This window comes from Cheilinus undulatus, linkage group 19, assembly GCF_018320785.1.
Source record: "Cheilinus undulatus linkage group 19, ASM1832078v1, whole genome shotgun sequence".
Taxonomy (NCBI): Eukaryota; Metazoa; Chordata; class Actinopteri; order Labriformes; family Labridae; genus Cheilinus; species Cheilinus undulatus.
In genome coordinates, this window is record NC_054883.1 from 31,262,807 (window position 1) to 31,334,895 (window position 72,089).

A 72,089-nucleotide genomic window follows, 5' to 3' on the forward strand; every position below is an offset into this window, starting at 1 on the left:
TTTCAAATAATTGTGTTTGTGTGCACTGAACCAGAGTGGGAGAATCAAGGCTTAGGAAACCTTTGCAAATTGGACTTTAACACAATATTAGAACATTTTGAGATAGTAGATTGTATGAGTTTTTTGCCTAAACGTTCTCAAAATTAGATTAAAAGTGAATTGGACAGTCTGATTTTTCAGCCATGAATGAAAGATGAACATATAGATATTCTACAGTGAAGATGCTCAGGGTACAAGCCATGGGGAGTTAACAGCACAGTAAGTTGAAGATGGATAGACAACACTTAAAAAGCATCCTGCTTAGTCTGTCAGCATGTCCCAGGCCTGATATGAAGGTAAATGAACTCTTTCAGTATACTTTTCAAAGTAAAAGTTTGATCTTTTCAAGGCCCACTTGGAGCCATTAATATTGATAACAATAGTAATAATAATCATCATCATTATAAAATGATAATGATGCTATTAGCACCATCATCATTATTATCATTTTAGCATTATTATTTTATTACTATTGTTATCGTTTTACCATGAGGACAGGAAGAAACTGTCAACAGGCAGGTGGGGGATTTCAAAATTAAAGCATAGCTTTTGTGCACACCCACCACTTCTAAGTCTTGCTAATCTGACTGACCTGAAACAAATGCGACAAAACTGTAAGATATTTTCTAAAGGTTCTGCCCTTTCCAACCACTGACTAAGGGTTAATGCCCAGATGGATGTGAAATATATGCAATGGATATATAAAACAGTCTTTCTGACATGTCAGGTTGTTTGTCGTTACTGGAGGTCTTTACCTGGTCTTTATGTTTTTGTGTGAACACCAGTCATGGGAGCTTTGTTTCATTTCAGCAGTGTTTTCTCAGTCTCACCTTGAGGGTTGTAGCTGTTACTTTTTTTTTCTCAGTGGTATTGGGATCAAAAGCTCATTGTTTTAGTCTTTTTACCTCTTGCTTTGATTTACCCCCTCTCCCATTCATTATGTGATTCTAGTGGTTATCCCTCTTGATTAACAAACCTGGGTCTCCAATTGTGTCCCACTCTCCACTTACTGACAGAGGAAGTCTGACTCACTTCAGGGCATCTCAGACAAGACAACAAACAGAAAAACAACAGCAGGTGGCTCACTGCTCTTTTATCATCCTGTTTAATAGATCTTAAGCCTAATGGATGTAGATAACAGTAACAGTGTGAAGTAAAGTGGACCCAGACAGACCTTATAATTTGTGTTTTTCATGCGTTTATATGTATTTAGCACATTCACGAACCTACAGTGTAAGAGGATGAAGAAATAAAGACACAGAATCTCTTAGAGCTGTATCAGTATGCACAAATCTACAGAAACATTTAAACTGTAAATGATGCTTTCTTCGATAAAAATTACATTGTGTTTTACAGGTTAGATTAAAATGTTCTTGGTAAAGTTTGTATTTTGATGCAAAACCTTCAGTGCATACACACCATGGATTTACAGGACTACTGTATGTGATAACTCACTTAGATGTTGTCTAAACCAACGGTTCTCAGCTGGTGGGGCAGGACCCAAAAGTGGGTCACGAATGGGTTTCAGGAGAAAAAAAAAACTGCAAAATTTCTCTGATACTGAAGTCGTAGGCAAAAATCTATCCACATAATATATTTTGCAGGAAAACTAGTAAATTTTAATTGTTATCTTGAGATTTTATGTATTTATCCTGTTATCTTGGATTGAAATATTTTCAAGAAAGTTAGTTTTCATGTGATAATTTGTAAATGTTTTGTTACCTTTCAAAAGAACAAAAATGTGTTGTAATGGTAAAACATAGTGGAAATGAAAGTGTTAGTCAGTCTCTTTGTGTAGCCTTTTGTTGTGTTCCTTCCAAGGTCCAAATTTCTGCTTTTTCTCATTGAATTAATTTCATAAAAATCAGAAATTTGGGTCCCTACTTTGCATTACAGTAGGCGGTGGGTCCTATGGCTGGATCAGTTGAGAACCACTGGTCTAAACCATGGAGATATTATTGTAAAAAAAAACAAAACAAAAGCTGCAAATATGTTGAATAATTTGTTTAGAAGTACATGTTGATCAATCGCTGACTGAAAAGTCTGGTGTTGCCCCGAGCTGAAAGTCATTCCTGATGTGGACCTCTTTGGCAGCTCTCTGGGTCATTTGACTCTTCCTTTCTCCTGTAAGTCATCACTTATGTGTGTTTTTTTTTTTTAATTCTTGGAGCAAAACACTTTGACTTCAACTTAAAAGTCAAACTCTCTTGATTTATTACCAGAGCTCAGAACACATCTGTTCATCTTTATTATCAACATATTTTTTGGTGGACATGATTTTGGAAACAATTGTGGAAACCTTTAACTTCCTGTGAAGTCGTGTTTTTTTTTTTTTTCAACTGCATTTTTTTGAAACTTGAATTCACATTCACCAACTACAGTAAGCTGGTCTCATTTGTCTCTGGCTCTTATACCTTTACCCCATTTAAAAATAGACAAATAAAAATCAATCAACCCTTTAAGGCTTTTTAAGCCTTTTCAGTATTTTAACTACAGAATATCCCTTTTTTCTCAACTTCTTTGTTTTCTTAACTCAAAAACAAAAAATTATCACACGACAGACACATCTGTGTCATGCCTGCCATGGAGGGGAGAGAAGGAAGTCTGAGAAAGTTCAACTTTCTCACTACTATGTGGTGCCAGTGTGTCTCTGACATGCATTGCAGGAGCTGGAGTAAGGATCTCACACAGAGTTTACCCACAATAAGCTTCTCTAAGAATGAAGAAAGAAGGATCCAAACCTGCTCTGAGATGGATCCCAGAAAAACTGTGCCAAAACATACAGCCTCCTGTACTTTACTCTGGGCATGGAAAAATGACAAAAACGACGGTTTTAGCATTTCAGTCAGCAGTGTTTATTATCACATCATCAATGATATTTCAGTGCTACACAACATAAAATTACTTACAGTATATAAAAATAAGCACAGAAATTGCTAAAATAGTATGATATGGGTTCTATTCTAATTTGTGTTTGCATTGAAATGTCAGTTCACTCTTATGTGCTATTTTTTACTTTAAAACTTTCAACCTGTTTTTGTTACACAGCACAAACAGCTTCCTACAAGTGACACCAAACAGCGATACATTAAAACTGCAGATAGAGGGCATGCATTGAAAAGAAAAAATAAAGAAATATTTGTAACATAAGTAAATTTAAAAAAAAGTATACAACTTCAGTTAACATGTGGTTGCTGACAAAGTTTTTTGGTGGATTTAGATAAAGCTTACTCTTTAAATCCAAACAATGAAGGACAAAACTGTGGTGGCCTGTAGCACTCACATTAGATAAATAATCAAATAAAGGCAAGAATAATCTACAATTTGAAAGAGTATGCTGCATCAAGTACTGCAAATATAAAAAACAGAGCCAAGTGAAATAAGAAAACAATGTTTTGTTGGATAGAATGAGGCACGCGTTCCCTCAGGGCCCTAGGTAATACACAAACACAAAAATCCACTGTAGGACACCCTAGTTGTAAAGACACTTTTATCATCAATTTTGCCCAGATGAAGACTCAGTTGAGCTAAAATATTCCTGTCAAATAAACGATTTTTATACTAAATCAGAGTGCCTCTTACTTTTGGTTTAAACATTTTTTTCTTTTCAAATGACTTTGCAAATAACCTCCACAGTCATTCATTTTAAGTCTTCATTTATCATATTTTGTACTTCATTGAGCATGTTATCTTAGGTCTAGCGTACATTGTGTGATTTCAAGATGATCTGTGTGCAGTGCACAGTGACATGGTGGCTCATCATGGCCCAGTCAGCTGCTCCCAACTGGTCAGATGAACTTCTAACCTTTGACATTTGGTAAAATGACACTCACCCAGTGACGCCAAAGCCACAAACCAATTCTCCAGCTCCAGGGCTTTTTTACCTGATTGGGCCTGTGCAAACTGTCAGACAGCGTCTGAAAACAGGTCTGGTGGATGCATTTTTCCTCTACTATTCACATGAGTAGGAAAATTTACAATGATTCAGCTCTAGTGTTTGTTGGTGATGCTGAGTGTGTAAGGTTGTGTGAGATAGTGAAAATTTTTTTGTTTCTGTTTGTATTTGAGTTATAAAATACAGACAGACATGTCATCTACTTTGGTACTGGAGTTCTCAAAGGCAACTTCATGACATGTCAGTATTTGGACACTATTTAACTCAAAGTGTGAGCCATAGCAGTGTCGACCATTGTGATAGAATACGCTTGAAATCAGACAGGGTGCACTTGCCTTGAATTCATCTTTGATTTATTGACTTTATTGTGACATTTTTTTAAATTTTATGTAAATGATTTTTTCAAATCGTTGAACATATTTTCCTAAATGAGCGGGCATTGTCTATTTTGACCTTGCAGGTCTGCCATACATATAGTAATACGTTAAAGAAAAAAAGCCAAAGCCATAACACTAGAATGCTCATTTAATGCTAAAATGTTGTCAGAAGTGTTAAAAATATAAAACAGTAATGATAATAATAACAAAAAATATACAAATAAATGATAATATGAAAAAGCACAGTAAAGAAAATTCAGATAAGAATGAATTTGTCATGGCGACCAGTTAATACTTGTTTTACAAAGCAGCTGCCAATAACAACAGGCATGAAATCATTACAATGTCTTCATATACATGTTCACTACTTATATGAGTTTGATGCCTAAATCTGTGTACAAAGGCTGTCGATGTCTAAAACATGATGAATAAATGCATCTATGTTCATTAGTGAGTCTGAGTTTATTTTTCATGTCTGTGTTGTTGTTGTTTTTTTTTTTTTTCACGTTTTCTTCTTTTGCAATGAGGCTGTCCTCCGGCAGAAGCAGATAGTGTTGAAGAAGCGACAGCGGCACGTTGCTCCGGCGTCACAGCAGCCTGACTGCGGCACACAGCTCTGTCTGAGCTGGGAGCACTTAAGGCTCACAGGTTTGGGCGCTGCATCAGGAGGAGGGGGGGCATCTTTGAGAGGAAGTTTTTTGGGCTTCTGGAGGGTGGAGAAAAAGAAATAAAAGTAACACCAGTATTGCATTTTCTTCCTGAACAGTGTTACTTTTGTTCACTGAAGCTGAAAACTCTAAGTCACAGAATTTCAGTGCCAACACATTAAATGAAGTGTGCGCAATTCATGGAGAAAATTCTGGTTTGAAAACATTTCTCCTGTTTGAAGCTCTAACTGTTAGTTCAAAGTTTGAGTCACATGACTTGTGCATAGCCCTGCAGGCTAAACAAAAGCATCCTTATACAGTAATGGAAAAAAGTTACACAGGCAGGTGGATCTGACTCTCTTGATGGGTAACTGAGAATGTTCTGTGCTTTCCTGAGAAAGCTGGAAGTACAGTTCCTCTATGGAGTGGAGAGGGCAGCCAATAATCTTTTGGGCTGTTGTGAGCAGACTCTGGAGCACTTTTCTGTCTGCAGCTGTTCAGCTGGAGAACCACACAGATGCAGGAGGTGATAAAAGGACACAAGCAGTTTTTGCATGAGGTGATTGTTCTCGAGAACCCTCAGGAAGTAAAGCCTCTGCTGTGTCTTCTTGATGATAGCCATGGTGTTGGTGTGAAGTGAGAGACCCTCTCCACACAGTTCCCATTAACAAACAGCAGCTGAATGTTCATTTTTTTCTTCCTGTAGTCTATAATGAGCTATAATGAGCTCCTTGGTCTTGCCAGTGTTCAGTGCTAGTTTTTTGTGCTCCACACTGACAGCTGTTCCACCTCGTCCCGGTACACAGACTCATACCCCCAGAAATGAACCCTACCACAGTAGTATCATCTGCAAATTTTATTGTGGTGTGGCTGTGGTGGGTGGGAGAGCAGTCATGGGTGAGGATGAGGATGTTAAGTTGGGGCCGTCCTCTAAAATGTACAGGAAGCACACTACAAGCAGCTAAAGGTCAAATTTTGGCATGTTTGGGCGATTCATGAAACTAGTACAAGGGATTTCATCCGATTGACTCATACGTGGTGAGTAGTTGTGGTTGAGAAATTGGTTGGATTTCCACCATGCAGACAGGACTGGGTTGATAGTTGTGTTCATTTTGTTGCAGCTATGAGTAGTAATGGGTTTATCTATAAATGGGAGGGTCTGAATTTCCAGGTTTTGAGCCAAACTGTTCCCTATATCTATCCAGGGTAGATAGGTGTTGTATGTCCATTGTTTGATGTACAGCAGTTGGTGTGAGAGGCAGTAGTGAGGAAAGTTTGGGGCCCCAAGTCTTTTATATTGTTTGGGTTTTTAAATAGCAAATAGTTTTATTTATGGTTTTTCATTTTTCAAATGGAACTAGTGTTTAAATTTATTTACTGCCACAAAAATTGACAATATTTTGATCAATGAGTGCATAAAAATATGCCACACCAAAGGAAACAGAGTAATTTGCTGTTGAAGACCCCAGACCCCCTCTTAAAAAATATGTGGCCCTGAAAACTGAAGCTACACCTGCACCTGTGTGACTCAAGATATTAGCTCACAATAGAACTGGCCTGGCATCTAGGCACATATCACGGCACCCCTTTGCCCACCTCCTGTATTTTGAAACCTAAATGTTGGCAGGTATGCAGTAAGTCCAGGTCTAAAAATACTCAAAAACACTAATGGAAGTGCAATAAAAACCTTAAACATCTTACCGACGCTTGAACTCTTTGTCGTTCATACTGTCCTCTCCGTGCAAACAGCGGCCTCTTTCTGCTGGGGTTAGGAGATCCTGTTTAAACAAAACCAAAGATTTTTGTGTTATTTAGAGTCTTTAAATACTCTGTAATTTGAAATATCCAATTAGAGATCATTGGTTCGTTCATCACTAGGGATGTTACGATACCAAGATGTTGGGTATCAGCCGATTATTCAACACACAAAATCACCCTGAACATTTTTTTTTTCAGTTCAAAATACGTTTTTTAAAAGTTAAAAAACATTTTATTTTTTCAATAGCATTGGTAAATAACTTGAGGGTTTCCAGTTCAGGTGAGAAAAACCTTTTGACAGCAGACAGAGTCTCAGCTGGAAGATCATCCAAGAGTGGTTTCCGCATGTTCAGAGTAACTGTTCACTAACATTTTGACAGGATCATGAGGAAGTACTGCATTGGCAGTACTAAGGGCGTTGTGCCTGATCGTTGTGGTGAAGAGGGAGCTGAGCTGGGAAGCAAAGCTCTCAATTTACCAGTCAATCTACCTCCCAACTCTCATCTATGGTCATGAACTCTGAGTAATGACTGAAAGAAGGAAATCGTGGATACAAGCGGCCGAAGTGAGTTTCCTCTGGAGGGTGGCTGGGCTCAGCCGTAGAGATGGGGTAAGGAGCTCAGACATTCGGAGGGAGCTAGGAGCCACTCCTTCACATTGAAAGGAGCCAGTTGAGGCGGTTCGGGCTTCTAACTCATAATGTCTCCTGGCCGCCTCCCCATGGAGTTGTTCCAGGCACACTGGGAGGAGACCTTGGGGAAGACTCAGAACTCGCTGGAGGGATTACGTATCCTATCTGGTCTGGGGACGCCTGGGTGGACTTGCTTAGCTGGTTACCTCGGTAACCGGGCTCCGATTAAACGGATGAAGATGGATGGATTGATAATGAGGAAGTACAGAAGTTCTCTCTGTACTACATCTCCACATGAGACAGTAGGAGGTCTATCTTTGATCCATTTTAACAGACTATATTTTAGTTTATCAGCATCTTGAATTTAAGTTACTCATCTTCAGAAGGAAGACCAAGAAAGAAAAGCGCATGATTCATTTTTAATTTAGTTTTGGGACTACTAAGCTGGTTACCACTGGTTACACAGTAAGGCTGCGACAATCAATCAAAAAACATTTTAAAAAATTGCTTATTAAAAGTGTTGGCAACAAACTTGTTTATCGATATGTTTTGCAGAGCAATAAGGCATAGCATTGAGTTCATATGCCTCGCGTGTGCATCAAAGCACAACGTAGGCATTTAAACTGGTGATGACGGTGCAAATTTTTTACCGGTGACAGTAATATTACCACAAGTCTGGATTCTATGCAGTGTTTGAAAATGATCTTTTTCTTCATTTTTCTACTGAGTGAGGTCACATTTCTAAAACAGAATACTCTTTTCTCTGCTACTCTTAGGATTCATTGGCAGAATTTTTGAACACGTCTATTTGAGGAATCAATGTAATCACTCAGTTTCTTGAACATGTGGTGATAAATATGTGGTTTGACTGTTGCACGTTATCTATTATGTGGGGAAAACTAAACAGCTTTGTGGTCTTGAAAGCATGACCATGTAAAGATGCTGCAGAGAGGAGGATAGAATCTGAGGAGTGTAGGCAACACTTTCCGGATGACATCAATCCTGACGAAAGAAAATGTGCAATTTAACTGCCCGTTGTAATAAACAGTTGTTTTTAGTATTTACATGGTTGTTGAGAAACTATGCCTGAAAATGGAGGAGCAGGATGTTTTGGTTTTAAATGAGAAGCCAACTCAACAGTGAATCAAATCTGTGCTGTTTTTAATAGCTGACAGAGATGATGGTAAACAAAGTAAGACTATATTAATGTCCAATGTGTTTGTCTTTTTCATACATTGTGGTCTAGTTGGCCTTAAACTGGTGGCATATAATGAGCTGCCATGGTATCAAGCCAGTACTGTCACTACAGCTGTAAACCACTGGTTTCTTTCACACATTTTGGTTTTATAGCACATAAGAGGGTGACTTAATTCCGCAGCACAATGCCAGATTATGTACTGAATGCATTTACAACCACTCTTATAAGATAAGGTATGCACATTTTAAGGTGATGGACCAGCAAACATCAAGAAATCAAAACATCATGAAGGACAGGATTTTCTGTAATGAAATGAGTAGAGTGTCTGAACCAGATGGAGAGACTGGGATTGAAAAACAGACATCAACAAAAAAGGAGCAATTCTGTAACTTGGAATGTTTTTTCTACAAAACATCAGACACAGCGCTAGATTTGCAGTCATTCTGTGTCAGCAAAGGGTGCAGTCGATTTCACCATCTCAGAACCACAAATGCTGATGAGTACAAGGACACACGAGCAAAAACAGTGTTTTCACTACAGCCAGCAGCTCTGAATCCAAAGTGCCCTAAGAGCTTGACATTTGTGCCATTTGTGCTGCCATCTGAGCAAAAAAAAACAAACAAAACTCTTCATCAGAGCTTGTAGTGTGGTTGTTCGCTCTTTCTCTAAAAAGTAAATGTGGTCCAGTCCTGATAAAACTGCCTTGACCTTAGCTACTGCCTTGTTCTCCTCTAATGACACTGATTGGTTCTAACAGTTTTTGGTTTGGCCTGAAAAGTGTGGGTTGGTGCTTTTCAAGATGGATTTGTCTGATGACAGAGATGCAGGCTGGCAAATCTGCAGTTCTCTGGCTCATCATGCATTGTTGGCAGCAGAAGCTCACACCAGGTGCCAGCCCTAGTTAGTAAAAACTCAACCCAAGTGACAAGCTTCTTGGATGGAAGTAGTGCAGCCTACAGTGTCTACACAGAGAGTCAACAGAAAATATAAAAGGAGATTTGCCACCTTCAAGCTTTCTGAACCACTGCTGATTTATGGTCCAGCCACACCATGGAATAACAGATCAGGCTCACAATACACCACATACCAACAGACAGTAGAAAAATAATAATAATAAAAATAATAAAAGCATTGCATATCAACAAGTGGACCAGGCTACCATGTTTAAGATACATCTACACGTTGCTATAGGGATATGTCAATGTTTAAACCCCACAGTCTAAAATGTGAACAAGAAAAACCCTTACCTATATAGTAAGCATTGTCAAAAGTAAGATATAACCATTCACACACATCATTCCTGCAATAATAATTTGAACTTCTTTATCATGCTGGTCATGTGGATTGTTATAATTGGATTTAATTGTACATTTTCTGTTATTAACACTGCTCTTGAAAATTGCATCATGACAATATTTGGGATTGACATTAAAAGTTTCAGAAACAGCTCATCTTTGCTTACTGAGTTTAGGTAAATTACCTTTACTAATCCTTGTATAACTTATTAAAATGTGTATTTTAGTCAGCTGCAGTAAACTGTGTGGCCTCATTAATAAATGCTCAGTATCATTAACATAAAGCAAAGTTGTTCCAACACATCAGGTGTCACTTCACTGACGAGTGCATATGGTTATTGACCTGCTAGTTTTTTTAAAGGAAATTTAATTATTTGTTATTTGTAAGAACACAATAATCACATCACATCCATTATGTCTTAGGCAGACTTTGGCAAAGAAAAAAAATCCTGCCTTTTACAGGAAAAACTCAAATTTCCCATTTTCTGTGGGAACAGGGCTGTGGAGGCTGTATTCACGTTAGTCCTGGGCTATGGTAACGTTACAGACATGCACCCTCCAAACCTCAAACGACTTGACTCTACTTATAACTGTTCATCAAGATTCATTACTGGTTCATTTTTCTTTTTTTTTTATCTCATAATCAAATTTGAATGAAAATGTAATTCTTATTTTTTATCTTATTTTTACAATAATTTCATTATTACAGTAAACTTCCTATTATCATAATTATTTAGAGTTATTTTTTTATTTTCCTCATCAATTTGTTATCATTATTTCATACTCTATTATTATCAGTAATGTTGTTGTGTTTATAACTCTGGCTCCCTGCAGACACAGTCTCAGAATCTTCTTTAGACATACAGTAGATGTTCACATGTTTATGCCCCCCCCACACACACAAACACACACCCACACACACACACAGACAAAATACTGCTAATCAAATATTTCCCAATTGAATACTATGTTCTGCATCACACATATATTATTCTAGTATGTCATTGCCTTGTTTTGATGCTCTGTGCCCCTTGTTCACTTATTTGTGTCACTATTTTCTTGTTAAGTTTTTTTGCACCAATAAAAAAAGATTTGTTTACTGGTGGTTCTTATCACATCATTGTATTTCATTTGTTAATCCTGGGTGGTCTTCTCTCTGGATTATATAGGATTTTCTTTCATCCTTTACATTTTATTTTCAAAGCCCTTTAAGAAAAATGAACATCTTATCTCACAAATCTCCATTTCTTGGGCAACTAACATCATACATGCACGTAAAACCGGCAACTTTTACATCTTTTACCAGTCAGGTCAGATCAGAACTCTGAAAGGTGGCTTTTTGTACTCTGCTCCTTATTCCTGGAACATGTTACTGCAGCTGCCCGAGATGACTGAACTTTTACCTTATGGACATTTTAGAAACTTGCTTTTTCTTTCTCCCACTCACAGTTTGACAACTGAATATTTTAAGTTTATGCCACCTCAACTGACAGAAAGTTTTCCAACTTAGAAAAAGGAGTCAAGTTAATTTGAAATGATCAATTATTTCTCCTTTTGACTAGTTAATAAACTAAAGTCTGTGGTCCACTGTGTGCATATAATTATTTCACTCATCTTTACTAATAAGACAGTTTTTATGTGCCAGAATCTTGTTTCTGGTATTTTTTAAATTATATATCAGTGTTTTAATAAATGCAGTTTGAGTATTGATTTTTCCCTTTAAAATCTACAAGCATGAAGTGACATAAAAAGAATAAAAACATAAATTTACCCACGTTTATCTTTATGACAACTTCAATGCAAGTAAGAAAGAAAAACTATCTATTCAACACCTTTAAACCCTCAGCTTCACAATGTAAATGTAATCCATAAATTCACAGTGTACCTCGTCTTATCGATATAAAATTAAGATAAAATCATTTGTAATTATTTAGACAACAGAAAGTCACAGCTCTGCAGCTTTCTGTCAGTCCCTTCTCTGACCAGTAGAGGGTCTCAGTGGAGAGTAAAGACTTTTATTCCTACAAAGACTTTTCAGCTGCACCTCGTTATCTGTGTGCACACTGTTTATTTTCGGTGTCAATTTTACAGTGTTGTTGAATTTTTTGGAAAAAACACACTGAGACAACAACATAATGGGGTGTCAGATTCCTGGAAGGTAAAAAAGGAACTTGCAGGTGGTGGTGTTTTCTGGAAAAACAAAATCTAATTGGTTAATACTCCACTTGAAAGCATTAAACTGGATGAAAAGATAATCCAGCCTGCAGGCACATCTGGATGTTAGAGGTTGCTTTGTTTGTCCAGATGTTTAAATGCTGCTGTGTGATGTGATTTAAGCCATGCTTAAAGGCTGTCGTGTTTCCAGACCACAAAATGTTGCTCAACTTAATGGTTTCCCTGTAGGTAGTAAATGTTTGGATACCACTTTGATGACAAACATGCTGTAACTCTGCTAAATTTATGCAACCATAAATGCATGAAATAATACATATAACAATATAACTATATAAACACTTAAAATGCTAAAAGTAAGTAAGTAAGTAAGTGAGGTCCCTGTAACAGCCTTACAGTGCTGCAGATTTGGGATTTTTGACCAAATTAACATTCTGTGACATTACTGTATATTGTATTATATACTGTATTATATATAACTATAGAGATGGTAACTTATCATGTACCACTGAGCCCATGAAACATTCAAGTTGCTGTACTCTTTTATAAACAACAACAGCTTTGCTTTGGCACTGTAAAGATGCTGTCCAAATTAATTTGGGTTGTGTCCATCCAATATCTATATGCTAGTTACATAGCACACAGTGGAAAAGTGGGTACGTAGCACAAGAAGTTCGATTTAGTTTGCTTTATACAGGGGTGTGTTTTGGGGGTAATGTCAATCAAACCAGTCTGAATGTCAGCTCTCATTCCCTTTATGAACAAGGTGGATTTTCAGTCTTACGTACCTGACCATACTCCAGCTAGATCATTCACCTTCTCTTTTTCATTAGTGGTGCATGTGGCTCTTGAAAGGAAATGAGAGCTGACACTCTGACTGGTGGGATTTTTGTTATTCCTAAAACATATAGAAGGACCCTTTCACACTCTGCGTCTGACTTTGTGCTCAGATTGTGCCGTGTAACTTGCAAAAGACAGACATATGTTAAATCCCTTTGTACAACATGTTTTATATAGTGCACTTAAAGCCTTTGAAATAGGGCCCTAAAGCTCACCTAAATTAAATAAAAATATGTACAGCAACAGTCATATTTACAACAAACTCAGACTCCAAATTCTTCTTGCCAGTAGTTCTGAGAATAAGAACTGATTTTATCACCAGATGACCTTTTTTTCACATTTTAAAAACCACACTGTATATAAGAAGTGAAAATTAGGGATGCATATTAGTAGCATGATATTTGTACTGGCAGATACAAGCTTAAAAAACTAATCATCAGTGTTGGCTGATATGAAAATTTCTGCTTGACACATCTGCTTAAAATATCAGCTTATATCAGCTATAAGAGATACATTTTGTGGAATTTTAGGCAGGACCAACAGACCTACATCAGCTTGAGCCTTTTTCTTTGTACATCCACATTCTTTAAACTTCAAAGTGTGTTTTAAGGATTCATATTTTAGGCCTGGAATGCATTAAAAATCAGCATAGATATTGATGTTGGATACAGTGAATTTGTAAACACTAGTATATTGGATATTGGCAAAATTCCAGTGTTGTGCATTGCAAATGAATAGTGATAAACGGGAAATAGTGGCCAAATCAGATGGACAGTCACTTAAAACATAAAAAGGATTACTTTTCTGTGTAAGGACTGGCATTCTAAGATTATATGATTAATAAAGTTACAGGATAAAAAGGATGGTTGCAAATTATGACTTTTAATTGTCTGAATGACAAAATACTAAGGTGTCTCTTTTTCCTAATCCACCACCATTTAGGAAATGCTTGAATCGTCCTTTTTGCTTAGGAAGGTTTCTGAGTGAAACAATGTGGAAGTATTTTAGTGTCGACCATGATATAGGCTGTTCAAATTCTCTAATTTATAAGGAAAGGAGCTTCACTGCTTCTTTTATTATCTCCTTTAGCACTGGAAACACTGGACCTTCCTTTATGAAAGGAGAGATGAGAAGACAACCCAAAATTCTTTGTGTCAGCTTCATTTAAAGTGACGCAACTGTTGACCGCTCATCAAAACAAATGATCAGTATGACTGTAACTGTACTAGTACTGATTTAAACAATGAAATTCATTATCAAACTTAAAATTCATGTGATGAACGAATGGAAATACGGTTGAACAGAGGAATATTACAGACCTCACAACTATATCATCCACATATGATAACTATGTCAAATCTTTTCATTTCCATTTTTTATCCAAATAGTAAATCAGTCAATAAGTCAGTATTGCAAACCGCATTTGTTTGGCTATTTTAAAATATTAAAGTTAGTGTGATGAAAGTTAATAAATCACAGCCATTTCATTTGGCAAATGTATCATCATGGTTACAAAAGATAACCATGAGGAAGGTTTTTAATTTGCGGTTTATAGAGCTTCTCACTTAATGGGCTGAAAGAAAGACAGAACCAGAGTAGTCTTAAATAATTAACAGAAACATGAGAAAGAAAGAATGGATAGGTAGAGAATAAAACAAAACTATTTAATGCCTTTGCAAAATAAAAGCACTGGAATATCATTCATGTAGTCATACTAACCATAAAGAGAGATCAGATTAAGAGGAACATCTTAATGAGCTTGTATTTATCACCCAGGTTTTCACATTTAATATAACAGCATGGAGAATGCATCGACTGATAGATGTGAATTTTGTAGTCCATTAACCTTAAATTGTAGTTTTTACATAAATAAAATACATCCTGTCAGACATCTGCGTAGCGAAAGTGCAGTTAGAATTCCTGATCACCATTATTCTCACCCTTACTCCCACCTTTCCTTGACCCTGTGATGTTTTTCTCCAGGGTTAAGGAAAAGTGGGCAGGACAGGACGTAGGGGGCAAATTTTTGGACTTTTCAGATGGACCATTCGTCTCTGACTTGTTTTCAACCAAATGATCCCTCCAAAGAGAAGGTGAGATAAATGACAGATGTTTGCTCAAATGTTTGAGGTTAACTTAAAATGATGTTACAACAGCAAACTAGTACAAAAAGTTTTTTTAATGTATTTAATTTCGTAATTTGGCTATTTGTATGCTGTTCCAGGTAGATGAGACAGTTTGATTATGGGTGAATAGGACACTGGAATAAACAGCTCACACCTACCCATAGGCAGTTTTACCATTGGGCAAAGTTAGGCAAACTCTCGAGGGCCTCGTTCATGAGGGGGCCCTCAAGAATTTGCCTAGATATTATTACAATTATAGCTCACTTATCTTTTTGCCATGCCCTGGTTTGAAGAAAATGTTTACAAAAGTTTATCATTTATGCAATAAGTCCTTTTGCAGAAGCACATATGACTAATAACTATAATTTGACTACCCCCCCACCATTCTTATCTACTGGAAGATTCCATCTTGTCCTCCTGTTATTGCTGCCCAGTGCCTTTGTGCCAATTCAGATAAAGTCATATTAGTAGTTCACAAGACTCCTTTATGTATTTTCAACAAAAGGCAAATTCAAAGTGGTGATGAAAAAGAAAAGAGGAGAAAAAAGAAGCCAGAGGGACCAGTACTACTCCAGCAATACTGCTTTATTCCCTGCTAATGCCAGTAAAACCCTCAGGCTCTGAAAGTTTTTATCTGCTTAAGAAACATACTGAAAGTGATTCTGATGTCTTTCCATGATCTATGCAAGTATACAAAACCATCAGAAAAATACTAATTCTTTATTTTTTTGATTACTTGTCATCTCTGGCAGATTCACTGTCAGATGAAATTGTACCACTCTGACCAAAAAAAAAAAAAAACATTTAATTTAATATCTTTAAAAGGGATTCAAAGTGAGTGGTTCTATATTTCTTGAGTTTGAGAACACTGTTACATATGAGCAGCGTGTAAGTTAAAGGTGTCACATTTTGTTGACTGGATTGTCAGAACTAACATCAAACTAAAATATCTGAATGTAGCTTTTAGTTTTGGTATTAATGCAGTGAAATTTAAAGGGGACATATTTTACCCTTTTAAGACAAGTTTATATTGTTCTCAGAGGTCCCCAAAACATGCCTGTGAAGTTTATTGCTGAAGAAACACTCCAGTATTTGATTGTTTCATGTCTAAAAACTCCTCTGTTTCAGCCCGTCTCAGAACGAGCCATTTCTGTGTCTGTGGCTTTAAATGGTAATTAGCTTTCTGACTCCGCCCCTGACCACATCCCTCTCAGGAAATGGCTGTAGCACTCCTGATGTTACAGATATCAGTGGCTATATCGCAAACATCAAGTATAAATTCTGTGAAAGTTTTTAAACGTCAGCGTGCATTTCTCGCTGGAGTTTCGCTTCCCAATGTAGATTTTTACCATATCCCCCAGCCCTGCTCTAATCTAAAGTAACTTAAGTGGTAAATGGGAGAGCTTATATGGTGCTTTTCTGGTCATCAGATTATCGATTCATTCAATGATGGCAGAGGTTGCTATGGAGAATTGGTCATCAGTATCAGATAATCCCTTTCATTGCCATTGCTTTGATACCCAATACACGACACTGACACAGCAGTGGGGGTTAACCCCCAAACTGGGGTTAAGTGTCTTGTCCAAGGACACACTGACATGTGACTGCAGGAGCTGGGGATCAAACCCACAATCTTCCGATTATGAGATGCCCGACTCTACATAATGAACCACACAGTCACCCCCACTTAACAAATATCTGTTGGTCCACAGCCAAAGACACATACAGTTTAAAGGGTAACAGTAAGAGCATTTGTTTTAATTTCTCTACAACGGGGGTGTCAAACTCAATCACAGCAGGGGCCGAAATCTGGATTCAGGACTAACCTGAGGGGCCTAACAGGGTCACCTTTTTAACCATAAACTGTCAACCCTGTTTCACCAGTAATAAAATATGAAAAAAATCATGGTAAACGATTTTGACATTTAAAAAGTTGAAAAGATAAGTTTAAAGGTTCACAATCTAAGAGAAGTAAATATATTAGTTCAAAAAGCTCAAAACATGAAATTTAAATTGAAAAGAAAGTCAAACTCGTGAGTTTAAAAGGTCAAAATATGATTCAAAATGTCAAAAAAGTCAAACTATAGGATAATGAAGTCAAAGTTTGGAGTTCAAGTTCAAAATATGAGGTTAAATACAAAATAACTGGTTAAAAAGGTCAAAATATCACTTAAAAATTAGAATTATGAATCTTAAAGCTCAAAATATTATATGAAAAGTCAAAATTATGAGTTGAAATGCTCAAAGTATGAAAGTAAAAGTCAAAATCCTACGTTTTAGTCCTAACTGTGAGCTGTAAAACTGAAAATGTGGAATTAAAACACAAATTAATTTCTTTTCCCACATTCCTGACTACTTATCTAAATATTTTTACTCCTTACTTTTCAGATTTTGTGACTTAACAAGGATTTCTTAAATCATCAAGGATAAGTTCACATTTTTATACTTGAGGAAATCTGCAGACCTTCTACTGATGGGCCAGTTATATCAGAAATATGAGATTATCATGCGGGCCGGATTTAACTGTTCCATGGGCCATATTTGACCCCCGGGCCTTGGGTTTGACACCTGTGATTTACAATGGTCAGAGTACTGGCAGCAATAGACCAGCCTTGAGGTTTGCCACTAAACCTTTTGTCAATTCTTCTGTCAAAGCAAATATTGCTGTGGTACAGTATAATTTAAATATAAAAAATGCTGAAACAGGTGCCAATTTTTTTTGACTTAATCACATAATGAAACCAATGTCACAGAACTGATTTGATGCAAAAATACAAAGAGCCTGCATTGTTGAAGACACAGATAAGCTTATACATTATACTATATTTTAAAAGTCAACTGTTTTGTAAATGAATTAACGTTTCCACATGACCTGGAGCCACAAACACTTACAAAAATTTTATATCTGAAAACATAAAACCCTAAGAAAAAAAGAACGCATTAACTTCAAAAAATGTTGCAGAAAAGCCATAAGCTGGTGAAATTCATTAAAATACAGGACAAGTCTTAATTCTCAGATCTCTTTAGAAGACCTCAGATTTACTCTTATTTGTTTTATTCTTTTTGGTTACATTAAGTTGGATGCATTTTATCCAACTTGACATAACCAAGTATTTACTGACACCTAAACTAACAGATGTTGTTGCAGTTGTTATTACATTCAGTGGAGTTGAAATACAGTAGCCTATGTTATCAGTGGCGCCCTGTTCTGCTCTGTTTGCTGTGCTAATTTTATTATTCGACAATCATATATCAGTCATCAAAGAAGTTGAGAGTAGTGTTTCTGCCAAACCTCACGCTGATCTTTGCCTGGGGCCTCCAAATCACTAAAACCGCCCCTGCACCCATCCATTCACATTCTCACTCACATTCACACACTGATGGCAGAGGTTGCTAGGGAGAAGTCGCTATCCCCATTCATACACATCCAAATCTTCTTACACATCAACCTTCCGACTGAGGGATGACCTGCTAAACCACAGTCCGCCATTGGTAACATGTTCAGCGTTGAAATCTACCACGTGTTTGACCTTTTCTTAAAATTCATGGCAAGAAAGGGAACAGGAGACTAAAATTTAAAAACTGTCCGAGTAGGCTGTCTTAAACCCCCAGTGGTCACGTAAATATCCTTTCTATCGCTTTATTTCTTGTCTCTGTTGCCACAAAAGAAAACTAGCAGCCACAGTCTGATAGCTGAGCTTCGGAAAGTCTCACCTGTGTTTGGAGAGAGCTGTGCTCTGCTGTCGCTGCTGCTGGTCAGAGAGCTGCTGTCTGTGAGCTCGCTGCGGGAGAAGAGTCCCTCAGTGACGATGGACAAATGTAGAAAACCGAAGCACAGCAGTGTCAGCTTCATCCTGACTGTGAACAGGACCCTCTCCTCCTTCTCTCTCAGTGGTCACAGAGAAACAAAAGTCTTTGTTGACTTAAGCTCCGGCCTGTTGATCAGAAGTCTCACTCTGAAACTCTGTCCCTCTCTCTGCCTCAGCTTTAATTTATAAGAGACAGGCAGTCACTCACGCGCAGGACACGCCCCCTTTGGCTTCCCTCCTCTCGGTAGCAAAAAAAGAAAGGACCTGAACGGCTGTAGATTTATTTATTTATTTATTAATTTATTTATTTATTGTGAACGAGAAAGACAGGCAGAACAAATGAGAAAGATTGATTCTGTCATGCATTTGATGCGTTAAATGGAAATAATAAAAACAAATTAAAGTGTTGAAGCCAAAAAAGCCAAAATGTTATGAAAAAGTCCGGAACAGGCGCAATGCCAGGATAACAAATTTGGATTGGCCCACTTAACTTTGGTTTGACCCATTAATATCCAAAGTTTTCCTCCTTAGAGGCTGCAATATACTTTTTGAAGGAAAATACAGCTTATATTTCTCTAAAAAATTCAGCCTGCAGCTGCTCATGAGGCACATCTTACCTGTAGTAAAGCAGCTCTTATTGCCCAATGCAAACATAAGATCCAGTTTATTTTCTCTTACGAATGCTAAAGAAGCATAAATCAAATTCAAGAGAACCTTTATTCAATTCGTGAGTAAAATACCCTCCCTTTTAGATAATATAGATGAGTTGTTAGCGGAGCGCTGTGCTGTCTGAGCTCACAGTTTATAATCAGAGATGGTTTCATTGTGCTTTAAAGACAATTTCAAGACAATCAAGTCAGACAAAACCATCTAGCACTTTTATCTTTCCCCTTTGTTCTGTCAGTTTTTGTCATATTGTTAAGAAATGTTATGCCAGTTATGCATTAGATGGGACTCTCCCAGCAGAGGCAGCTCCGGTTGGTAGTGATAAATCCTTAAGATGTCTTTCTTTTACCAGGGTCAAAGTTGAGTCTGTGTCCTTTACATGCGGCTCCAGCAGGATTAATATGTGTTCCATTTATTGAATCCTCATGCACTTATCTCACATGTGTAGTTTTACAAGCCTGGGTAGAGTCAAATGGCTTGATGTGATAGGATATGACTTAACACATAACATAGCATAATTCTATCCTTATATTGGCCCTACACATGGGTCTGTCAGTGACCGACTGACTATACTTTCAGAGCCGTACAGAGTTGTGCTATGGGCAGAGTTTATCCATCCATCCATCCATCCATCCATCCATTTTCTTCTGCTTATCCGGGGTTGGGTCACGGTGGCAGCAGGCCCCGCAACACTTTCCAGTTCCTCCTGAGGGATTCCAAGTCACTCCCAGGCCAGATGGGATATATAATCCCTCCAGCGAGTTCTGGGTCTGCCTTGGGGTCGCGTCCCAGTAGAACGTGCCCTGAAGACCTCTACCGGAGGTATCCTGATCAGATGCCTGAACCCCCTCAGCTGGCTCCTTTCAACATGAAGGAGCAGTGGTTTTACTTCAATATCCTTCTGGAAGCTTGAGCCCGGCCACCCTCCTAAGGAGTTTTATTTCAGCTGCTTGTATCTGCGATCTCATTCTTTCAGTTATTACCCAGAGTTCATGAACATAAGTGAGGGTTGGAACATAGATTGACCAGTAAATCGAAAGCTTTGCTCCCTCTTCACCACAACTGTACAACACTGCTGAGGCTGCACCAATCCACCTTTCAATCTCACGGAGAGGGTCAGAGGGGTTACTTAAGATGGAAGTTATTTTGTCCTTCACCCTTCTCTCACCCACTGTCTCCAGTCTTGATGCTGTCCCAACAGCATACCACAGCAGAGACGAGTGCCACCTGACCACCTTAGACTGGTAAAAGATCTTCAGGAGCCTGTTACAAACAACTTGAGTCTCATCAGGAACTGCACTTTTCTTAAAGAGGACGTCAGTGTTTTGAGTCCAGTCCAGCTTATTTGTATTTGTATGTCTCCGTCCTTCCTCTTTCCAACTTCCTCCCCCTGGATGATGACAGGGCAGGGGGAGCTCCTGTTCCTCCTGTAGCCCACCACCACCCCCTTGGTTTTACTAATGTTGGGCTTCAGGTGGTTGCTGTCACACCATGTGATGAAGCTCTCTATCAGTCCACTTTAGTCCTCTTCACCAACATCCAACAATGGAGGAGTTGCTCCTCTTTAGCTCAGAAACACAGCTGTACACTCGGACAGTGAGGTAGTCCAGGATCCAGGCTGTGATGTCGGAGTGTAGCTGCATATCCAGCAGCTTGTCCCTCAGGAGGCAGGGCTGGAGGGTGTTAGACGCACCGAAGAGGTCAAACAACATGACTCTCACAGTGAGTCTCCAGGTGTGACAGAGCCTTGTGGGTGAGGAAGATAATGGCATCCTCAAAACTAATGTGCTGCTGGTATTTGAACTGCAGGGGATCCTGGAGAGCAGTGAGCAGGGTCCTTAGGTGCAGTCTCCTAAAGGTCTTCATGACATGTGACGTTATAGAGCACGGGTGTCAAACTCAAGGCCCCGGGGCCAAATCCGGCCCATGGTGCAGTTATACCCGGCCCACCAGATCATATAATATTTTTTATTATAACTGGCCCACCAGTATGAGGTCTGCAGATTTCCTCCAGTATAAAAATGTAAACTTAACCATGATGATTAATAAGATCCTTGTTGAGTCATAAAAATTAGAAAAAGTAAACAGTAAAAATAATTTAACAAAAATTCAGGAACGTGGGGAAGAAATGAGTGCTTGCTCTATATTTTCCATTTTGCATCTCACAGTTATGACTAAAAGTTATGGTTTTGACTTTTTATTTCATATTTTAAGCTCTACATCTCATAAATGACTTTTTATCTCATATTTTTACCTTTTAGATTATTATTTGTAAATTTTAAATCCTATTTAGACATTTTTAAAGTCATGATTTTGACTTTTTATTTCATATTTTGACCCTTTTCAACTCCTTGATTTAACTTTTATCTAATTTTTTTTACTTCAAAGACTCATGATTTTTAATATCATCTCAGTTTTTTGACCTTTCAAAATCATGATTTTGACTTTTATCTCTTGAGTTTTTAACATATCATGTTCACCTTTTAATCGCAAAATAATTTAACATCAGTGCCAAGTTTTTTACCCCCATAATTCATTTCTGGTGAAAATAAGGTTGACATTTTATGGTTAAATATTAACGCTGTTAGGCCTCCAGGTTAAGAATCCGGCCCCTGCTGTGATTGAGTTTGACACCCCTGTTACAGAGCCACAAGTCCGTATTAGAGCACTGGTACTAGTACTGAGACAATGCAGGTGGTCTTCTCCAAGTTGGGCACCTTGATGAGGGGTTAGGTGCTAAATAAAAGGTCAATTTTAAATCTCACGGAGGTATATAATAGTCAGGGGGAAGTGCTTAGAACCATTTGTCCTTGTTTGAAAAATAAAATGCACAAGATGTTGAAAATTCTCAGAACTGTCAGTCTATGTAAATCCCTCTTGCAAAAACCCCCAAACCCCCCTCACACTTAAATATCAATAAAATAAAGCTTCAATTTCAGGAGCTTTCTTTGGACCATCTTTTGGTCCAGATGGTGATTGAGATCTGATCTCCACTCATTTAAACCCCATTAAATGCTTCAGCATAGCAGTATTATTGTTTTAAGTTGTATTTATGTTGCTCTGCTGTGTATATGTTCCACAGTGTTTCCTACATGGCTCAAGGGAGAACAGGAAATATACTATCTGCATGAGGAATAATGTGCACTTTCCATGCTGGTAAAGAAAATAATCAGTGCTGGGCAGCAGCTTTAGGTTCATGTTTACATTGCTCTCTTATGTAAGTGTTACTGACGGCAGTAAGGATTTTAAATTAATCAAAACAGATATGTGCTGGGCTTCAGGCCTTTCTCCTAGTAAGTGGTCAGCTAGCACCAAAGAAAATCTGAATTGATTTGATGAATAAACTGACTGTCAATAAATTGTGTGCTTTAGAATTCAGACTTCTTATCTTTAGATGGAGGCAGTGGTAAGTGATATTGGAGCATCATCTGGTTTCCATATGTTCCCAACAACCACAAGAAACCTTTGACATGATAATGTATCTAAAAAAAGTCTAATGTTTCTGTTTCTGCAGCCTTGTGGGATTTCTTAATGACTCTGTTATTTTTACAAACCTGTCATCGCGTTCCAATGTCAGGAACTAATTGGCATTTTCCAGCATTTTAAGATGGAAAAAAAGCGCCATGTGAACCAGCTTTTGGGAAGATTTGGTACCAGAACACCTGAAGATGAAACTACAGTAACAAAAAAGGTCATGCAACACATTTCTTCTGCAGGCCTTTGTTTTCCAGGAAGCTGTGAAAATTGAATTTTCTAAAATGTGTTTTTTTTTGTAAAAAGAGACAGAATTCCCATCATTGTTCATCAAGAACAATGAAGGGAATTCTGTCCCAACAGACCGCAAATAGAGAGTGTTTTCCTTTTGTTTCATACTGTGCCCAGCATGACCAGCCCTTCTTTTCTGCAGGTCTGCTTACACATTAGTAACATCGCTCGTTGCTCAAGCACACTTGTTTGCATTCTGTCAGATACAGTTGTTGGTGATGTGCACATAATTGCAAATCTGCCCAGAAAAAGAAGAGACTATATGGCAGGTCAACATTTGTTATGCAATGGTGTTAGTGGAGTCCATCCTGATACATGTTTTTATTTTTTTGCATGCAGCTCAGTGAATGATATGGATCCAGGCTGCATGGTTGCAATGGTTCTTGAAGAGACTGAAGACATTTAGTATTACTTTAACAGCTCTACTGACTTTAGAAGTGCCATGTTCTCATGCATTCTTGTGTTCAAATCTCCCATTTCCATTCCCGAGTCCACATGAATCCTGCACAAGACCGCCTCTGGAAGCAGACTTACACTGTGCCAATCTGCAATACTGCAGTAATAGTTCACACTGATCAAATGAACCTGACTTTAGTCCCAGCAAACAGTTTCACATTAAGGACCAAATTTGTAGTACGCTTGACCCCAAAGTCCAGTTCATTTGATCCATGTAAACACAAACATGTCATACTTGGGCACTGTACTTAAGTCCACTTGTAGATGTGGACTCTGGAATAGGAAAAGAAGATGTGAAAACAACCAGGCACAAGTACAGATACTGTCAACAGGTATAACCTGGCATGGCAGATGGATTCCCCAGATTCCATGTCTGTCCATCTTGCAGCTCAGCCCCAGTCTGAAAGTTAGTTTCATGTCTGAAAACAAACCTTTCCAATCAGCATCATTTTAGGAGAATGAGGTGGTATTTACGGACAGGGTTCAGTTGTACTGGAAGTTGACAGCAATGGCTGCTGCTGGTGTTGCGATTAGCTTGGATGTAGCCATAGCACAGCGGCAATTTTTATTTTTTATAAGATAAGAGCAAAGAACAGAACTGAAAGCTTTTCATAATGGGTAAGATGAATTTACTAACTATAGATCCACATCTAATCTTCCTTTTATTGCTGACATCCTTGAGAAAGTAGTCAGCTGAATGACTTTCTTCAAAATAACTGTTGTGAGTAGTAATGCGTTAACCTGCTAATGTTAAGCCTGCTTAGGTTAATCGTAAATATAGTTGTCCTACCACTAGAGGGAGCTGCAGTCATAGTAATAGTTTGGGTTTATGGGATTTCCTTTTTTTTTTCTGCAGCACTCTTTAACTTGAACGCTCTTGTGCATTCAACTGGTGTTTTTCTGAAGCAGCATGTTTATGTAAGAAGCCTGTAAGAAGTTCTGCTGCCATTCTAGATAAAGCATGCATAATGACCAGAAGTTGTTATGTGGTTATCTGAAACTGTGAAAGTTTGCGTTGTTTCCTCGCGTTTTAGCTCCACCCAGCGAGGAATTGAAAGAGAGATGCGAGGAAGAGACAGGAGGAGAGAGGAGGCACAACTTAGTGATTGATAAGTCCTTTACCTCACAGCATCAGTGTGAACGACATCAGGTACTGATGATGAGCTGATTCACCCTCATAGCCCAAACATTAGCAGACCCGTATTTAAAATCCCTTCAAAAATCTTTGAGATGACTCACCATAAAATTGGTCAAAAAAACTAGCCATAAAATGTCTTAAAAAAGAAAAAGAAAAGAAAAGCATTCTTTATTTTGCATTATCAGTTCTGATTATCAGTGGAATTACTTTGGTTTATAAACTCAGTCATTGAATTACTGTTAAAGTCCTCATCTGTGTAGACTACAGATGTGTGTTATTAGGCTGTCTTTCACATGATCTGTAATCTGATCAAAAATCCACCACAGAGCACTGTGAGTTTATGCTGATTTTTTTCAGTTAAATAGGAAAAATAAACAAACTTCTGCCTTAGTGAGGCCATAATTCTGTAGGATTTTATCATCCTGTATAAAGTTAAGTGTATAAACATATTTATTATTTAATAGACCTTTGTTTAGGGATTTTATGTCAAATAAGTGCTGTAAGAATAAAAAAAAACTGCATTTAAGGAATTGGAGGATCCTTCATCATAGCGGAGGGAGAACGATTTCCGAGTCGGTCAAGGAGAGAGGAGGCGAGGATGTACTTTGTAACGAGAAGCACCCACCCTGAACATTCTGATGTGGTCATGTGACTGGGAAGGGCGCTAATAAGGGGGGATAAATAGGGCAGCTTTCTGGGCCCAGGTAAACTGGGGTCCATGGTGGTCAGCAAAATCATAGTCCGTTGTCAGTCTATGTTAAGCCCCCATAATTTTCCTGGGAGGAGAAATGGGAGTGGGCTCTCATGGCTTAAGGAGTGATTGTCAAATATTTTAAGTGCAATTCTAATATAATACTTCAAATGATTGAGCATAGTTAACTTCTACTAAAGAATTGCTTTCTAAAGGTTCAGAAAAAAAACAGAACTGGAACAAATCTTTCAGATTTTAATGCGATCACAGTAAACTTTTGTTGAGCCTAAGGCTACGTTTATGTTCACACTGCAGTTAAAAGTGACTCTGATTTTTTTTGCTCACATGTGACTCGTATCTAATTTTTTTCGGACAGTGTGAACAACCCAAGTTGAATCTGACCTTTTTGAATCAGATTTCATATGTGGTTCTTAATCAAATACGTATCTGATCTTTTGGAAGTTGACTGCAGTGTGAAAAGGCAAACAAAAACATCAGACCTGAGAAAAGATCAGAATTGGGCATTAGGGCCTGCAGTGTGAACGCAGTGACAGACCAAGAAAAGCACTTCGCCTTGAAGGTCTTTTTCCACAGAGTTCAGTTGCTCATCTCTGTTATGTTGATTATGATTCCAACGGTCAGGACTTCATTCATGGTGCTGAAGTGTCTAATCCCCAAGGGCATTCTGGGAAAACTATGAAGATTAAGGGATAAATGATTTGAGTACAATGACAAGAATACTTAGAATGATCGAGTACTGTTTACTTAAATCTAAAAATATGCTGACATAACTGTTTTTTAATTTTTAAGTTAACACAACTCAATTTTCTCAACAACCTTCTGTTTGTTTTTGTCCAGTTGCATGACCCTGTCAAAGGAACACTGTTTCTGTTCTGGACATGGTTGGAGGACATCTTCACTGAATTCACTAAGGTGTGCTCCAGAATAGACAATAAGGAGCGTTGAGATGTGTGCATTCATGAAACCAAGTCTAAGTATGCATCATCTTAACTCTATAGAAATGATATACAAAGAGTTAAAATAAAGATGCCACCAAATAGTTTATAAACATAAATTAATATAATGGAAGCTGAAGAAAATATTAATGAGCATGCCTGTGCTGCAATATTGGCTAATTAGCATGGAGCTAAAGTCTAAAATTTTTTTACCACACATCACTGAACAATGTTAGCAAACACAACATAGCTCTCATGATCACATATCTCATTATTCCTTTAATTCATAAACTTCTCTGAACTACACTGCTCATTGTCACCTGACATCTCTCGCTACTAACCAGCAGGTGAAGCCCCCCTCCCCAAAAACAACTGCACTATGCAAACACAACAGCAATCTAAGAATAAATCAACTGGATGAGCTATAACCTTTATATGTAACTTCATGATTCCTTATTATCTTGTTTTGTCTCTTTTGACTTAAAACAACCAGATAAATGAAATCAGTGTTACTATACAGAGCTATGTGTCATTGCTAACAGTGTGCTAGTTAACAGATAAATATACAGTGTATAGTTGCAATTTACTTCAAAACAATTCCTACCAGTGCTCAGTAGGATTAAACATGTTCAAAAACACAACACTAATAAAGGGAATTTGCAGGTGCTTCCCTGAGAACAGCAGACACAAGTAAAACAGGAAAGAATGTAGAAAATTAAATTAAAGAGAAGAAATGCATTAAGGGCACAAATGTGTTAATCGGTGCATGTTTGCTGTGTTGCAGATGGCAGGTTGTGGCCCTAACCACAGAGTTCCTGTCTGCTCCATCATAAGCCACAAGCTGAGGATTACTAGTGAGAACCCCCCAGTAGATCTCTGGCTGTACTAAGGGAAAATGACATTGCATTTAAATACCTTGCAGGTGATAACTGACATCTTAAAGTCTTCTCTTAAAAAAAAAAAAAACACTGCAAGGATCAATTAATGTGTCTAAAAAGTTGATGCAGCCTTGAGGCCAACGCAGAATGTATTTTCTAATATCCACTAGGACAAAGCTGGATCTTGTGTATGCCCTTATAAGAATAAGGATAATGTGGATGTATATCAGGGTTAAATAAAGGTTTAAAATGGACTTTTAAGTGACCTCTCATGTGATGTTCATGTATAAAGCATTGTGTTTTTATTAACTACCCCAAAATTGAGTGGTAAAAATGAAAGGAGAAAGGGTAAATGAGATTGTCAGTGTTTGTTCTATTGAAGAATAAAGACTGAAATTTACCTCTTTAATAACAGCACATCGTGATGCATGTGCTTGGCTCTTATAGGCATATTTAGGTATTTTAAAAGTTTGGTTGTCCACACATGAGGATTATTCAGACAAATTACACCCCTGCGATTGTTGGGGGGAGGCAAATCTTGCCTCAAATTGGGCTTAAAATCCTGTAGTGTGTGGCTGGCTTTAATGAGCAAAAAGTCGTCAGACATTCCAAAACTGAACTTTGAGCCACACTGGACATTGGGCCCAAGAGTTGGCATCATCCCTAAAGAGTCTAGTTAAAGTTAGAGTAGAAGTAACCTGGTGGTTTACCTTTGAGTGACTAACTACTAATGTTGCACCTTCAAAATGCCTTTCTGCATGTTTGGTTGTTCATGAAGACACTTCTTTACTTTTTCAGGGAGTACAGCTTATTTCTTTGTTAACCAAAATGAGCATCCCATCTTATACAATAGTTCTGATTAAATTTTTGACAGAGTATGCCAATCAGGCTATAGCACAAATGTCTGATGAGAAATGTGATGAACTTTGTGAGGCAGTTCAGGCAGTGATTTCGAGCACAATGATTCACACCCAACATCTGTCCAATCAAATCACATCCTTCTAATTCAGTGGCCTATTTAAGCTGCAGGATCTCCTGTCTCTTCCTCTGCTCAATCGCCTGCTGCCTGCTCTGGTTCGGCACTGTGCTCTGGCTTCAACCCACCTCCACCCCAGCATCCACCTGTTGGCTCTGACTGGGAGTTTAAGCTGTTATCTTATCACTCCTCAATTCTGCATGTAAGATATCCATGAGGAGTGATTAAGTCGGAGCCTGATGCCAAACTATGCTATGCTATGCTATCATAATAAATGCTTGAAAAATTGCAAACGTGAAATGAATGACTGAACTAAGCATTATCCTACTCCTTACTCCTTTCCAACTCCATTGTTTTGTTGAACTACGCTCAATTCTAGCGCCAGAAATTCAAACTGGCCAAGTGGATTTACTTGGCTCTGCTAATACTCTATCCTACACTAATACTACCCTGTAGTTTTCTTGGTTCTATGATGTTATTGGAATCTAAGCAGGTGAGGATTCAAGAATCATCTCAAAATAAATTGGATGATGCTTTTGAAATATCTAACCTAAAAGAAAGGTTTAACTGAAGATAAGTGTCGATCCAAGGATGGATCCCTGTGGTACTCCATGTGAAAAATTGCGCAGTGTTGAACTTACAGCCCCCTGTCACACAAAGGCCACCACAGCTGACTTCTTTCTGTAAGTCAAGTGTCTTCCTGCCAGGTCCTTTGCTTTGTCTTCTTTCAAGAAAAATTGCCATGAAACCTAAATCTGCACAACTGCCTAGTCTGATTCATGACACCGATGTTAACTGCTAACTTCTTCATTCAAGCTGTGAACATTGAGGCAGTGCAAGTCTGAGTTGCACGGATAGTTTTGGTATCAATTACATGATTAAGAATTCCTACTTGATGTGATACTGGAAAGCAGAAATAACTTATGGACTGTCTGACGTAAGACAAGCCTAGTTGTGCATGAGGTGTGTAGTTGCATCGTTGTGTTACTGCCATCTGGTCACCACATGGTGCAATATTTCACATTGCTGAGGTCACAAAACATCTTCTGGGGCTTCTTTTTGGCTAAAATATTTTTCTTCTCATTGGCTGAGATGTGATAAGTTCTCTTCTTGGGTATGATCTCTCATTCCTGGTGTGTTTGCTGTGCGAGTTTTCAGTAAATCAGCACTGCGGCCCTGATTTATCTCCACCTGTAGGCCATCAAACATCCATATACAACGTCCTACTGTGCTTCAGCCAGTTTGTATGTCACGTTCATCCATATTCGTGGACTGACATCATCCTCACAACCTTGCTAATCTTAGGTTATAATTTATATGCAGACATAAATTCATTTGTTCTGCTTTGTCTCTTTCAACCCCTTAGTACCATGATAGAGAAGAGAAAAAGGTGGGCAGGACTTGCTGCAGCCTTTAAAATTCAACAAATAATGGTTCAGTTCATAAACGCCCCAATTAGATTCATTGATTTGATGAGATTTGGCAAATCTATTTCCTCTTTTCTGCCAATATGCTGTATAGTGATACATTTTATTTTACATTTTGACAGATTTGCCACGTTCATTCTTAACAATGCAAATTAATGAAATTAATACAATCAAATAAATTTAGCCAGAAAACAAAGATGGGCTAAATGAGTATCTTATTCAATGTGCCATCTAAAATTTAAGACCTCTCACTAGTGAAATCAAGGCTTTAAAGGCTTTTTATGTGTGGCCTTGAGTTTCAAAAGTCCAATTTAAGACTTTTCAAGGCTCTGAAGGAACCCTGCTAGAATAAGCTCCTCATAGTTGTAAACCTGCGTCATTGACACAACTTTTTGTACCATTCACACAAATGTTTTTTGTCTCTTTTTTGACTTTTCAAAGCCTTTGAGACTGCAGATCATACACTTCTAAAAATCTCCAGCCATGTCTACTTAGAAATGCTAGGCAAGTTTTTGTACATTTTAAAATATAGATTAGCCAGATTAATCTTTGCATAAACAAATCTGTTTTTGGTTAAGAACAAAAAATGAAAGTACTATCTACTTACATTTTTTGAGTAAACTAAACAAAACTATTCTTTGCTTAAATTAGTCATATTTTCTTTGAACTGCATGCAACTTCAAGTAATCCCGACATTTAAAATCAACTTAGTTTTAGGTTGTTGTTCATTAAAACAACATTGTTTGATATCTTTGTTTTGCTCTGCTCACATTTCATTAGAATTTCTTTTTATTGTATTGAATGCACCTTGATTTCACTCTAAGGCCTTGGTTCCCAACCTGGGGTCTGGGACCCCCTTAGGGAGAATTGCACATATTAACAGAAATCAAGGTATAAAATCTATAAATAATTCATAAAATAATTCAGGGCTACTTCATTTGGATTTACACAAATAAATAATTAAAATGTGTGTTAATTTTGGCCACAAAGTATCACTATTTTTTTCGTGTTTGTCCTGGGAGGCTCAATGTTTCTTGGTATAAGTAGCAGGGGCTCAAAGGAAAAAAGGTTGGGCACCACTGGTCTAGGTCCTTGGTTCCCAGCCTGGGGTTCGGGACCCCTTTGGGAGGTCGTGAGGCTCTGTCTGCTTTGAGGCTGTCAAAATTACATTCACCTGTACTAACTAAAATCATGATAAAACACATGAATAGTTCATGCAAAGGTCTCTTGATGAGGAAACCTTTGTGTGGGGCTATTCTATATGGATTTGAACAATTGAAACTTATAAATTAGATTTTTTTTTACATCCATGTATCACTTTTTGTTTTGGGGGTCCTCTGCTGCTCTATGATAAAAGAAGGGGGGTTATATGAAAAAAAAGGTTGGAAACCACTGCCCTACATTTATTATAGATAGTTCATGTTTTTATTTACATGATGTAGACAGCTAGTCAAACTGACTGTCAGGAATCGCTCACTTCACTCATGTGCAAAAGTGTTTACATCAGAAACAACAATAGTCAAACCCCTTCTTTCATGCAAAGCGCAGTGACAGAGGAATTTCCTTTCGGAAACTACTACCACAATCATGCTTTCCACATCTCCAAGGTTTTGCACTCTCAATGGCCAGTGTGTTTGGGAGCAAATACATTTATGAGAGCAGAATCTCAACAGTAAAGAACATCAAGTAAAAGGGAAGAAACAGACTGACAGATGAAACTGTTCCAGCTCATTCAAAACTGGGTGTACAGACATTGACATCCATTCTATTGGACACCAGGAGAAGCTGCAAGAATGACATTAAGAGTGAACTATTTACTGGCCTTTGGGTGAGAATTTGTTGCTTTTTGAGACTAATAAATGTTCTGTTCTACAAATAATACTACACTCAGTAATGTTCATATTAAATATGTTCAAATAATAAAACACATTTAGAAGAAAAAATAAACCAAATGCAATTTTGTCAACTAAAACTTTTTCAAGGGTGATAAGGACATAAATGTGAAAGCAATTTAATGTACAGATTAAATTAGCTGCCATAATTAATGCTGGTGTGTTGGTGTGTCTGGGACACTCTGGCTGCAGTAATCCTGCTTGTAGAGGAATCCGTTGCAGCTGAGACCAAGTGTATTATTTTGGAGTTGGAGCAGTCAATCACACTGCAGTAATTATGAAACTTGTTTCTACAGAGAAATGGATGAGAAAATACTTGTGTGATATTTCTGGGTGTTGGCTGTTAGATTTGACTAGTTCACTAATCAGCAGCCATTTATCTCCCACTAGAATGCACACAATTGCTTGTAGACAACTAAGATACTAACCAGTGGATCACAGGGCTGTGCCATTTTGTCATGAGGAAGTGCACATTGGCTACTTGGGTTGGATTCAGGCCTGCGTGGACCTTTGGCATTTGTCAGGTTTAAGTGGGTGAAATAAGGGAGTAAGTTCAATAAAGAGAGGGGAAGAGTGAATGCACAGAAGAATGTAGGTGATGGGTCAAAGGCACTTTTAAGATTTATTAAGTGTGAAATAAGTGCACATCACGTGGCTCTAATTCAGCATGACAGCACTGATAAGCATACAAAAATCTGAGCTCTGTTCTCCTCTGTACTGATATTGGATTCATCATGTTAGAAAAAAATATAACCAAAATAAAAGTGTACAATCACAAGTTACAGTAAGGTGTTGATGGTTGTTTGTGCATTTATTTGAAGAATCAAGTCACTTCTTTTGGGCTTGTTTTCATAGACCTGCTCACTTGTTTTTCTCATGAGATCTGGCAACACCACATGTTGTTTTTCCATTTGTAGTCAGTGAAATTCTACCCAATTGCGTTCCATTACGCACTGGCTGCAGAAAATATCCCATGTGGAGAATAGGGACAAGACAAAATCTCATATGCAAACCTGAAACCCATCAACCATCATCCAGTGTTAATTTTGGCAGCTATTTTTAATTTTAGTCTTAGTCTTTAAATGAAATGACTTTTAGTTTTAGTCACATTTAAGAAATTTCTACCCTTTTTAGTTTTAGTCTAGTTTTAGTGGACACAACTCAAAAACATTTTGGTCTAGTTTTAGTCCATAAAAAGTCCTCCCATTTTAGTTACTTTTAGAGCAAGCATTTATTCTCTTGCCTAAATCTGGAACCAAATCATATCAGTGTGTTCTCTGCATTCTGCTAAACCTGGGGTCCCTGCTTTCTACAGCTGAGAGACAGAAGAGATACAGCTGCACTGTTTTTTGACAGATTTACCCACAGTGGAGAAATATCACAGATTTTGAATGTCAGATTAAAACTACATTACATTTTAGTTTAGTTGACAACAACTAAACTTACTTTTTGTCAGTTTTAGTCATCAGAGATTTATTTTTGGTTAGTTTTAGTCTGGTTTTTGTCATGGAAACAAAGGCCGTCAACGAACATTTTTAGTTATAAGCTGTTTTTACACAGAGATTCTGCAATAAAGGCAAAAAGGAATGCCCTTCTCTGTTACGCAACGAGCAATTCACACAAAGGTGTAACAGAGCCGTGCACACCCATAATCAAATGGCAGTCGCTGCCCGAGCTGCTGCTTTCAATGAAACTCGAAACTCTGGATTTCTCAGTTCAAAACTTTGTATTTTCTAAATGAAATACAGGGAAAATAACATAAATATTCATCTTGATCAATTATATCCAATAGACTTTTTTCCCTCCATGTTTCTGAGTTGGAGGTCCGACTTTAAGCAGTGCCACAGCGCACGTATTAATGTAGGAGGTTGGAAACTTCAGAGTACCGAGCTCACTTGAACACATCATGGAACTTTTCAGACGCCGCTGTGAGCAGAGATGGGTCTGCTCTCTCCTCCCCTGTACAGAGTGTGATCAGCTTTCTAACCTCGTAGTTCTTTGTTTCATCCCCCTGTTGTTTTCTCTGATGAAATGCCGTTTGATTAAACCGCGCTGGTTTTTAAATCTCTGTTATGGAGACAGCAGCGCACACTCGCTGTTGCGGAATGCCGTGACGTCCTTTCACATTCGTTGCGGAAAAGTCGGTTACGGCTCAGACACGGAAAAGAGAGGCAGTGTGAAAGTAGCTAGAGTTTTAGTCGACGAAATTAACTCTGCCATCATCTCATAAAGATTGTGCTTTAATTTCTATGCCTGCGATTACTGCTTCCAAGCAGGAAAAATGCCAAATTTAACATTTACCTTTTCAGACCAGTTAATTTCACATTGTTACTTGGATCTCTGTCTAGATTAAGTGGATAACATTGTCATCCAGCTCCATTCAGTGCCTGTGGAATATTATGGGGGATGGGAGATTTATGCTCATGTTTTAAGGCTTTGCTTGATAAAAAAAGACTGATTCTAAATTGATTACCACTGTAACCAGTCACTTGATTGCTGTTAAGTGGTAAACAACCAAATATTGTATGATAATGACTGGATGGAAAATTAAATTAAATATAGAGGACTGTGTTCACATAAAAACCCTGACTTCTGTTGTCTTCATTTGTCTCCTGTTGTTTTCTCACTGTCACAGACTTGTCTTCCATGTGTGTTCCAGGATCAAAGGAGCTCAAACAAAAGGGAGGCAAAATTTCATTATGGTCTGAACAATTATATACAATCCTGTGATCAAACTCACACAAGAAACCTGACACATATACCCCTTTTGCATAGTCTGATTACACTATAGACTGCCATTTCATTTATATTAGCTTATCTAAATGGCAAGTCACATCTGTAAAACCTCCTCACTGTCATTTCAACAAACGGATGACTGCCAGCCAGAGGCAAGAGAGCATTATTTGCTTCCCAACACTCAGAAATGTTGGGAGAGGCCTGATCTCGGACTCCCTGAAATGATGCCAAACGCCTGCTTAAGCCTAAATCAAAAGACAGCTAAAGTGAAGCCAAGCTGTGAAAGGAGTCCTCAGTTACAGTGGTAGACCCACCAATACGTAAAGACCCACCCAATAAGTAAAAAAACTCAAAAAGAGTTGAAACTGATTTAAACACTTACATACGCTTCCTCTTCAACCCTAGCAAACATTTTAAATATTGCGCTAGATCAGCAATTGTGGCAGGAAATAACTTGGGTTTAGTCCAATCAACATGATATAATTTTCTTTCTTTTTTGGGGGGTGAATGGGTTACCTGACCCGACAGAGCAACCTTTGGCAGAATAAGTTACATTATACTCAATGAGTACATTAATCTTACTGTGAGGGTCAACAGCCATGAACTGTTGCTGACAAATGGGGTAAAAGCTGTTCAAATCCTGCGCCCACGGCTTCCCTCATGATTATGACTAACATCTCTCAGCTGATAAACAATTAAAGTGAACCTACATGGCTGATTTTAAAGTGGTTTTAACAGAACATTTGTTGCTGGGGGTGATTCTTGGGAATGTGGGTTAGTGATAGTTGTGATTTTGGATTTGAGAAAATATGACTTTGACCTTTTGCCATATGTTTCTCCCTTCCTCATCTTAGCTCTCCTGTTGTGGCGAATTCAAAGAGTCTGATGTTGCCCAATAACAATGAATGGATAACTTTAAATAATAGGTAGATAAATATAAATTACCAGCTTTTCCTCTCACTGCAGAAATAAACACATCTAATGAGGAAACTTACCAGAGACATATTGTATATCAAAAAAACTCATCATATATGTCTTTATTTAAATAAGACTAGGTAAAAACCTAGTATATGGCTGACCACAACTATCTGGGATGTCTGTGAGTAATGAAGCCCTGAGCAGCATCATCCCCCTCCCCTCCTGCTTTTCTTCTGTTGCATCTGATTGGTTAAACACACACAGACACACGCACTCTTGTTTTAATGAAGAAATGTCCAGTTTTGACGAAGTGCCGCTGTGACCAATTCAAGGCTAATTCCTTACCAAGCAGCCATTGTACACTAACTGAACAAAACACCTATGCAACTGACTAGAAGTAAAAGAAGATTAGAAACAATCTCAATGTCCTTTTCAACAGCCAAAATCAAAAGACTTAATCTTGGAAAAATGCAGGACAGAGATGACCAAAACTTAACAACAGCACTTTAATTATTTACGCCAATTTCCCGGGATACTTAAAAATCTTTTGGCTCCAATCATCTCAACTGAACCTGCCCCGCAGAACCAAAATTATCACATTATAAAATCCACCACTTTTGATCAAACATCCATATCCAACTTTTTTTCTGCTTGGCATCTCTAATCTTGGTTTATGACAATAAGGTGCCATAAATCTCTGCCAATGAGCCTCGCTAAATTGCCAAACGCTGGTCTTGAGATGTGTATCATCTGGAAAAACTGATCCAAACCTGCAGGGCTGTCCTGTCCACAACCTTTTTCTCTGTCCTAACCCTCAGGTCAGGAAAAGGCTGTGTCTGTGGGGGCGGGTGATTTATGTCCATGTTGTTGGATTTTGGGGATAATAAAATTAATCACAAATTGATTTCCACTGTAAGCAGTCATTTGTTTGCTATAAGCTGGAGACAATTTAAAATTTGGTGAAAATGATTTGATGGAAAATTAAATGAATATCATAGGGCTGTGTTTGTAATAGAAAACCTGACGTCTATTATCTTAATGTGGCTCCTGCTGTTTGCTGATTGAGTTTTATCCTGACATGGAAACTTTGAAGGGTTTTATGGTGAGATGGGATGTTTGTCTGCTTACACTTGCACAGGATCAACAAAGAGATTAGTCAGGCTTCTTTGTGATAGTCAAAAAAGGTCAAAATTGGTAAAAGTTGCTGTTCAGATAGTAGTCTTAGCTAAATGTGGACAAAGACGAAGTGACGCCACCCATAGCTTCACGAAAAAGCATTTCAAAGTCAAACTACGGCAGGCTTGTATTGCAAATGCTGCGTCTACTTAACACTGGTCAGTTAACAGGCAAAGGAGCTGAGATGGTCATTAACACCTAATTTCTACATACTGTAAAGTCCATGTTTCTGCAGTATCTTGCACGCGCGTTTTATTCGTATCTCGTGCATGAGATTTCTCTGTATCTCGTGTATGCGTTTTGGTATCTTGCTCATGCGATTTACTTTTGTAAATAATCCTCTAAGTACCGCTCGCCTCATTTGTGAGAGGAGAAGGCCAGTCTCATGGACAGAGAGCATCTTATCAACATTTTTTTTCATTTAGGTATGACTCACAAAGAGATACTTTATAGCTTAGTCATATATGGTATTATTTTGAGTAGGAGACACCTAATCAGGATCCGTAAAGCACAGTGACTTTGCCGTCGGTGATATTCGGACTTGCAGGTAGTGATTTATTTTATTAATGCGCAGTTAAGAGGCCCTGGGAGACACCATGGTTACAGGTGGATGTATGGAAAATGTCTGATACATGGACTTAAGGTATGAAAAGAAGATGTCAGATTAATACTTTCCCAGCTTGATCCTGTGGGTACCCTTGCGCAACGGAGGCGACGACTAAATAAGAGGCAGTACTTTTCTGAGGGTAAAGTAAAATCCTCTGGTTGAGAGCAGCTTGGACAAGCAGTGATCCACATGTGATCGGTGGCTTCTTTGTTGAAGCCATGGAACAAATTGGGGGAGGCCCAAGGATTGTCCGCACAGACCAAGATACAGAAAACATGGTTCGTGATATCCAGGTACTGGAAGTATTTAACAGCAGAAAGATCTCACTGTAAAAATACTCTGAAAAAGTCCTGTATTCAATATCTGACTTGAATAAATAAATACCTTCTTCTCGGAGATACATTGATGTAAATACATAGTATCAAGAAAAGGAAGTAATTACAGTGAAATTGCCTACTTAATTATAGCTCTTGAGTAAATGTACCTAATTTCCACCACTATTCAGGTATTCATGCATCATAACTGTGTGGACAGCAGAGCAGCTGAGCTCAGCTACAATGGAGGAGCAAGCACTGCTAACCAAAGAATAGAAAGTTGGTGGGGTGTCATGCACAAGGAAGCATCGTGTATTGGATCCGGCTGCTGGGAGAGCTGAAGGACCAAGGCCTGTTCACTGGGTATTTCCTGGACAGAGCACTCTTACAGTTTTGTCTGATAAACATCATTCAGGTATGTAGAATAGCGATAATGTTAAAAGACTAATAAAGCCATATTATTCCTACTCTGTCTGTTGCAGCTTTGGTTTGTGTTGTTTGTTGTGTCTTTAAGAATCTCATTGGCTACTACACAGTATCATTTGCAGCAAGAAAAGTATTAAACTAGGAGCCGTTAAAAAAAGATCTACACAATCTAAACTTGGCCCTTGTGCAAAGTGTACATGTATTTTTCTGCATGTACAGTGCTTAGCAAATTTATTAGACCACCTGCAAAGACCATCCAGCATCATGAAGTACTTTAATGCGGACTCTTCATTTTCAGTGAGCTCTCCACGTTTTACCATTTTGAACAGGAATGAGGGATTTCAAACTGAATTCACCCAAATTTGAGCCAGCTCACTGGGCTTCTCTGAAAAGTCAGAAATAAATCAAGCATAACATTCAACCACTAAAACTCATTTTTCTCTTCAGGAATGCAAGTAAATAACTATAATTTGACATATTAATCAAGAAATGTTAATGTGCTTTACTATTTTTTTTCATTTTTTTTGTAAATCAGTAAATTTGAAAATTCATGGATAACAATAATAATATTTTAGCATTAAAAATATCATTTGGGTTAAAGAGCTTCTACATATTGGTGTATTAACCATTGCAGAAACATAAAAAATGATTTTGGTAATTACCAATGCTGTTAATTTAGGGCAGCTGTGGCATAAACCTTACTTTGGTTAGGGTTAGGGTGGTCTAATAAATTTGTTAAGCACTGTATGTTTTTTTTAACTATGGAGGTATGATTATTCAATTAAGTCTTTCCAATATGTGTTTAACGAATGGACCAGCAGTAGCTTAATACTATCCTGAACAATTTATTTCCTAATGTTACGTCCCAGTCTAGGGGAACCTGGACATAACACAATGTGTGGCCCCACTCATCCCACTCCCAAAGAAGCCAGGTACAAATTAAGCAAAGTTAAGCAGCAGTTTAATTGAATTAATAAGAGTAACAAACAAATTAGCAAAAGTGGTTACTCCCTGCTGCCAAGAGCTTAAAGTTTTACACAAATATTCACAAATTTACAACAGTCACAATCTAAGTCAAGTCACCGAGGCTAAGAGAGCTATTTCTAAGTCTAAATACTCAAATCTACAATTCACAAAAAGCTAAGCTACAAATCACAGAGCTGTTGGCTTCTTTGGAAGTGGCTGGTGAAGGGGAGAGCAGACTGCAGCAGCTGACATTTAAAGGCTGGGGGGAGTGGTCAGATCCAATCAGCAGCAGCACCTTCCTCTTCAATGATCCAAACGGCTACAGCCACCTGAATCACCACCTAATTACTTAGACACACCCACAGAGACACACTCACACACTCAACACTGCAGGGGAGGACACACAGAGCTGCACATGTGCAGTAAAACAGAAACAATATGACCCAGGGTCATAACACCTAAATACTGTTGGAGAATAATTTAGTTCAGATGTGCCAAAAATTTCCACAGTAGCCTTTATAGGTTTTTTATTTAAATGCATTTGATGTGATATACAATACTTTTCAGCTTGTTACAGAATGATTTTTTCCACCTGTTCTGTTTCACTGTGGAGGCAGTATAACATTAGAAATCCAATCAATAATCAGTTAGATTAATAGTCTTAGCAAAGTGTCCTAATATATTGATCTGTGTATTATGTGTCATATATCTGTCTTTTGAGTCTCTCTGACACACTTTTTTAAAATAATTTGTAACATGCGTTGCTTCTTTTCTTTTTTCAGGAGCAGTTAAATGTGTAAAAATGTGTGGAACACACACCGAATCCGACCATCCAGGAATCTCAGTGTACTCAGTGGGATACCCAATATCATGTTTTCAGCTCCTCATTTGTGGGGTGTGGATGACCACATTGTCCAGCATAATGCCATCGACCTGGCTACAGTAAAAAATACCTGCAGGTTTCTGACAACCATCCCCTGTGATGAGGACATTTTTGATCTCTGCACCATTATCATGGAAGAGTCAGGCTTAAGCCTTCCAGCCAACTCACTAGAGGCATTGGATCTATACATCTCATTAAGAGATGTTTTAAGTCCTCAGTTGGAGTGAATTTAATTTCACAACTATGCTTTAGTGTCCAACCCCCATCCCACCGTGTTCACCAAAGAAGAATGGACTCTAGTGTGTCACAAGTGTTCAATCTAGCTGTGCATGTCCAAAGAGGAAAATACATTGGCACGCTCCTCTCCCAAACATAGCCTGCCTCGACTAAAAAAAATCAAAATATTTGTGGTATTAGAAAAGGTTTGTTTAGTTTATTGTTAGTCACTAAAATGGCTACCAAGTATTTACTTTAACCACGTCAATTTTCTACCACTTATTTGTGGCTGGGTTGCAGTGGCAGTAGATGAAGCAAGTCAGCCCAGACATCCCTATCCCCAGTAATACTCTTAAACTCTTTCTGATGGATCTCAAGGTGTTCCCAGACCATACAGAATATGTAATCCCTCCAGTGCATTCTGGGTCGTCGTCCCAATTAGTTGTACCTGGAAACTAATTAGGACATGCCCAGGAGGCATCCTGGTCAGATTCCTCAACCACCTCAGCTGACTCCTAGTACCTTCCAGATGTTTGAAAAAAATAACTTTAAACTTGAGAACTTTTCAAAGTGCCTTTGCATTCCTCCAAATTAAGAGAATTTATTTCTTGCATTTTTGTGATACAGAGGTTTGGTTTCTCCCCTGCACGATTTCATGTCTAATTGCCGAGAAATGATTTGCCAGTAATGAATATGTTTCCACCTTTTACAGAGGTTTGGTTTCTCTCCTCTGTAATTCCTGAGTATTGATTCGTTAATTTACAGAGATTTGGTTCTCCCTTCTCTAATTCCTGAAAATGGATTTGCTAGTGAATATGTTTCTACCTGGTACAGAGGTTTGGTTTCTGTACTCTGTAATTCCTGAGTATTGATTCATTAATGAATATTTTTCTGCCCTTTACAGAGGTTTGGTTTCTCCATTCTTTAATTCTTGAAAATTGATTTGCTAGTGATTATGTTTCTACCTGGTACAAAGGTTTGGTTTCTCCCATTTGATTTCTGAGTACTGATTTTTAATGAGCATTATTACATGTTTTGTAAAGGTATGGTTCCCCCCATCTGAGCTTTTATGGATTTTTTTTTAGTTTTGAGCAATAAGAGGAACAGTTTTAACCTGTTAATTCTTAAGAGGCCTTACAAATTAGTCTTTATATGCAAAACAAAAGGATTGCCTGTTTGATTTTTTGTGTCATGTGTTGTTCTTAAAACTTGTACTTTCCCATGGTTTTACGTTGTTTCTCGTGTGTGATCTGTCACATTCAACTTTATCTACACGATGATTGGAATCAATTAGGTAGACTTTGAAAACTTGATCCATTAAGGCTAATTTGTATATGTAGTCTGATAATGCATATTGAACTTTCTCTATGCATAGACTTTGCTTATTCAAAGTTGCTGCAAATAATTAAAACACAGCATCGAACAACTTTTATTGCTGTCTCATTCTATTTTTGTCTTATTTAGTCTGTGTTGAAGGAGGTCCACTGAAGTTTACCACACAAGACACTACTTTCTGTATAGCACAGATTATCAGTATTCTATTCATTAAAAAAAGTCCTGTTTTCCTTTAACGCTTGTTTAGATACCATTTCTCTATAATCTTATATAGAACAGAAACTTAAATAGTTTTTCAGCAAACATACTACAACACAAAAATTTAAAAAATTACAGCAGCCCTGCTCTAAACATTAATGTATAAGGTTTCCTTTATAGCCTACAGAAAGTTGTGTCACGTTATGTCATACATTGCAAGTCTTGTGAAGTTTATTTGAAAAATATTTTATCTTTTCAAGAGCAAGATGAAGTAATTCCTGTCATCCTCTGTAAGACACAAAAGACTGTTGCTTTTTCCATTTGCAGGTAGTGCACTGTTCAGTATCCTGGAAACAGCAAAGAATTTACTTTGTTTGAAATGAAAAATAAATTGGATAGATATTAAGAATGTTATTTTAGGGTTAGAGTGCACCTCTGAAAATTCCAGTGAGATGCACTCCACAGATCAAATAACATTTCCCAAAAGTAGATGACCAGTGGACACTCCCATGTGTAATGAAAAAAGTTGTGCATTTAGGATTAAAGTGTATTTACCAAGCTAGGGCAAGCTTGGGTGCAAAACTGAAATTTAACAAATTTATTTCAAAGCTTTGATCAACAAAATCTGACATGCAAAACACCCCAGAATTAAAATACTGAGCACATCTTTAAAACTTGGAATGTAAACTAAAGGTAGGTGTGCAAGATCAAGTTGAGAAGCCTCCATTACTTTGGTGTTATCAGTATGGATGAAAGCTGACAGAACATTTCTCTACTGTTACATGACTTTGTACGTAACTTTATTTCAAACAATGTAAACAACACCAAAAAGAACATATGGACTCCTGAGATACTCTGAATGTCAGATGGCATTATGGTGGCAAACTATGACGGCTTTGCTGAAAAATTGCTGTTGGATTTCTTGTCCATATTGTCTGGTATTGACCACAGTCATTTTCAGCTAAACCTTGCCAAAACCAAGAGACCCACAAACTGCATCAATGAGGATGTCTGCCAATTCTTCCTCAGGCTGAACACCTCTTGGAAGAGACAACATCAGAGCGCAGGTAGAGGCAAATAGGAAGCGTTTGGTGTCACTGTCTTGGTCAAAGAAAATTATTTCCACTTGCTTGTGGAATCCTAGGGGTGGCACCGCATCTGCTCCACTTACAAATGCCGGCAGGTCCTCAAAAGAGAGGGAAGCTTGTTTTTCTGTGGACACACAAACACACATACATTACAATGCCATACATATAGTATACATATTCTATCATATTGTAACAACTACACTAAAAAGTAAAAAAGATAGAAACTGTCATTTCTGCACCAATATTTGATAAGTTGTAACTAATGTTAGGCACATCTGTGCAATGATGATGATGCTGTCTAATCAGTAAGGCTGACCAAATGCTTCGAAGCTTCATTTGTTTCTATGGTAATCAAAATCTAGTAACAGTTTAGATTGTGTCACGTTTTTTTTTCCATTATATTTATCATTCCAGTAGTAGTAGTTTAACCTTATTCATATTATTCATTATTTGTAATATTAATCATCCTAAGTTATTCTATATTATTACCAAATGGAACTTTTACACATTGTGATAAATGAGGTGGTTGTCTATTTTTAATCCCATGCAATCGACCATGTCAGTAATTTGTACATATTCCAGGGCAAATTAACTACAATATTTCAGTGCACACAGAGGTCAACGAGTATATCATTCCATTCTATATTGGTGGGAAAAACAAATTTCACCTCTTAACAGCTGGAATTATGCAAGTTTAGCACCATAAACTGAATTTTTGTATACTTGGTGTCACAACCCAACAAATCATTTTTTAACTTTTGTCTTGCTGTCATTTTACCAAGCTGGCACTGAGCACATCACAAGTGACTGTCAGCTGTTAGGTAGGCAATTAACTTTATCTTACTGACATCAAATATTTTCATCCAACAGGGCTTACAACAAAGTTTATGCTTTTTGTAATTTCTTAAGAGTGAACATACTTTGTTGGACAAGGGATGAGTGAGCAGTGCTTTTCCAGTCTGAAGACAATCAGAGGTACCAATTATGGTTTCATTTCTTTCAAAATGCTGATGTGCAGCTTTTATTCCCACTTAGAAGAACTGATGTACATGTGCAGTGTCTTACAACAAACAAGTTGGTTACACAGTATTTTCATATGCCAATTTTTGGCACAATATTAGTAATTAATGTTTTTCAAAGAAGGTTAATCATCGATGCTAGTGTCAGCGAAAGCCCTAGTTGGGACCAGAGACACATTTCGGGAATACTGTAGAGCCCTGCCCGGTGTCCTCCTCGGCCTCTATGCGATTTGTCCCCTCTTGGCTCCACTGAACTGTGAATAACTTCCGGGATGTTGTCCTTGTCAGTGGTCCCTCTTTGTGTGTGAACACCTTTTCAAAGGCCCTCCAATGTGCTTTTATGGTGTCCCACAGCCTTCCACAGGAATTCACCCCATCTATGAACTGGTTGATCATGTTGGCAGACCTAAATGGAAATATGTGTTACTGGTATGCAATACAGGCAGGTAGAGACAAGTGTTCTCACAGAAAATTCATGGCACAAACCCCAAAATAGCATCTCCTTCCTATTTATTAAAAAAGCTAATTCTCTAGTTCCTCTCTAGTTGTATTCCCAGTCACTCCAACCCTTATGGTTGGACAAGTAGGAGGATGTATACAACCATGCATCTTCTTCAGTGCCCAAGAGGTAGCCAGATGCCTCTTTTACCTGAAAGTAAAGAGGTCCACCATGACAGCATGTGAAGGAACAAGCTATTCTACTGAGTTCTTCTCCTTGCTAAGCAGGCACCTAGAACAACCTATAGAATGTTCTGTTGTTGTATTAGAGGTGGTGCTCCCCTTTTGGCTTCCCACCTTTAAATACAGCCAGCTAGTTGTAGTAGTCTTTGCAGCGAAAATAGAATCATTTTAGATAGATGTTGAGCACAGAATGAAACCTTGCTGTATGAAGACATATATTCAAACAAATCTTTTGTAAAGACTTCTTTATACACCAAAACCTTTAAACTCATAGCACTGTGGTACCTGTGGAAAATGAAGTGCCTCACAACCTGGCCAAAAATCTGCTCAAGGTCTTGGACATGAGCTTCATAGACCTCTGGTACTCCACAGTCAGCTATCCAGTCCTCCACAGTTGGGCGAAGACAGATCCAGTCATCATCTGTGCTGCACTGTTGGATCTAAGACAAAATAAACTTTTACAAACAACAGCAACAATTTTTGAATAGAAGGAGACATCAACATAAACATGGAACTATGGTGTCTGTCCACTGTCTCAATGTTAACATATATCAAGTATTACAGAACAGTGTCATTGAACCTTGTGGATGTATACCTTTTGGAGTTTTTCCTGGACATCCCTGTCTGGCAATACTTCACACTGGAAATTCTGCACATCAGCATCCACCCCACACATCATCTTAAACAATGGGGGAGGAGTTTTCCTTCCTGTCCCTCAAAGACTCCCATGGATTGCACCTCTTTCATCAGAAGCCTTTAACACAAAAGAATGATATAGTTTTTGTGAGTAACATAATAACCTGTTGTCCATCTTTTAAGGATAGAAGGGGGATTATCCTTTGGGAAAAAAAAAAAAATTGAATTTATGTTTTTAGGATACTGAATGTATCTGTGTAGAAAATATATTAAAATCAATGTCCCACCCAAAAAATTCTCTAGTGGGGCCACCGTAGTCCTCTGCCAGTTCATCAACAAACTCAACATTTGGGCGCTTGTGCCAATCAAAGTAACCTTTACCTAAAAAAAAAAAAAACAACACAAAAATGGTGGACTCTTTTCTAAAATTGACTGCATGTTCTACCTTAACAGATTGGCAATCATAAATATATATGGCCCAAACTATAATGGACACTATGTTTTTACTTGATATCTCTTAAATGAATTTATATTTGTCAAAAGCTGTGTATAGGTGTACTCCTTCCCAAGGCAAATTTCCCCTCTGAGACAATAAATTACATCTTTATTGAGTTTGATCTGATCCTAAACACATCAATAGAACACTCCACATCTTAAATGAAAAAGAATGATATGAAAATTACCTAGTGCACCAATGGCACTTTGAAGTATCCGCCTTCTTCTGACCACCACTGTCAAAGTAGTGGGTTTGCAAGTGTTGTCTCGTCTGAAGTTCCTCAAGACTTCACCAAGGTCATCATTAGCCTTAAGTAAGGAGTTATAAAAAATCATCATTATCCAGCCACTCAATTATTAGATGATTGTGAATGTAAATATCATATAAGACACTGCAATAATATTGGTTTACATATGAAACCAATATTGTCTTAAAAACTTCCAAAAAAGTTTTAAAACTACAACATTAGTCCATGGTAAAATTCTAAGTTCTGGTCTCGCCTTAAAAACTAAAAGACAAAAACATGCTTTTATGCTTTTTATATGGTCACTACTCACGCTGGCACGCTGGACTGTCAGGACGAGGAGATGACAGCATTTCAACATCCTCCTCTGGATCAGTGTCTTTAAAAATGTCACTTCCAAAACAAGTTGAGAGTAAAATGTATATCAAAATGAATAAATGAACTCGTGAAGGGCAAAATCTATATCTGTTTTTCTTTTTGCTTTTAATACTAACACAGCTTTAACTGATGCCTGTCCAATTTGACTCTGGTCCTGCTTAAAGTTTTTGCTTGGTAAAATGAGGTTTACCCTTGCCACAGAATTTGTAGTACATTATAGCTATACAAGTAAGGGAAGCAGTAATATCTATTACACTACACGTCAGTGATGTGTAGGTTGGGCAGTCTGCTTGTCTGTGTCCTGCTGTGTCTTCTCTCTGCTCTCCAGCCTGCAGATATACAGTATGTGGTTGGTGTCACAAACAGTGATTAAAAACACCCCATGGTCTGAAACACTTAAGAGTGACAACTGAACTTGCAGGACAGTAACAACTGCTTACATTACATACAGTTCTTTCAATTTTTTAAAAAAGTGCTATAAAAGATGTACTCACAGGTTGTGGTGTAGTTTGACTGCTACAGTGGGGAGTAACAGGCACTGTGTCATCTAAATCACCCTCCAGATTATTACTGAGGAGTATATTCATAAAATTATATTGAGAACAAATTTCTCAGAGAACAGTATTGTACTTTTTACTCCACTTAATCATTTGACACTTTAGTAACTAGGTCAATGAAGATTTAGATTGAAGAAACATGGGCTAACTGACAAATTATGATGTATTATTACAGGTAAAGTAGCACATACTGTTACTAAAATCAGCACCACCTTTATCAGATGTAAGATTAAAATGATAAGCACATTAATGCATTACAGATTATAACCCAACTACATTACAGTGAAATGAGCTTTTCTGCATACCTTTATTTTAATGTTTGGCATTTTACATATATTTCAAAGCCAATACTTTCTGTACTTTTACTCAAGTGAATATTACTTGGTTACAGTCCATTGAGTGGCAGAGGTTTTAGATTCTGCATTCTGAGAAGCAGGGAATTGGGAGGTTCAAGGGCTTGAAAAGTGGTCTGGGATTGTGGCGAGTTTTGTGCACAGATAAAGTCTTAGGAGATATACTTTAGTATGTTCATAAATTTCTTCTAAAGTGCTAGTAAAATCAAGGGGGCATTGTGCAAAATCTCTGATTTCTGTATGATAGTCAGAGAGTTTCTTTCTTGCAGAATGACCACTGGGAGAAAAAATTCCTTCTGCCATTACTCGGATTTCATCAACAGTCGTGGTTTTCTCAATTGTCACTGACCTTGTACCCCCTCTTTTAGCAGTTCATACTTGCTTAAATCTCTGCTCTTCAGAATCATAGACCATCCACCCTAATTCTATCCTTCTCCTTTTTTTTCCTCCATTTTTGTTACCAACCCATGGAGCTCCCTGAATACCCCTGGAAGTTGATGACACTGCTCCCTTGGTGCTCTGAGCTTCTCCCAGAAATCTTTCTTTCAGTCGGTTGATGATTGCATCCTTTCTTGAATCTTTTCCTCTTTTTCTGCAGAAGGCAACCACAGCAACTCATTTTCCATTCCATTCCAAGATCATTTTCCCCCATAAGGGGGGATGACTGAGGCATCAATCTGCAACACAGAAAATGAGATAGTGATGATAATAATAGCAAAAAAGGATTACATTGCAGGGTTTGCAAGAGAGAGAGCAAAATGTGGCTGGTGGTATGCCACTTGCTTGGTATTGGCATACCATTTACGGTGGTGGCATGCCACTTGCGGTGGTACCAGGTCCTTGCAAGTATTATGCCTTTAGTAAACACGGCATATGGCAGTTACAAATGTCGTGCCAGTGGACGTTCCAACTCCAGGTGCAAGCTGTCCATCAGACAAGTGCCTTTATGATACATACACAGAACAGTAATATGCAAACTTGTTTTACGGTATGTCTACTGCTATATTTAGCTTAGCCAATTGTTAATGCCTACAAGGACGTGTGCATCATTATGTTTACGCTTTCACTGGTTGTGCATGAATCAGTTTTACATCCAAAATGTGTCTGAACTAAGAGAATGCACTCAGTATAAGCAGAGGCGGGGATGTCAACAGAAACAAAATGAACATGAATAATCAAACTGATAACCTCATCACTCCACAGCAGAGGTGGAAAAGGTACCAAACTCTTGTACTCAAGTAAAAGTACAGTTACTTTGGTTAAAAATTACTTGAGTAGAAGTAAAAGTACTGGTCTATAAATCTACTCAAGTAAAAGTAAAAAGTAAGTCATTTAAAGTGTAATTAAAGTACTGAGCTAGCTACTTTTAATACCCAAGGGGCTTTCACAGTGAAATATGACGTGTCCTTAATGTGCAGTAACAACAAGAAAATATGGACTTTAAACCAGGTTATTTATCATATGGTTTGACTTAACCCAAATATACAATGCAACTGCTGTTTTGGGAAGAAATATGGAATCATTCTCTTGCTATGTGCATGTACTGACCGTCATGTTTTGTGAAAGAATGGTGAAACACAACATGAAAACTGATTGTTTTCATGTTGTTGGCAGAAAGCTTGGACCTCCTTGTTGTGGCTTTTAGTGTTTATGTTTTTTACTCAGTACTCAATGCTTTTTAAAATGTAATTGAGGACAATACTTCACTCAAAATATACTTACGTGAAAGTAAAAGTAGTGATTTTAAAAAATACTCAAAAAAGTAAAAGTACACAAAAAAGCTACTCAATTACAGTAATTTGAGTAAATGGAATTAGTTAGCCTACTTTCCACCCCTGCTCCACAGTGAATGCTGTTTACATACAAACACAAAACAAAATGTAACTTGGCACATAGTGCAAACAGAAACTTGAAACCATTTTACTTATTTAAATAATCTTAAATTAAAACATTAACTTCAACTTACCTTGTCTTTCTCCATCTTTTCAATAGTTTCCTCCAAAACCAGGCGTTGCTGGAGAAATGAATGGAGGTCATCTTCCATCTTTTGGGGGAAATGTATAAATCAATTTAAGATTTGGCAGAAAATAAGTGTAAAATTGATGGTATACGGTGTTAAGTTTATTGGATTGGATTAAGTTTATCAAAGAGAGGGCTGATGTTAATGGGTGTATTAGCAGTTATGCTAGACACTGACAAGATGTCAAGGTAAAGCAGTACGATAACAAGTCAGGAAATAACGTTGCAGCTGCAGCGGCGACCAGAGAAAACACTTAAAAGCAGGTAAAAGGTCCTATTGTATCTATAAAAGCTCAGACCAAGTGGTTTAAGTACATTACCTCCACAGGGTAAAAGCGACTGCTCGAGAAGGGTGTATCTGTTGGTTAGCATTGAGAGTGGTCTGCTCAAGCTTGAGTCAACTCGCGTATTTTGATAAACTTGCATGAGCGAAGTACAAACAAACTGCGCATGCATTTTATTCGTATCTTGCATGCACGAAATATGTATAAAACGCTCATGCAAGATACTGAGAAATCGCACGTATGAGATACGAATAAAACGCATGTGCGAGATACTGAGAAATCACACGTACAAGATATGAATAAAACGCACGCGTGAGATACTAAAACACACGAGCAAATTAAAAAAAAAAAAAAAAACACGTCCATGTCACCTCCCGGGCTCCGTAGTTAACAGAGTTTATAAAAGTAAATATATCTGCAAGCTAACCAAGCGGCAGAGAAGGCAGACACAGAGGAGAGGACCGAGAGCTGGGAAAATCCTGTTTTTTCCACCTCCATTTAGCTCAGTCTCTGCTCTGCCTTTGCTAAGGGCCCTAAGAATGCTGCTGTTTTGCCCATAATTTGATTTTAGTTGTTTAGGAAAAATGTAGTGATTGAGGTTTTTTTATTTTTTGAACTAGCTTACACTTAACTGGAATATTGTACCATTAACTAACCCTGGCTTTGTCTTAGAGATTTTATTTCTTGTCTTTGCATGAGAAAACATGCAAAAAATGCCACCCAGCCCATTTCCTCATGTGGACATGGTTGTTATGAGGTTCATCTCCTGTGAGGTATATCCCAAGGGGCTCGCTGGTTGGCACATGTTATATTTCACAAGGGTGTACAGTAAACTGCCTTTTCCTACTTAGCAATGATTTAGTTTTTTTTAAAGGAGAACCTTTTGCAGGATCCTAAGGTTGTTTTAACCATGAAATTTTGGAATCTGCACCAAAAAGCAAAGTTTCTTTACATAAAAAAACACTGCAAAACTCCTTGTGCTTTAGTTTTACCATGGCTCATGAAATATCACCATCTGCCCATTTTAAGTAAACAAAAAAAAAAAAACAACAACCATACAAAACCTTTAATAAAGTTATAAGAGAGTGGCAGACAAAGCAAGGAGTCTGACAATGAATTTTAGGGTGTAGCTGAGGTCATAGCTCAGTATAAGTTTGGTTCATCCATGAAAAAGATTACAAACATTAACTAAAAAAAAAAAAACAAAACGCTGGTCTCTAGTTGGACAAAGCTACTGAACTCAATAACCCATTTTTAAAATTTGCTACACAGAACTCTTCTCCAGCTCCAGTTGAAGTTTTTGGCTGTCTCTGTGATGCTTCACACTGTGTTAAAAATTGACCCTAAACAGGTGCAAGTTTTGCCTGCAGACTTAGGCCTCGTCCACACGGAGACAAAATGGTATTTTTCCGCGTGTTTTGAAAATGATTTGCGTAAACAAGAGATTGTTTAGGGAAATGTCCGCGTGAGCACGGAACCTCTGAAAAACATTGAATAAGCTGTAGTATTTATGGCAAGCCTGCAAGTGGCGCCATAATGCTGCCACGGAAATACACCATAAAGCGAGAAGAATGTTATGGAGTATGCATATAAAGCTTTTGTGCCATACACAGGCACAAGAACAAAAACATTCGGTGTATGCTGTTCTCCATCACCATTTGTTGTTTGCAGTGGTGGTAAAGGAGCATCAGATTTTGCTGTAAAATCCAAAATAAGCTCAGTAGCTTCTGCAGCACAAACATAACCCTGTAATCCGCCATTGTTATTTTGGCTTGACACACGCATGCAGCTTAAGTGGGCTATGCTATGTATGATGTAATCTTTTCAAGACAGATGTGGTTGGCTGTCCACATGGAGACGAAATGGTAGGTGTATACAGATTTATTCACTGAGGGACCCGGTTTAAAAAAGTAGTGTTTACGTCTTTTCTGTGTGGATGAAATGCCGATACAACAAAAAACATGTACTCTGAATTCATCGGGGCCTCAACCTCTGCTTTTAATACTGCCTGACCTCACCTACTTGCTGAGAAGCTTTTCAACCTACAGATGAACTATGTAATTATTAGAAGGTTTTACTCCCTCTTAACTGACAGGTCACAAGTTAATGTGAAAAGCACACTCCAGAGTTAAAATATTTAGCACAGGGGCACCTCAAGGAGCTGTGAGCTCTTCTCGCCTATTCACACTTAACATAAATGAATGCAGAGGCAGTATCCAAATAACATCATCATAATTTTCTGATGACACAATCATTCTAAGTCTGTTGTGTGTTGGTTACTGCTCTTTTGTTTATCAGGCTTAGTGTGAGAAACACCTCATTCTGAACACAAACAAAAACCAAGAAGTTGATATCTGACCCCAAGGAAGTTTGATCACATGACCCTGCTTTAATCAGTGATAGTCTGATAGAGCAGATGGACTCATTTATGTATTTTGGCATTCAGATCGATAACTCACTGAAATGGAATGTACAAGTTGGTTCCTTGTGTGCCAAACTAGTTCAAAGACTGCAGAGTCGGGTTGTTTGGTGTGAGTATGAATATGATGAGGACTTTATATGCTGTCATGAAAGTCTGATCAGATATGGGATGACAACCTGGTTTGGCTCTCTCGTTACTCAGTGGAAATCAAAGACTGAAAAAATGTTTAGAGAGGCCCTGCTTGCACCCCAACATGAGGGTGATGCAGCACCGGAGCCCCGACTGGCAGTTGTTAGGAAGGAACCGGCCGGCAGGCAGAATCAGAGAAGGAGGGGCTGGAGCGGCAACAGACCCCCGCTACTATTCATAATCTTAAGCAATGTTCGATCTCTGCACAGCAAGTTGGACGAGCTTTGCATCTGCAGGTTTGCCATGAATACAGAGAAACCAGTATTATAGGTTTCGTGGCTACACCAGGACATACTGGACTCTGTGCTGGAGTAGGAGGGATTCTCCTGCATACGAGCAGACAGAAAGGGCTCATGAGTGTGGACATGAGTAATAACTGGTATAAACAATATATGTTAAAGACATTACGAGCACCCCAGACTTAGAACTGACCTTTTTACCTCCCTAGAGAGTTTGGCAACATTATTATCTGTGCTGTGTATATCCCGCTGAGCGGTAATGCCACCAAAGCTGCATAACGCCTGGCTGAATGTGTCCACACACAGCTTCAGTGAACACCTGGTTCCCCAGTCTTCATTTTCGGGGACTTTAACCACTGCAAACTTGAATTTGCACTTCTGGTTTTTCAACAATATTTCAAATGTGGAATTAGGAACAGTAAAGTACTGGACAAATGGTATAGTAGCATTAAATGGGCTTACAAGGCAAAGCCTCTCCCTCCCCTCTCTAACTCAGATCGTTCCACTGTTCATCTAATAGTGTGTGGTGAAAAAGATAAACCCAGTATGAGTGCACTTACTTTCAAAGTAAAAGCCTGGTTTAGTATTTCTTTGGAGAGACTTCCTTTGTTTGTACAGAATGCTTGTACTTTGAATAATTCCCATCCAGACACGCTTCCACTAAACACTGAATGAAGTCACTTGTGGGGGGGGGTTTATTGAAGTAAAACTCAGAGATCACTGGAAAACTTCGAGGTCACCCAGGAATAGTATGTCAACAGTGGACTATTTTACCTTTTGGGGTTAATTTATCCTTCTTTCCGTTATAAGTCCATGATATTATTGCTTCTGCCATTGGGTTAATAATAACAAGGTTAATATTTGCTTAAAGGATCTGTGGTTTTATGTAAATTCTTTGGCTAAATGTCCTCAAAAGTTAACTTTTCCCTGTCAATGGCGCCATTGCAGCTCTGTGACCCCACTGATCTCTCGGTCTTTGCTCTCGCTGCAGGAAGAGACGTAATGTTGATATGGTGATGATTTGCAATCGGGAGTTCATATATTGTGTTGTATTTTTAAAGAACCGGATATTCTATGCTTGTGACTACCTGTTTGGAGCTTTCTGACTGATGGGAATTGACGGGGCCAGTGCTAAAAATAGACCTGCCGCATATGTCAGACGAAGTGGAGCAGAGTGGCGTTCCAGGGATGCACCGCTGCCGGACTGGAGCGCTGGCAGTGGAACTGCTCTGATAGAAAAGAGAGGAAGCGATTTGCTCATCAGTACGATTTGCCGGCAGATCGCGGCTTGGTTGCTATATGTGGAAATTGGAGGTTAGAAGAATGACAGGGCTTTGACAGCAGGGAGATGTGGCTTACACAGCAAACTTGTGCCTAGTGTGAAAGCCGCGCCGACACGAGCTAGAGCTGACACGCAGCACACGCGAAGCAAAACACACAGCCGGTCTGAAACAGGCTTTATGGTAACACTTGCTGCTTAGCCTGAAAATGTTGTGAAATTTCAGGAGACTTGTGCTAGTGTGAAAAAGTCTGTGTAAATGTTTTGCGAGCTGTGGTGAGATTACGTACTTGCTGTTATTTGTCATAAGGAAGCTTCAGTCCATATTAATGTAAGGAATACTCTATGATTCGGTCTTAAACATTCATATAGTGAGATAAAATCGTCACATTTCATAAAGTTTAATGTCATCCCTGAGGTGAATGCATGGTTAAGGGTGTAGTGACTGTTCCGGACTGATCCTTTACATGCTTTGTACTCACACTGATAAAAACCCCTTACTGAGGCAGTTTCTTGCATTATCTACGTAGAAATTAAAAGGACATTAAAATCACCACTCACAATCACTTCTTCACACTTAACAAGCATGGCAGCACATAAGCTTGTAAAGTCAGACAAAGAGCTTCTGTTGCGTCCTCTGGTTGTTGTGAATGTCAACAGTGGGCATCCATCAGTGTCACACGACTGCTTTGATAAGAGCAGCTGGAAACTAGGATTTAAACTACACGCACATACATGTGCATATATCCCCTTTAAAGACTTATACATCTTCATAAATCTCTTCAAAGACAAACAGTTGTCAGAGCCGCAGAAAGAACACTACTCTCTCAGACGTAGTCCACACGGAGGTGAGTATTTTTGGAAACAGGGGGTTTCCTTCTCTGTTTTTAATCTTATCCACGCTCGCTACTTTCTCAAAAACATCTCTACATGAAAATTCAAAAACACTTACATGCTGTTAAGAGCACCCCATGTCAACAGTAATATGACCTTTACAGTGTAGGAGAAGCAGCCCATTTAAAGACAACAATACGCCCTTGTCATGCAAGATGTTCTCACTGTTCCTCTGTAATCATAACCTGACACACATCCATCTGGAAAACCTTCCATAGCCAGTGTTTGGGAAAGGGCAGAGCCTTTGAAAAAGAAAAAAAAACTCAGAGGGTGACTGGATGAATGTTCTGTCTGTCACATCTTTACGGGCCAATCAGAGCAAAAAAACATGTGATGTCATCGCCAATACAGAGATGCGCTGCTACCAAGAAAGAAACTCCATAGAGACCTGCATTAATGTGAACACTGGCACCTGTAGACATGTCAGTACATGACAGTTTCCTCAACAACTCAGTGCTGTTCTTTGTTCATCTTTTAACAAGGAAATGTCAAGTTCTGATAAAACTGTCCCTAAAGCAGCATCCACGCTAATCTCTTCAGCCATAATTGCACCTACCTGTTGTTGCTGCTTGCTTACGTTACGACTCTGTACTGCCCCTTGACGCTGATTGGTCCTGTCACTTTCTAATCGGGCCCAAACTGTTCAGATGGCCTTGCATCATGGATTCGCCAGTGAGAAACACAGAAACAGGCGAATCCATCTGCTTTGCAAGGTTACTGTAATCAGGGAACCAGCCCAAACCTGATCTTGTTCAAAACTCTCGGCATAAGGTGTGTTATGTTAAGCTGCAGTGACCTCTGTTCCATTCAGGCATCTCTGTGTATCAATAATATGGAAGACTGACTTTGTGTGTATGTGCCAGCATGTCAAAAGTCTAATTAGCAACGTTAACCCCCACAACAGTTAGGCATCTTCCACTGACATAGAAAATTAAAGTGATAGCATTGTATACCAGTTACATTAAATAAGAAAGAAAACAGTGTGGCACAAAAATGCTGTCAAAGGAGTTTCTAAAAATCTCACCCAGAAGGAGTTTACCCAAAGCGGCTTCTTCAGTGACATTAAGTCTCATCTTTAATACCGCCTTTCCACACAAAAATAGATAAGTAAATTTTGAATGATACAGCGGTCACTGCCCACATACTCACACATCTGTTACATTGAACTGGATGTAAAAAATGAATCCAGTAGAGGTCTTACATGAGCCTCCACAACTCCTTTGTTTCTGCTCTTTCCATCCACTAAACAGCTTTTCTGTTACAGTTGTCTGTATTTGTGCCTTGGTAAGCTAAATCTTATGTGTCTTTAGTTTCTTCCATCACATGCAATATTAGACAAACTTTCCTCACAAAGTTTGAGTGAAGTTCTGCCATTTTTCAAAGTATTCTTCTTCATTGCTGCCCTGGCTTGAACTGTTGGCTTCATTGCTTATTGCTGGCTGCTCCCACATTTAACGCTGGTTGATCTGTATCTGCAATATTTGATCTGTATCTGCAAGAATCAAGAGAATGAACAAAATAAATGTGAGGGGATGTGAGTTGATGTGATAACAATCCAGAAAACACTCAGGACAATTAACCGTTAGCAAATGGGAGGGGATGCTGATGTTTATATCTTGTGTCTAGCAGAAGAGCATAGGCTGTATGTACATGACCGATGCGATCTCTGTGTATGTAATAATTCCTATTTAACACCATATTCCAGTATTATTAAATTTGATACTCTGAATATAATGCATTTTGCTAATTTGATTTGTATATTCAGAGTGGAAAACTACTAGAAAGAGGCTAAATATATTGATTAAACTAGGTGAATTAATCTAATAAAGCTAAAATCTAATATTGTATAGTACAAATTGTAAAGTCTTGCAGATTTCCTCACAGATGATGTGTTTTGGCCTTGGTTGCATAATGTTTTTTAAGGGGGAATTTCTCCACTAGACCACGAGTTAAAGTTGGCAACCAAAGAAAGGAAATTAATAAGGCGTATCATAAAGTAAATGCATAAATATCCTAAAGCCAAGAGTCCTCAAACCAAGAGCATGCATGCTTTCAAATAAAACAGTGTTTATTTCCTGTGGTTTTTCCTGTAAATGATTCGCTAAATTACCATAAAGTCAAAAAGGCACAAAATCTGTTCAGATTACAGTATGATTGCATCCTCAATGTTAAAATGTAACACTAAAATATTGAGAACTTAGCAAGTTTGAGAAATTTTTTATTTAAATTTTTTTCTGAGTGAAATTCATAAACTTGGTCTTTGACTGACATATTCATAAAATGATGGTTGCACATCAGATGAAATGAAATGAAATGGTGTAATCCCAAATTTAAGGGAAAAAATGACCAGAAACAGAAGAGAGAAGCTGGCAATTTTCATAGTTATTCAGAACTGATGTGCATTAAAGGTCACATATTTCACCACTTCAAGGTCACAGAAACATGCCTGTGAAGTTTTGTGAAAAAAAAAGACTCCAATATTGCATTTTTGCAGGTCTACTGTATAAACTCCTCTGTTTCAGTCCTGCTCTGTCACAACTGAACCAAGAATAGGACCCACAAGCACAACAGAGTCTCAAAAAGCTCAATCAGAGTCCGTTTATTGAGCAAAGCTCGGTACACAGGAGTCAATCACAATCAGGCAGAGGTATCCAAAAATGTGATCCTGAAAACAAGGTCTAAACTCAGTAAACTGCCCAGAAAACTACAAGGAAACATGAGGAAAAAGGCTCAATGCAGGGTTGAAGAACTGGCACATGAGGAAGGGACTGGGGAGTATTAAAACACTAGGGAGGGGGAGACAATGAGACGCAGGTGAAACACACTGGGTAATCACAGAGGAAACTCACACACGGGGGAAGAGCGGGAAACAGGCCTGAAACAAAGAGACAAAAGGTAAGTCATCAAACCAAACACATGTAGGAATAAAATATAACTACTATCCTGGTGCTGTGACATGCTCAGAGTGAGCTGATTCTGTGTCTGTGGCTTTAAATGTTGATGAGCTGTCTGACTCCGCTCCTTTCAGGAAATCAATGTTTACTTTTTTGGAACGATATACATTAAAACAATGAACTGTGACATAAACATAAATTCTGATGAACATGTCATTAAAGAGAAATATAAAACTTATACCATGACACAGACCTAGGCAGATTCAGAGGGTGGAACTTTCCTCCAAGCGGGGACAGCCAAGAGACATGCGGTGAAGGGCCTCAGGCCGGATTCGAACGCGGGCCGTCCACGTACATAGGGCGCACCTTAACCACTCGGCCACCTGCGCCCTGACAACATCTCTCCTGTCATGAAAGCTTTCAGTGTAGCTTTCTGCCCTTGTTTTAAAGGAAATGTCCCATTCTAACTAACACTCATCATGTCAGTTATAATAGCAGAGGACTTATTTCATCCTCTCCAGTCAAAGGTCTCTGCTGTTCAGTGCACAACCAGCTAGAGAGCCGTAGCTCATACTTCTGGTTCAGTAGTCACCAATTACGACTGGCAAGTTGATTTCTGTAAAACTCATTAAACATCAAGTTATTCTTAATAAAATAGTTTCAATCTTGCTTGTATTTTGGGGAACTCTCACAGCTGCAGGGATTTACAGCAAAGGCTACCCTAAAAGTGTTTTTCTTCCCACATTTTCAAAATTTAGTAATCTTCACAGGCCTGATGATCATGGTTGTAGGTTAAGCTGAATTAAACCAATAGAACAAAAAACTCTCTGTGCAGTTAAATTCATGAATTTTACTCATAGCTTTAAGGAGTAGTGAGTTTAATGTGACTCCAGAGGGTGATAGTTTGTTTTCTATGTCAGCCCAGTGAAATGGATTTATCTTCTGTTTTAATTTTTCATTAGTGAGGACTAAAGGGATGTATTTTTAGAGAAAATTTCCTCCATTAATGTTGATATATCTGGTCGGACAGATGATGTAAAACTTGAGTGTTGCTTTAGAAAAGGAACATTAAAGTGACATTTTATCTGCGAAGCCTTGGAGAAAAAGCAGGTCACACTTTTTACGACCAAGCGGTGAAAGGATCATGTCACTTTGTGATGAATTGTTGGACCGCTGCAAGTGTATTCCTGATATCTTGTAAGCCTGTGAGGGTTGGAAACTTTGTGTTTGTGCCACATAGTTCAGATAAAAACAGTTGATCAATCAAATAACAGGACCTTGGGGTCTACCCTTGAACATTCTGGCACCAATAATTTATTTTCCTGCATTTTAATCTTTAATTTGAATATTTTCTGCACCATTTTATTAGTTATGATCTATGCTTGTTTACTCTTTTTTTGGACTTTTATTTCCTTTAAGCTTTATTTTTAACTTGAACCTTTAACAGAATGATCCTTTCATTTGGCAAATGCATGAACTCAGTGGTTCTTGTGTTCACTCTGTTTTTAGCCCTGCAGAATCTTTAAAGCTGGACTTGTACAAAAATATCATAGTAAAGTCATTTCAACTTAGCTAGGACTCCCCAAATTATATATATGTATATCTTAAATGAGCAGACACATATGAATATTTGAGAAAATTACTTGCCCTTTTCTACTCTGTCTTGGCAAAAATAACAAATTGCAAAAACAAAAAAAGAATTCAAGATATCACTTTCAAATTACAGTTTGTATCTCCTGGGATATGTTGCCCATTAAGGATAAACATTTTTCCACTTTCTGCATTTTTTCCATCCTTCTTTTGCTTACTTCTGAAACATCTAGCAAACAACAAATCAGGCATCTTTTACACATGTTGTAAACAAAGTTTTTGAAAACTGAAAAAGCACAAACAACAATTCCAGAAAGGTTGGGACATCATATAAAATGTAGATTAAATGAAGAATACATTGATTTGTCAATCCTTTGAACCCACATCTGATTAAATACAGCACACAGACAAAATACAACCTGTTCAATCTGATAAAATTTCTACAGGTAAGTTGGTTATTTGGTAACAGGCAATAGTATCAGGACTGGATTTAAATGGGGCACTCCTAAAAGCCTCAGTTGTTCAATTAGTGGTATCACATTGTTCTCCACTTTGTGAAAGACTGAGGGCAAACAGTCCAACAGTTAGTAAACAATGGCCCTCCTCAGTGTGCAACTGGAAGGAATTTTGACAATATACAGTCCAAAATATTATCAAAAGATTCAGAGAAGCTTGAGAAATTTCCTCCCTTATGTGGCAAGGCCTAAACACCAACACTGACTTCCCGGGGCCTCCAACCTCACAGGCAGTTCTGCAATAAAAACTTGCATCATATGACGTAGGCCAAAGAGCACTTTAGAAAACCACTGTCAGTTAACACAGTGCGTCAATGCATCTACAAACATGAGTTAAGACTGTATCATGAAAACACGTCAACATATGCCAATATACCAACAACATCCAGAAGCCCGACCCACTTCTCTGAGTCCAAGCTGATCTTAGATGGACTGACTTAAAGTGGAAAAGTGGGCTGTGGCCTGAAAAGTCCACACATGGACATTGTTAAGCCCCTTTTGGGGCTCTGACAGTCCCCCTCAGCATGTCTGCTGACATTTCCCTCGGAGCGGTGTAAAAGATTGCTGACATGGGACATGTCAAATACTACTTGGCAGCGGAAAGGCCTCTTAAGCCCCTTTAACAATAACTACAGTGAAAACAGTACCACATCATTGTTATTTCTGCTTAATGTATGGAGCAGTGATACTCAACCCATAGCTTTCAAGCTGCATGTGGCTCTTTAGTGCCAAATTAAAATGAAAACTTGTATTCTTTTGAACCAATATGCTATTACTGTCTTCTGGGCATGACAGAGGAACATGCATAAGAGAAAGGGAGCAGAGAAAAGTCTGCTGGTGGTGCATCTTTTTTTTAAGTTCATTTATTGACGTGTGCAGTCTTGTGTTCAAACTGAGGCTTCTTGTGCCCTCGTTTGAACAGTTTTCTTCAGTAACTTCCTGTCGATGCTCTCTCACGCTCGTATTTTCTGATGATTATTGCCATACGCGTTGCCATCAACAAGCCTAATACAAGCAGATCACATGTAGAGATAACTTTATATCTCATGAAACTTTTTCTAAAGTGGATGTTTTATTTGATCTTTAATGTATTACTGATAATAACTACTGTCAAAAGAGCAGAAACAAGAAACCAAAGCTACTAAATGAAGTGCGGTAGTGTCTTTGAGAGCTGCAGGTGTGAGGCAGGGACAGTTTTAGTCATTTTGAGGCCCAATATGAGCCCCTCCCCCTTTCAGCTAAAAGCATTAATAATGAGTGGAAAAAATAGGAAAGCATCTCTTTTGAGTTAAACAGAGCCACAGAACTACAGTAAATGTCCAAATGTGAGATACAAATACCCAAATAGCCAACCATAATTCATCAGCTCTTTTTAAAGCATCTCATATCTCAAACTAATCCTACAAGTCTTTAGGCCAGGTGGAACTTACATAAATACAACATGCTCATTATTAGTAACATATGCTTTCTTCTGACCCTATCTACACATTTTTATGTGGCCTATTGTATCTCATTTAACGACACAGTAATCCACCATTTCACTGTTTTATTTAATTTCAACTATGGATTCATGGATCTAAATTACATCCCCAGTTTTGGATTGTGCCTCTCACTACTGTATTTTTAAGACAAAAGAGAGAAATATCAGTGGCAGGCAGAAATAAACTAGTTGTATTTGGAAAGCATGGACAGTCTAGCAGAAGAAAAAAAGAGTTATGAAAATATATATAAAGACATTACATTCAATGTTTATATTTTACTAAATATGCTTTTATAAGCATAAGCATTCTGCCTATGCCTTTTCAGTCATTACTCAACACAAGACTATTGATTTTGTTTGAAATGGCTATACTGTGCAAAATCTTTGGATTTGTTTTTTGATTAAATAAACTGATCTAAACTAAATGCATTAGTGGAGATGTTTTCCAACATCTTTTCCATGAACTCATCCAACATATAGACTTTCAATAATCAACTTATAAACTCCCTTAGACTGTAGTTAAAGAGAAAGGAAGATCTCCTGAAGGCTCATGAAAGGATAGGCAGAGGAAACGAGACTCCTCAAGACTCTTGTCTCCCTTAATCTGGCAAGTTGTGTAGCAGGAGGTCTGCAGGACTAATGCTGCATTCCATTTGTCATCGTAACTCGTATTCCGACTTGTTTTTTCTGACTTCATGCCGTAAGTGGCAAACAGAACGTCTCTCCAAGTCGTATTTACAACTCGTGAACTCGTTGTTGCACAGAGCACCCCGACCTCGACGTCCCAACATGGTGGCACAAAGTATTAAGTGTTGTAAAAACTTTGATTTTGGCCTGTTTTCAGAACCATTTGCTGTTTCTCAGTGCATTTTTAGAAGTTAAAGACATAGTACTACCCTGCAGTTGCATGTCATGTGCAGCAACAGTCTTTTAATACATGAAATACTCCGCAATGTGTTTTTTTTAAAGGCTTATCAGCTAGCAACTGATCAATGATGCTAAAAACAATGCCTGGCTAACGCAAGAACGGCAAACGTCATTTTTCCAACTTTTTTATGGATATATGTGAAGCACATACATGCATTCTTACAGACATTATTTAAATGATTCACCCGTGTATATACAAATTAATATGCTATATACATGGGTTACCTAGAAATTAAATACATATTTAGGGATTCACTAATGTCAAGAGTTTTCATTGCTTTGTTGTGTTTCATTCCCTGTAGTGAGCTCATATAATGTTCTGTTTCAATTTTAAATAGTTTTATCTTTGGTAACTTTTGAGTCCATTTACTGTGTTACTTTGGAGCTGGTTTGTACATTATAGAGTTCTTCTACGTCCAAACTAAAATAGGCGACTATGGAGACACTCATTTTTCCCCAACACGTCGTGGTTATGTCAAATGGAACGCAAACAACTGGGAAATCTGTTTTTGCAGATGAATGTGACGTAATTCCCACTTCTGACTTACGATCTCAGAAGTAAATGGAACGCAGCATAAATCCTCTTCGCTTCCTGCCCTCCCTCTGGCGTTCATGTGTCATCGGGATCTCATGACCACAAACAACCTGTTTAGGAGAATCTTATCCCCTGATAATCTTTTCAAGATCCCATTTCTTCCCAAGAACTGTTAGTATCTGAGTCCCAACCATTGTAACAGTACAGGGCTGAGCTGAAAAGTCATTGCAAACTTAAAAATACATTTAATAAAGTCCAAAAGTAGATTTTAATTGGCAAACATTAAAGAACAATATACATTATGTATACCTTATTAAAGCCATGTTTTTAGAGTCAAAGCATGTGATAAAGTCAGAGTGTATGCGCGTGGTAAGAATTTATTAGCATTTTAAAAAGGGTTGTTCTGTAACTGTAAACCCAAACGTCCAAGCAGAACAGAAAGCGTACAGCCCAAACACAAACCACAAATACCACAGGACACATTGAATCAAGGAAACATGCACATGTGTTTCATACATCATTCATGTTTATTTGTGTGATTTAAATACTTCCTTATGGTGAACAGCTCAGTATCTACAAAGCAAACTTTTTTAGTGGATTATCCCTTTAAATCCTGGGCATTAGTATTGAATAATTATTCATAATGATATTTTATAGTGCAACTATAAGTGAACATGTGAACTAAGATGTGAAGAAGTCACATCAGTCTATAAAATTGTTCAAACACATTAAACATGAAGTGAAAGATCTGTAAGGCATTTAATACATAAGAGGAAATGACACAAACACAAAAACCCAATCACATATTAACACATCAGATCAGAGGAGAGACAGATTCAGCAGTTGGAAAGGCATGTGTCTGTCTAGATCAAATAAAGTAGTAAAAACAAATCCTAGCTCACATTTAAGGTCGCCATTCATCCATAAAGTGCATCATGTGACCTCTCCAGGCTCCCTTTGGGACAGTCAAACTTTATCTGTAAGTATAATACTCTTCGAAAACCTGTCGTCAAAGAGAGAAAACAAACAGCACGGTTTCTAAATTCACTAAATGTAAAACATTTGTCTTATAAAGAGTTGTTTAGGTCTTGAAAATAAGTCTTTTCAGGAAGAAGTGGAGGCCTGTTAACAGTCTGATACAGAGCCAGCTCTACAGTCTGCTGCATCCATACCAGAACGATAGCTCCACATTTACAGATAAAAACAGAGTCTGATTTCTCATTTCCCCCTTTTTTTGAACATGTCATCTCTCAGGTAGTTTCTATTTTTCTAATTGTAAGTTAATGTCACTGTGAGGTATTGTGAGGTTTCTTAATGCTTTCTTTAACTTAAAGTAGAAAATAAGCTGCTGCCATGAAATTCAATGGTTAAATTTTACATTTAAATAGGAGCCCTTTTCTATTTGTTTTAACAAATGTTGGGATCTAAATGACTTATATGTTTTTTAATTGCTCCAGTTTTGCACTCTAAGCGTGACGGCACAGCAGCATGGCCTCCTTGGGGTTATGGTGTATAAAATAAGCTACATACAGCATGGTTTTGACAGCGTTAGCTGTGTTAAACGAACTAAATTATGATTGTTCTAAGGCTGCACGGTGGCACAGGGGTTAGCGCTGTTGCGTCCTACCCCTATCCCTGGGTCGCTTCCAGTCAGGGCTTTTCTGTGCTGAGTTTACATGTTCTCCCCACGCACACGTGAGTTCTTTCTGGGTACACTGGTTTCCTCCCGACCCCCAAAAACGTGCTCATTAGCTTAACTGGTGACTCTAAATTGGCCGTAGGTGTGAGTGTGAGTATGCTTGGTTGACTGTCGGTCTAGTTTCTGCAAACTAGTAAACTTGTGAGTTTAAATTTCCTTAAAATCAACAAGGACATTAGTCACTAGAAAAATCACTTATTTAGATTCCAAAAGTGTCAAAACATGAAGCACTTTAAAAAGATGCTGAACTTCTTTGGAAGGAAAAAGTTCAGCTTTCCTGTGCTAAAATTAAAATATCCCTGCTTTACTGTTGAGCTTTGTGTTAGTCATTTTTGTCATTGATGTAGAGGTAGTGAGGAAACTTTTAAAATCTTCATCATTAACAAGCCAAAATGACCTGCATCAGTAGGGCTGACCAGAAATGTATATTTTTGTAAAATGACAAAAAGTTTCAGTAGAGCACACTGTTCTGGCCCCTGTGTACACATTATCAGGACACAAGGCGCCAGAACATCTGCTGTAAATATTCATGGACTCTGCTTAAATTAGTATAATAAACACATAGCAGCAGAGGGATTCATGTGAGTGTATGAAGACTGGAAGTGTTTACTGTTAAATTCCTCTAAAAGCAACAACCAGCCACAGTTCCTTAGCTCATTCTCTGTAATGTATGGTACAGTTCCTTGTCTCGTTCTCTCTAACGTATGTTCTTAATTTTACCATCTCTCTAAGAACCTCATCACGGATCACACATGACATTATAAACAAGAAGAAATGTAGGGAAAAACTGTGACTGAAAGTGAAAATTTGTCAATGAATCCATGTAAGTTCAAAGAAATGCCATGGAAGCACCTGCACCAGAAAGTCAGCAATCCTTTGTGATACCCATCTGGATTCTTGTGTTTACCCAGAGATATTTCCAGCCTTTTTAAAAATATTATCTCTGCAGCCACATGAGGGTGCTGTTTCTCTGCTTTCAGAAGAGGGGGTTGGACTCACATCAAGCAGGAAGCAGCAGGAGGTCAGGTTTGCCTCTGAATGTCTTCCTTCTCTTACTGCATGGTAGAAAAAGTTGAAGTACACGGTTGGAGGATTTTGCATGAATCAGAATTTGATCATCTGAATGAGTTATGGTAGTTCAATAAGAAGCATCTCTAAATCTGAACTTTTAGTGTCATGTTTTACCTGGAATGCACCACACTTATTTCTCTACTTTTTCTATATATATTTTGCTTTGATACAGTTGATCTCAATTATTTTAAACTGGTTTAGTATGTTTGGTGATATAATGGCATCAGTTTAGCTTTCAGACTATAAAACTATAGATACTTATTCATTGTTTTACTGATTTTCAGACATTCAAGGAACTACAGTTTATTGCAACTAAGCTCAACACTGGAGGTTGTCTCGTGGTTGCCACAAACCTTGAATTAGGAGCCCCAAAGCACACACACAATATGATGAAGTGTGATCTGGTACAGGAAACTTATTCTGTGGCTGTCCTTCATTCATGTTTTGTGCTCCTCACTGGTGAATGAACATGATTATTCTCTGTCCATCCTAACACGAATCCCCTGTACCATTGTGGCTCCAGTAGGCATGTCCAGGTGGAGCAGAAACCTGGCCCAATGCTCAGCATTTCCTCTGGTTTTGAATTAGTAATCTTTTCACATGGATCTCCATAAAAGGTCATTTACTAAAGAGTTTAAGTGCATCTTCTAAAATAAGAATTTTATGAAAAAGCTCATTTTTCATTGTCATCTAATTCATAAGGTTAAATTTCCATAAATTCTAGAAGTGTTTTAATCTTAATGATTACAGCTTGCAGCTCATGGTTTGCACTGCAAGCAATCCCAGAATGCTTTGCAGCTCTGCAGCATGAACCAGGAGGGGCAATTTTAACAGCTTTTCTCCTTCATCCCATACATATGTCAGTAAAAAGCAAAAATACCTTCTGGAGAGCAGTTTTTGTCACAGGAAGTCCTCAATTCAAAACAAGAACTGAGCCATGGTGGTGGGCGGAGCCAACCAGTGCAGATCTCTTTTCATTATCTTTGGCATTATTATGAATGAGTGCCTTCCAGTGGCAGAATTTACACACTTGCATTTAATAAAAAAACAAACTTAACTACATTATGAAGTGAGAATATTATAATAATAAATACAAATTCACTTCATACAGTTTAACAGTTTATTTTAAACATTTTTGTTGACCTGCTAAAATAGTCAGTGATTAGTGTAACGTTGGCCTTTCTGTGATTTTTCCGTTGTTTTCAAGCTGAAATTACTTCAAAAGGTGCATCAGTCATACTAGAAGGATTCTGGATGTTAATTTCTGACAAGTTTGTGATAGAAATGTATTGATTTGATATTTATTTGCCAAAGTTAATACCTGGAATATTAATTTGATGTTAAAATGACATTTTAATATGTGCTGAATAGAGTTTTTACAGCCAATATAGTTTTATTTTGAAATGGGAAACTCTAAATTAAGAAAGGAGCTGTTTCCTAATAAACATTTAAATGAGGAAAATAATAAAAAGAATTTGCCCTCGGTCCCATCAAGCAGTTTGATATGACATTAAAAATGTTTTGTTTGTTTGTTTGTTTTTCATATTCTGTCTTTCTGTCTTTTATAAAGGAAATAAAAGAAATAGTTCTGATTTAGATCACACTTTGACGAGGAGGTAGCCCTGATTTATGCAGTTTTTCTTCCCATAATACAAATATTCTCATCTCTTTCTAAATTTATCATTCAAACTATGATGTTTTTTGCACTTTTTGTTCGTTTGATTTAGTTCCATAGTGAGAACATGACTGCATCACATTAAGATTTCATTTTAACATTGTACTGCAGCATAAAACAGGCCCCCTTTTTCATTTTGAAGCAGCACCTCAAACATCTCGAGTCTGTCACTGTTGTTCACTACAGTGTCTTCTTCTTCCAACCCTGAAAACACCAAACGAAATATCCACACACAGCATCTTTACCCTCTTTCAGACATCATCTGTTTGTATTTTTCTTACTCTGACTTGAATGTTTCTACCTTAGAGGAGTGGAGACAGGAGTGTGAAATAACTGAGGCTCAGCCTAAACTTAGGACAGTCCAGTGTTGTGTCTTTTAGGCAGTTATATGCAATGTTTAAAATAATACTAACAACTTTACATTTATCCTGCAATAAAGGGGCAGAAACTGTCTGGTGTTTGATTAAAAGAAAAAAAAAAACACATAACAGATGAAGGGAATGAATTAGTGTAAAAGTTTAGAATTTCATTCAAAAATATATAGAAGTTAAAATGTGGTGTTTGAGACATTTACTGATTAATGAAAATATGGAAATTTTCATATTAAATGCAATTTAAAACATATTTTCGTACTACAGTCTGTGGAAAAGCTGTTAGAAGTTAAAAAGAAACTATTTTTGCAGGAATGTCATTTCTATGTTGGACTCATCAGCTTCCATTTGATCATGATCTATTTCTTTACCCTTTTAACCAGAGTGGAAGATCCGAGGCTTCTGAGAAACTTTCAGGGCTTTAGTCATCCATGTCCTCCCCTTCCTCCTCCTCGTACACTCCCTTCATATCATCCTCTGTCTGACCTTTTAGCATTGCCATGATTTTCCTGTACTTCTCATCAGCAGCCACAAGGAGGTGCTGTAACAAAACTATATCTCCACATGGCATTCAGTTGATAAACAGGAAGTGTAGCAGACTGATGTGTTCACAGTGAAGCGTAGAATTACATATGAGTTTTAAGAGTGGAGTATCAGTGAAGACAAGAGACTAAAGACAGACGGAGGTACAGGTTTGGAAAGAAAGAACTCATTCACACCGACACTGGCAACCATTAAAACACTAAATGTTTGTGATTCAAGTGATCAGGTTTATCCCAGCTCATGTACACTTCCTCTGCACTCACTCAGAGAGTTCTAGATTTGATTTGGAGGTTAAAATTGTAGGTTAGAATCAAGAAATGTGTAATAACCTCTGTGTTATCTTAATTATGACGTGAATTTAATCTTCTGCATGTGTCTCTAGCTTCCACCTTCCAGAGAAAAATGAGTGATTTTGATGATAAATCTGAGTCTCCGGGATCCAGCTCTCTGGCAACGAAGAGTGACTGGTCAGAAACCAAACCTCCAGACTTCAGTACTGAACCTGGATCCTTAGACATAAAGTAAGGAACTCTTTCTACTGTAAATTCACCTGTTGATATCAGTTTTCAATGGGGATCAAAACTATGATACTTCCACATGCGTCTATTAGATGACGTGTTGTTTAAAATGACCAGAGCCCTGCACGGGACTCTTTTTTCAAATTCAAATCCAGATCTCTGACCATTATCGCCCACTCCCACAGCGCGTTCCATTAACTCCTACCAGCACCTACAAAAGGTGTGTCAATCCTGCACGGATTCTGACAATCCATGTTGAGTATTCAGAATAACAAAGTGTGTTTACTTAAAGGCAATATTGATCTGTTCACTTGTGCACCACCCTGATTAAGTTTCTTCTCTGTATGAAGGAGCCTTAAGAAAACAACCACATCCATGTCATGTGTAACACACATGGATAGAAAAAAGCAGCTGGGAGTCTCTGACTAATTTAACCTGGTTATGGCTTGGTAAAGACATGTCAGAGTAATATTTACCATGATATGGTTATTTACTGCTTTGGACCTCTACCTTCACGAGCTTTTGCAAATCTTCAGCATGATTTTGATTTAGTCTGAGATCAGCTTTGTCAGCTGCCGCTTGTTCTTAATGCAGATAAAACTGAACTCATGTTCTGAGTTGGTCTCTTAAATATTTAGGTGTTTTGTTTGATTAAAACTTGTCTTTTAAGGAGCATATTCAGTAGGTTACTAAAAATCAAAGGTTTGACCTTTTTGGTCAAAAAGAGACTTGTTGAATCTACATTTTTACCTGTCCTTGATAATGGTAAAATATTGTACATGGACACTGCTGAAGTCCAAGGTTTAAGTGAATTATTAAACAGCAATGGCGTGGATTTTGTAATAATATAATAGCACTCACGAAGCCACACCCATAGAGGCAAGGATATTACTTTAATGCAGGATCTAAAACTTAAAATATGGGAAGAAATAAGTCGGAAAATAAACTTTTATTCAAAAGGAAAATATCACATTTTCATGATTAAGGAAAGACAAGCATTTTGATAAAGCATTAAAGAAGCACTGTGGATGTGCATGCTGGTAAGTGCTTGTATAATGTGGTTTTAAACACCTGGTGGTAATACTGTATACGCTGGTAAAATCATCATCAGTCATGATGAACCAAGATGTTAAGTGTGTGTATCTCCATGTAGCATTACTTTAAGTACCAGGGGTGCAACAGGACAGGAATCTCACAGGTCTGTTGGACTTCCTCAGTATATTTTTAATCCTTAACAAAACATAGATATGGATCTCGTGGTGGTTCTGTGTTGTATGCTGTCTGCTGCTCATCAGTAGTGGGGATCTGTTGGACAGCAGTCTTTGAAACCCAATTCTGAATGAAGAGACAGTGATAGAGTCACATACAGTATACAGTATATGTGGTGAGATCTGTCCACAAGTCTGTGGTAATGACCAGTCTGATGATGGTCTAAACACTAGGCCAGGGGTGTCAAACTCAAGGCCTGGGGGCCAAATCCGGCCTGTGGTACAGTTATACCCGGCCTGCAAGATATTATCATATTCTTATTATAACTGGCCCTAAAATATGAGGTCTGCAGATTTAACCCTTACCTTGGTGGTATGAAATATCCTTAAGTCATAAAAATATAAAAAAATATAAAGAGTAAAAATAATTGGATTAAAGGAAATGTGGGAAATTCATTTGTGTTTTCATTTCATATTTTCGATTTTGCATTGCACAATTATGACTTATATCTATTATTTGGATTTTATCTTATGTTTTGACCTTTTGCATTTATTATTTTGACTTTTTATCCCATATTTTGACCTTTTACATTTTTTATTTGAACTTTTATCTAATATTTACGCTTTTTCAATTTATTATTTTAATTTTTTTTCTCACATTTTGACTTTGTCAGTTTGTTATTAGGACTTTTGTCTAATATTTTGGCTTTTTCTATTTATAATTGACTTTTTATCTCATATTTTGAACTTTTCTATTTATAGTTTTGACTTTTTATTTCATATTTTGACCTTTTAGGTTCACAATTTTAAATTTTAAGTAATATTTTGTCCTTAAAAACATGATTGTGACTTTCTTCTTTATATATTTGCCTTTTAAAAGAATTATCTTTACATCTGATTTTGCGTTTTGATCTTTTGCACTAATAAGTTTGACTTTTTATTTCAGATTTTGAGCCTTTTAGCTTACTATTTTGACTTTTTAAATCACAAAATCATTTATCATCAGTGCTAATTTTTTCCCCGTAATGTATTACCGGCAAAGGGTGGACAGTTTGGTTTATTGTAGACCATGTTAGGCCTTCAGGTTAGACCTACATTCAGAATCCGGCCCCTTCTGTGATTGAGTTTGACAGCCCTGCACTAGGCCATTATCCTGCTCTCTTTCTATCATACATCTTCTCCACCCTCATGGCTGGTGTTTGCCTGGATGGTGTCTAGTACTCTAGCCAGAGTACTGCTATTTTTCAGATGTTGTGTAAAAATTATTTTTTAAAGTTAATTTTTAGGGACTTGTTGAGTTTGCTAATACTTTATTTCCTCTGCACTTATACTGTCTCCTACTTCCTGCCTGTGCTTCAGCCAACAGCCAGATCACTCGCCATCATTCTGAACCATTACCTCCTGTTGAATAAACTCCATTCACCCTTAACCTTGGCTCGTGCTTTGCTTCTGGCTCCCAGTCAGCTCATCATCACATCATCAGACCAGTATTTGTAAAATATGCACTTTTGATGCTATTCATCTGTCACTTCACCTTGTTTTCTCCTCTAAACATAATACTTTCAGACATTGCTTTTCGAGCTCACAGGTGACTTGTTGCATATAACACAGACTGATTTGAAGCATTGCGGCCTCGAGCCAAATATAATAGATGCCCTTTGGCCATAGGTGAGGTACACCCTGAACTGGCTGCCAGTCACAGGGCTGACATACAGGGCAAACATCCACACCCACACTCTCACCGGGTAATAAAGAGTCATAAATCAGCCTAGTGGGCATGTACTTGGTCTTTTCCAGTAACCCAAGGAACTAGGAGAGAAACTATGAATGCACAGGGAGAGCTTAGAAGCCCCACACTGCAAGGATCAGGATCCAACAAGGATTCAAAACTTTCTTGCTCTTCTTTTTTGCTTGCAAGCATAGTGCTACCAGCTGCAACTCATTTCACAATTATGTTGGCTGAAAGTCTAAGTACGTTATATGAACTTAGTTTCTAGATTGTTACTGTTATTTATTTATTTAATCTTTATTTAGACTCAGAAGTCATAAAGGCAAGCCTTCATTAACAATGATGTCCAGCAATAAAATAATAAAATGCATGATAAAAAGGAAATATTTACAATATATTAAGCATGCCTTGAAATGTAAAAGCACAGTAATATGTCAGAAGAAGACATAAAATCATTCAGAAATGGAACAACAGAGTAATTTAAAACAGGTTCAATTAGAGGCTAAAATGTTAAGGATCTGAAATTCCCCAAAGAAAACAGTTCTTTGATTTTCAAAGTGCTTTGTAGTAAGTTCCAATCAGACGTCACAAGGAAGCTAAAAGCAGATCTACCGAGTTCAGAATGAACTTGAAGAACCTGGAGTGTAAGACAGTCATTTGGGTGTTGAGAGCTCCATGGACCAGACAAACGAGGACAAAACATATGGAGGAAGCATTTCAATTAGAGCTTTGTAAATAAACATATGTGTACACGTCTCACAAAAAGCGATGACATCCAACCTTACTATAAAGGATGAAGTGAGTGTTATAGGCATCACCAATAATGAACCTAAGTGCAGAGTGGAAAACTGCAAGAGAATATTTACATTATATATATATATATACACACACACATACTGTTCAACTATTTTGACGTGTTGTTGTCAGATGCATGGAGTGAACCTTTAGTCTTCTGTTACATAATATGCATTTAATAATGTAAATTTGTCACAACAGACTCCAAAACTGTGGGCTCACAGAGACTCTATGTGAGGTTCTGGTCTCAGCTCTGGAGTCCAACCCCTCCCACCTCAGAGAGCTGGACCTGAGCTTCAACGTTGACCTGAAGGATTCAGGAGTGAAGCTTCTGTGTGGCTATCTGAAGAATCC

General features: G+C 38.0%; 2 protein-coding genes across 4 annotated transcripts in view; one reads left to right on the forward strand and one right to left on the reverse strand.

Moving 5' to 3' along the window:
- Positions 1 to 4,275: 4,275 nt before the first annotated feature.
- On the reverse strand, positions 4,276 to 18,970 carry LOC121527049 (agouti-signaling protein-like). The gene is made up of 3 exons (XM_041813725.1): positions 18,693 to 18,970; positions 6,660 to 6,736; positions 4,276 to 5,017 (listed from the first exon to the last, which is right to left on the reverse strand). Exons 1-3 carry the CDS (start codon positions 18,829 to 18,831, stop codon positions 4,814 to 4,816), a joined length of 420 nt encoding a protein of 139 aa, XP_041669659.1. The 5' UTR covers positions 18,832 to 18,970; the 3' UTR covers positions 4,276 to 4,813.
- A 48,567-nt stretch (positions 18,971 to 67,537) lies between these two features.
- LOC121527396 (ribonuclease inhibitor-like) overlaps positions 67,538 to 72,089 on the forward strand; it is a 10,549-nt gene continuing 5,997 nt past the window's right edge. For 2 of the 3 annotated variants that reach the window (XM_041814342.1, XM_041814344.1), the window contains exons 1-3: positions 67,546 to 67,634; positions 67,868 to 68,006; positions 71,937 to 72,089. The exon at positions 71,937 to 72,089 is cut by the window's right edge and continues 24 nt beyond it. In XM_041814342.1, the coding sequence (XP_041670276.1) occupies positions 67,888 to 68,006; positions 71,937 to 72,089 (272 nt within the window). In that variant the 5' untranslated portion in view covers positions 67,546 to 67,634; positions 67,868 to 67,887. Of the gene's footprint in view, positions 67,635 to 67,867; positions 68,007 to 71,936 lie in introns of all 3 variants that reach the window. The other variant, XM_041814343.1, reaches the window with a different exon arrangement.

What these genes read in the sequence shown, in the direction of transcription:
- LOC121527049 (XM_041813725.1), bottom strand. Translation starts at nt 18,831, where the DNA reads ATGAAGCTGACACTGCTGTGCTTCGGTTTTCTACATTTGTCCATCGTC. An exon ending in ACAGCTCTCTCCAAACACAG is followed by an intron (nt 6,737 to 18,692) that starts GTGAGACTTTCC and finishes TTGTTTAAACAG; the next exon opens with GATCTCCTAACCCCAGCAGA. An exon ending in GACAAAGAGTTCAAGCGTCG is followed by an intron (nt 5,018 to 6,659) that starts GTAAGATGTTTA and finishes TCCACCCTCCAG; the next exon opens with AAGCCCAAAAAACTTCCTCT.